General features: G+C 41.3%; 1 long non-coding RNA gene across 1 annotated transcript; it reads right to left on the minus strand.

The window, feature by feature from the left end:
* Positions 1-12,711: 12,711 nt before the first annotated feature.
* Positions 12,712-49,373, minus strand: LOC123728224 (uncharacterized). The gene is made up of 3 exons (XR_006760113.2): positions 49,229-49,373; positions 19,742-19,828; positions 12,712-12,970 (listed from the first exon to the last, which is right to left on the minus strand). It is a non-coding gene; the product is annotated as an uncharacterized LOC123728224 (long non-coding RNA).
* Positions 49,374-72,089: the final 22,716 nt, after the last annotated feature.

Below are 72,089 nucleotides of genomic sequence, written 5' to 3' on the forward strand. Positions count from 1 at the left end.
ATGCTTGTCTCCATAATGCCCATGGCACATCCTGCCATTAATAACCTCTTGGGGCTAGGGGGCAGTATTTTCACGGCTGGATGAAAAACGTACCCAATTTAAACAGGTTACTACTCTGGCCCAGACAATAGAATATGCATATTATTAGTAGATTTGGATGCAAAACACTCTGAAGTTTCTAAAACTGTTTGAATGGTGTCTGTGAGTATAACAGAACTCATATGGCAGGCAAAAAACGGAGAAAAATTGAATCAGGAAGTGGGAGAAATTAGAAATGTAGTTTTTCTTTTGAATCCCTTGAAAAACTACAGTGACATAGGATTTACGTTGCACCTCCTAACTCTTCCATTGGCTGTCAACAATCTTTAGGAACTGGTTTCATCCGTCACATGTTACCGGGCAGAAAATTGTGGCTCAGTCAATCACTGGCGAGTCTGAGGACAGGTGTCTCGTGACGCGCGTGCACGTGACTTCGCTGTTTGTTATTATTCTTCTGGGATGAATACCTATTGCCCGGTTGTAAAATGATCGCAATTTTACGTAAAAAAATACCCTAAAGGATTGATTATAAACATTGTTTGACATGTTTCTACAAACGGTAATGGAACTTTTGAACATTTCGTCTATGGATTTGCATCCACGCCACATGGCATTGTAAAGTGTTCTGGATGGGTCAACAAAATGGACGTATTTGGACATAAATGATGGACTTTGCAGAACAAATGAACATTTCTTGTGGAAGTGGGAGCCCTTCCGAGTGCATTCCGCCGAAGATCAGCAAAGGTAAGAAAATATTTCGAACATATTTTTAGATTTTTGTCGACGCCGTGGTTGTAGGCTAACTGTATAGCTTAGCATTGAAGGCTAAGTTCTGTAATCAGAATACTGAACAATGTGCTTTTTCCGTGAAGTTATTTTGAAATCTGACAAAGTGGTTGCATAAAGGAGTAGATTATTTCTAATTCTTTAAATAATTGTTATAAATTTTGTCAACGTTTACGAGTTCTTCTGTAAATTAATGTCACTATTCACCGAGAGTTATGGGGAGAAAACATTTTCTGAACGTCACGCGATATAAATTGGATATAAATATGAACTTGATCGAACAAAAAATGCATGTATTGACTAACATGATGTCCTAGGAGTGTCATCTGATGAAGATTGTCAAAGGTTAGTGCTTCATTTTAGCTGTAAATCTGGTTTTGTGACGGCTATCCGTGCTTGGAAAATGTTTTTATTTTTTATTTTGCTAAGGTGCTATCCTAAAATAATCTAGTGTTTTGCTTTCACCGTAAAGCCTTTTTGAAATCGGACAATGTGATTGGATTAACGAGTAGAGTATCTTTAAAATGCCGTATAATACTTTTGTGACATATAATAGCTTGCATATATGTCACAAAAACCAAAACCACAGCTAAATGCAGCACTAACCTTTGATGATCTTCATCAGATGACACACCTAGGACATTATGTTATACAATACATGCATGTTTTGTTAAATCAAGTTCATATTTATATCAAAAACCAGCTTTTTACATTAGCATGTGACGTTCAGAACTAGCATACCCCCGCAAACTTCCGTGAATTTACTAAAAATTTACTAAATTACTCACGATAAACGTTCACAAAAAGCATAACAATTATTTTAAGAATTATAGATACAGAACTCCTCTATGCACTCGATATGTCCGATTTTAAAATAGCTTTTCGGTGAAAGCACATTTTGCAATATTCTAAGTAGATAGCCCGGCATCACAGGGCTAGCTATTTAGACACCCAGCAAATTTAGCACTCACCAAAGTCAGATTTACTATAAGAAAAATGTTATTACCTTTGGTGTTCTTCGTCAGAATGCACTCCCAGGACTTCTACTTCAATAACAAATGTTGGTTTGGTCCCAAATAATCCATTGTTATATCCAAATAGCGGCGTTTTGTTCGTGCGTTCAAGACACTATCCGAAGTGTAAATAAGGTTCACGCGCACGACGCATTTCGTGACAAAAAATGTCTAAATATTCCATTACCGTACTTCGAAGCATGTCAACCGCTGTTTAAAATACATTTTTATGCCATTTTTCTCGTAAAAAAGCGATAATATTCCGACCGGGAATCTGCGTTTAGGTAAAAAGACGAAAGAAAATAAAGCATGGGGTCGACTTGTGAACGCGCCTAAGCCCATTGTCCTCTGATCGGCCACTTGCCAAAAGCGATAATGTGTTTCAGCCTGGGGCTGCCTCGATATCATTCAGCCTTTTCCCGGGCTCTGAGAGCCTATGGGAGCCGTAGGAAGTGTCACGGTACAGCAAAGATCCTCAGTCTTCAATAAACAGAGACAAGAAGAACAAGATCTTGTCAGAGAGGGCACTTCCTGTAAGGAATCTTCTCAGGTTTTTGCCTGCCATATGTGTTCTGTTATACTCACAGACACCATTCAAATAGTTTTAGAAACTTTAGGGTGTTTTCTATCCAAAGCCAATAATTATATGCATATTCTAGTTACTGGGCAGGAGTAGTAACCAGATTAAATCGGGTACGTTTTTTATCCGGCCGTGTCAATACTGCCCCCTACCCCCAACAGGTTAAGCTTTAGTGGAGTAAATGTACAGACCTGATCTCCAAAAAGAGCCAACAGAGACTGTACTTTCTCAAAAAGCTGGGATCTTTTAATGTAGACTGTACTATACTGACTCTGTTTTACAAATCTTTCATTGAGAGTATTTTAACTTTTTTTTAATTGTTTGTTGGTTTGGCAATGCCACTGTCAGCCAGAGAAATATGCTGAGAAGGATTATCACCACAGCAAGCAAGGTACTTGGAGTCAAACAGATAGGCCTGGATGAGATCTTTAAGGTCAGGGCCCTCCGCAAGGCTCACAAAATCATTTTAGACCCAAGCCACCCCCAGTACCTGGACTTTGACTACTCCCCCCTGGGCGCAGGTATAGGGCACCCCTCAGCAGGAAAAACAGAACTAGACAATAATTTGTGCCAGGTGTGATATCCCTCCTAAATAGCTCGGGCTGATGTTCCTATCGACTCAGTAAGGCCAGCAGGCTAGTCTTTAAAAAAACATGTTTTATTGGTATGTAACTGTTATGAAAGTTGTATTGTCAATTTTGTTTTGTGTTTAAACGTCACTTTAAACGTGTACATGACACTGCAACAAAATATTCCCATGGGGACAATAAAGTCAGTCAGTAAGTAAGTAAGTAAGTGTCAAGTCCTCCTCTTGTTCACCATCCAAAGGACACAGGGACAACTCAATTTTCGAACTCAATCTTTTTTATTTTTAGTTTGCCTTCAGTTGATTGGTCTGTCCAGTAATTTAGCCAGTAAATTAGGTTGTAAACCTTTAAAGACAGAACAAAAAGTTACCATCTTAATTAAACATTTTAATGAACTTAAATTAGTTTAAACATTTAAATAACATTCTAAATAACTAAGATGAATTAACCATTTGCGTACCATTGGCGTCTTTGGACTGAACCTGTGAGTTAACTTGGAGTTTTCCCTCTGAAGTTTGTTCTTCTGAATGACTGACGCCCTCCATGCCTTCACAGGTGCTCCAAATCAGTGAAAATGATTGATCAGGTGACAAGCAGCCGGTTTGCTGCTGCTGGTGCACTCTGGGAAGTGTAGTTCTTTGACTCACTCCTGATATTCAGCTCAACACCTCCCACTTGAGCTCCTGTTTTTTTCCAAATCCAGAGAGGTCACAAGCCCTTCACACCTCTGTTTGTTCTTCAATGGGTAGTAGAATGACAAGGCGTCTGACATCTCTATGAAGAATTGTGCCTTGGAATTTGGTTTGAAGCCTCTTCGTTCTTTCACCGTTTGCTCTTGTGGATCCTTTTTTGATGTTTGACTTTGTGATGTGAACAGGATAGCTGGGAAAAGTCTTCACAAGCACATCTCTAACGATGCCTTTGCTGTCAGCATTGACACTGACCACTCTAGCCAGCTTGTACTGTCCTCTTAGCGCGTTTTGGTCAGCCAACCAGACCACATCTCCAACAGCAACATTTCGCTTTTTGGTGTGCCATTTGTTCCTTATGAACAGATTAGGTCCAGCCAATTGGCTCCACTTCTTCCAGAAATGGCTTACCTCTGCTTGAATATGTTTAAGTCTTTTGTAAGGGTAGCCATCAAACTGGAAATCTCCAGGGTCTCCCTTTGGATTGGTACGTCCTAAAAGCAGAGAATTCGGGGTGATGTACTCTACACAGTCTTCTCTGCTTTGAGTTCTTGCATCGATGGGTCTCTCATTAGCAAGGTTGGCTGCCATGAAGAGAAAAGTTTGGACTTCTCCCCACGTAAAACCACCATCTCCACCAAGGTTGCTCAACGCCCGCTTCACTACTTTGACAGCTGCCTCTGCGGCACCATTCCTATGGGGAGAGTCTGCAGGGTGGATCTTCCATGACCATTCTGTACCATGCTTGGCAGCTGTGTCTTCAAGTTCAGACTTATTTTGTTGGTTAAAGAATTTTTGAAGCGCGGATTTGGCTCCCACAAAGTTTGTGCCAGGGTCTGACCAGAGTTTCCTGGGGTGTCCTCTCAGTGAAGTGAACCTTTGATAGGCTAGCAGGAATCCTTCAGATGACATGTCACTCACCACTTCAGTGTGTATGGCTCGGGAAGCCATGCAGCAGAAGACTATTCCCCATACTTTGAGTCTAGTTCTCTTCTTGACCTCATCTTTCACTTCATAAGGGCCGAACAGGTCCATGGCGGTGAATTCAAAAGGTGCAGCTGGGCCTGTTCGCTCTAGAGGCAGGTCAGCCATGATTTGTTGACACTGTTTTGCCTTGTTTTTCCTGCAGACCACACAGCTGTCAACCATTTTCTTGGCAAGTCTACGGCCTTTTATTACCCAGGCTTTCTTCCTCATCCGGAGAAGGGTTCCCGCCACTCCCTCGTGGTTTGCTTTGTGGGATTCTTGTGCCAGCAGTGTAGACACCCATGCTTCAAAGGGTAAAACTGGTACTGCTGTCTTATCTTCATTGAATGTCTGAATTCTGCCTCCACAAACTAGCAGCCCAGACTTCACATCTTTGTACACTGTCAGTCTGCTTAGAGTTGTGTCTGAAAAATCTGTACCTTCTTGAGCTGCGAGAAAAAGGTATTTGAGTGCATCTTCATGTTCTTTGACAGTCAGCACAGCTTGCTTGGGTGATCTTACCTCCCTCTTTGCCTGTTTAGGGGCCCAGCCCTTTCTCTTCAGCCACTGCTTGGCTGCTAGACAAACCCAGGCAACGACTCTCACCGGTTTGGACAGGCTACTGAATCTTCTTTCTTCCACAAGATCTTTAACCCAACCAGTGGGCTTCCTTCTAAGAAGAGTTGGGTTCACCACAGGTATTCCCTCTTGAGTTTCACTCTTTGGACTTTCCTGAGTGCCTTGTAGGTCTTCTTTCTGCTGACTACTTCTCGCTTCAGCTCTTGTCAATGCACCTGAGAATGCCTTCCTCTGGAGCTTGTTTACACTCTCCCTGGCATGAGCTGCAACCTCTCCAGCTGATTTTATAGGCCACTCCTCCACTAGCCACTTTAGGAACTCTGGTCCCTCTTGCCATGTGGAATTCTCCTTCAAATCTTCAGGAGCACCCCCTCTTGTTATGATATCAGCTATGTTTAGATCCCCACGGATCCACCACCAGTCTTGCACTTGTCCAGCCTTCTGGATTTCACCCACTCTGTTTGCAAAGGTTTTGTACCCATAACTGACTCTTTGAATGGCTCCCAAACAGTTTGACTGTCAAGTAGATGGAACCATCTCTCGATCTTCATTCGAGCATGCTTTTCCACATACTTCCTGATCCTGGCTGCGAAGACAGCACCACAGATCTCAGCTTTTACAGCGTCTCCCTTCTGATCCAGGGGTGTCAGTTTGGCTTTTGATTCAACAAATCGAACTTTAGTGCCTTGACTTGTCTCCCATCTTAAGTACATCACAGCTCCATAGGTTTTATCACTTCCATCAGAGAATGTGATGCCCCACGGTTTCCCTTCCCAGCCAGCTGGTGTGAGGCTCCTGTGGAATTTCACCTCTCCAAGCTGCACACTATCTTCTTTGTGCCTTTGATAGACCCTCCACCTCAATTCCTTGCCTCCCACTTTGCCCTGACCGGACCCATGGTTTGAGGAAGAACCCTCCAGCTTTCAAGATCTCTTCTACATTTGCTGTGATTTTTGTCAAGTTTATCCAGGTCATTTTGGGAGGTTAAGAGGTCATCCACATAACTGTCCTCTTCAATGACTCTGCGCTCATCCTCCAAGTGAAGAAAGTTGGGCAGGCGTGCTGTTTCCCTCATAGCCAAGTGAGCAATGCAACCAGCAGGTCTGTCCCCAATGTTGATTCTGGTTATTGCATATTCACTTATCTCTTCAACTGGGCTGTCCCTACAGAGGAACCTGTGAAGATGCATCTCACGCTCCTCCAGCCATACAGAGTTGTACATGTTTTTGATGTCTCCTAGAGATGCATACGTCCCCTCTCTGAACCTCAGCAAGACAGCTCTTACAGGGTTGAGAACGTCTGGTCCCTTCAGAAGAAGATCATTCATACTCACGCCTTTGTATTTCTGGCTACTATTCCATACAATACGAACCGGTGTTGTTACCGAATGAGGGTTTGGTGCCACCAGGTGGCTTACGTACCACACTGGTCCATTCCACTCGTCCATGATTTTGTTGGTGAGTTTTATGGCTGCGCCTCACTCGACCATTTCATGGATTTGGGTAGCATATGCGACTTTCCAGTCCGGCTCTCTGCTTAGTTGTTTTTCCATCCTTAAGAAACAAGCCTGGACTGCACTTTTGTTATTCGGGAGAGAGGCTGGATCTACCGTCCAAGGATACTTTGCATCCCAATGTGGAGCCGGTGTGTGAGCATCCCCCTTCTCGTAGGTGAGGCCTCCTTTAACCTGTTAGGGCTAGGGGGCAGCATTGACACGGCTGGATAAAAAACATACCCGATTTAATCTGGTTACCACTCCTACTCAGTAACTAGAATATGCATATACTTATTACATATGGATAGAAAACACCCTAAATTTTCTAAAACTGTTTGAATGGTGTCTGTGAGTATAACAGAACTCAAATGGCAGGTCAAAACCTGAGAGATTCCTTTACAGGAAGTGGCCTGTCTGACCATTTGTTGAACTTCTTTTCCATCTCTATCATTTACTAAGGATCTCTGCTCTAACGTGACACTTCCCACGTCGTCCATAGGCGCTCAGAGCCCGGGAAAAAACAGAATGTCCTCATTCCAGCCCCAGGCTGAAACACATTATCGCCTTTCTCAAGTGGCCCATCAAGAGACACTAGCTTATGCGCGTGACCCCGACCGCCCCCGCCTTTGGGATTTTTTCCTCTGTTTGCCGAAAAGGAGATTCCCTGTCGGAATATTATCGCTTTTCTACGAGAAAAATGTCGTAAAAATTGATTTTAAACAGCGATTGACATGCTTCGAAGTACGGTAATGGAATACTTAGAATTTTATTGTCACGAATTGCGCCAAGCGCGTGACACTTCTTTACTATTTCGGATAGTGTCTGGAACGCACGAACAAAACGGCGCTATTCGGATATAACGATGGATTATTTTGGACCAAACCAACATTTGTTATTGAAGTAGCTGTCCTGGGTGTGTATTCTGACGAAGACAACAAAAGGTAATGAAATTTTTATAATAGTAAATATGATTATGGTGAGTGCTAAACTTGCCGGGTGTCTAAATAGCGAGCCCGTGATGCCTGGGCTATGTACTTAGAATATTGCAAAATGTGCTTTCACCAAAAAGCTATTTTAAAATCGGACATATCGAGTGCATAGAGGAGGTCTGTATCTATAATTCTTAAAATAATTGTTATGCTTTTTGTGAACGTTTATCGTGAGTAATTTAGTAAAATGTTAGCGAATTCCCCGGAAGTTTGCGGGGGGTATGCTAGTTCTGAACGTCACATGCTAATGTAAAAAGCTGGTTTTTGATATAAATATGAACTTGATTGAACAAAACATGCATGTATTGTATAACATAATGTCCTAGGGTTGTCATCTGATGAAGATCATCAAAGGTGAGTGCTGCATTTAGCTGTCTTCTGGGTTTTGGTGACATTATATGCTGGCTTGAAAAATGGGTGTCTGATTATTTCTGGCTTGGTACTCTGCTGACATAATCTAATGTTTTGCTTTCGTTGTAAAGCCTTTTTGAAATCGGACAGTGTGGTTAGATTAACGAGAGTCTTATCTTTAAATGGCTGTAAAATAGTCATATGTTTGAGAAATTGAAGTAATAGGATTTTTAAGGTTTTGAAAATCGCGCCACAGGATAGCCGTGGCTGTTACGTAGGTGGGACGAATTCGTCCCGCCTAGCCTAGAGAGGTTAATGATCTCCAGTTCCCTCTCCTCTGCCAGGGTAATTTCTTTTCCTCCCGGTGGACAGTTTCCACATCGGCATCCTCCACATCTTGGCTCACATGCAGCTCCGATGCTGTCCCAGTGCCACCACTCAAGGAACTCACGGTTACTGGCAGCTGTACATTTGGTCAGAGTCACATCCTCCTGCTGTAGCTGGGCTGTGTCAGTTGTTGGACTTGTGATTTCTTGATATTTGACAGCTGCTGTCCTCATGGAGCGAGCAAAGTGTGTTTTGGACTCATATAGTGCAACCTCCACTTCTTCAAATAAGTCGGGATGTGCTCCACCCACTGTTTTCCCCAATGGACCCTCCCACAAGACAAGGTCTCCCATGATTTTTACCCTCTGGGGAGCGAGTCTTCCCTCTCGGTGGCTAATGAGAAGTTCGACCTCTTCTGGCCTTTCCAATTCTGTAAGTTTGACTTCTGGGAAGAATTTTTTCAACTTCTCAGGTTCAATTACTTGATGCACTCTGGCGATTTCATCCAAGCCGTAGCAGACCATTTCATGAGCTCTCTCTGTCCCTTTAGGTGTCTTGACTCTGACTTTGAGGAGATACCTTAGTGTGTTCACTTTCATGGTCATACCATCAACCCCATGAACAACTAAAGTTATCTTCTCATGTCTTAACCTCAATCTTTCAGCAGCCTTATGGGTAATGTAGTTTGTGTCTGAAGCAAGGTCAATTAAAGTCCCAATCTTCTGCCCTGCGTTCGCCGTGACTTGCATCAACATCATGATGACAGGAAGTTCAGTGAGCCCATTTCTCTGCAGTAGCTCAGACTGGCCTGAAGCATCGAGTGTCACTGCGGTTTTGTTGGTGTTGGTGAAAGCCTTTCTGCATTGATCTGCCATTTCCTGGGAAAGTTCAGACAAGATCTTCTCTTGTTCCTCCGTTAGCTTGCTTTCACCTTTGCCGTCTCTTCCACTCTTTCTCTCTTCCCCTCTTTTGACTTCTCCTTTTGGGCAGAGGGAAAAATGGTGGTCTGGGGCACCACCTTCCCTTTTACAGTCTTTGTTTCTGCATAGGAAAGTGTCTCTGCAGTATCCATCTTCATCATGGCATCCGAGACATTTTCTGCATGCTACCAGCTTTCTTAATACAGTTTTCTTTTCAGGTAGCTTAAGTCTTTTGAACTTTCTACAGAAGAAGATCTTGTTGTTGTGCCCACTATCACCACATACACCACATACCTCATCAAGCTCTTCTTTCCTTGTGGTTTTTGTCGAGGCAATCTTTCTGTCATACTTCTTGTCCAAACGATCCGATTTTTCCACCTTCTCCTCAGTTCTGAGCTGTTCGAGTCTCTCCAGTATTCCTTCTTGACTTTTCAGGAACTTCAAGAGCATGACAAAGTGGTTGTCTGATGTGACATCGTTTCTGGGTTCAACCATGAACATAACCCAGTCTCTTTTAATGAAGTCAGGCAACTTGCTTTCAATGGATCTAATTACCAGTGGGTTATTTATGGCTCCAGAGTTTCCTAACTCTGTGAGATCTACTAGAGCCTTCTCCACTGACTGTATGAGATCAATGACCTTTCTTGGTTGGTTCCCTTTCACATGTGGCATCTTCTCCAGCTCTTCCAGGATTTCCACTATGATGGTTGACTTGTTGCCATACAGTACCTGTTCTCCATGACTCTGAACATGTCATCGGCAGTGGTGTAGGTTGAAAGTCTGAGGTCTTTTGAGATTTTGTCATCCACACTCTCCAGGAGTTGAATTTTCTTAACTTCAGTTGATCCAGATGGCTCTCCCTGCTTTTGCAGGCTTTCCCAGTCTTTCCTCCATCTGTGATATTCTCTCCTGCTTCCATTTAAGATAGGTAGAGAGATTGGCTTGATTCTCACTATTGGTGTGGATGTTGCCGGTTGGGGTAGTAGTTTCACTCCTGTGCCTCGCTCATTGGTCGTCCGTGCAGTGGCAAATTCAGGTCTCCTTAACTCAAGCCTGTAGTAGAATGCTCTTACGTCCTTGACTCTTCCATCTAATTCGTCCTTTAATTCTACAGGGATCCATCGCTCCCATGATGACATTGCTGAGATGGCCTCTTTTATCCTCTTGTCCAAGAGAGCGAGGTGCACTTCATAGCCAAGCCGCTTTATCATTGGCTTTTTCTGCTTCCATGATTGCCACAAGAAGTTCACTCCTTCCATACCTCGACCACAGGTTTGTTTTAACAATGTCTTATTTCCGCCAACTTTGTTTCACCTTCATTTACAGATCTATCAATGTCAGCCTCTTGCTGTTCATTAAGACCTGGTTCCTCATCCTTAGTCACGTCCGCCTCCAGTCCAATCCTGTAGTCATCGTTGGCATCGAGCATCTTTCTGAAACAATCTGAAAGCTTAGCGAATTCCTCCTTTAACTCCACTTGAAGCATGCTGCTTGCTCCTCTTGAAATGAAGTTGGCTTGTCTGGTGCAGCTGCTTTTTGCAGTGGTCCTCTCCTTTTTGAGCTGCTGGACCGACTTCCTCAGGACATCTTCCTCCATCTTGACTTCCTCTGCGTCAACAGCTTATTTCTGGATCTGAAGCCGTTTATCCTCAGGGCCAGGCCGCTCCGCGTGGTCTACAACTGTCAAGTCCTCCTCTTGTTCACCATCCAAAGGACACAGGGACAACTCAATTTTCCAACTCAATCTTTTTATTTTTAGTTTGCCTTCAGTTGATTGGTCTGTCCAGTAATTTAGCCAGTAAATTAGCCAGTAAATTAGGTTGTAAACCTTTAAAGACAGAACAAAAAGTTACCATCTTAATTAAACATTTTAATGAACTTAAATTAGTTTAAACATTTAAATAACATTCTAAATAACTAAGATGAATTAACCATTTAAGCCTTTTACCATTGGCGTCTTTGGACTGAACCTGTGAGTTAACTTGGAGTTTTCCCTCTGAAGTTTGTTCTTCTGAATGACTGACGCCCTCCATGCCTTCACAGGTGCTCCAAATCAGTGAAAATGATTGATCAGGTGACAAGCAGCCGGTTTGCTGCTGCTGGTGCACTCTGGGAAGTGTAGTTCTTTGACTCACTCCTTATATTCAGCTCAACAGTAAGTAAGTAAGTAAGTTTCTCAACAGCACAGCTATGAGACCTCAATAAAGCACCTTATAGATTGAAACATTTTCTTTGAGTCATAAAAGTCCATTGAAATTACTTAGGAACTGTGCACACTTTGGAGACGTGTGTGGCCGCGTGTGTGGCCGCTTGGAAACACCAGTTAGACCTCTCACTCAAACCCTTGTCATTTTTTTTTGTCTTAAGTTGCACCTACCTCAAATTTTTCAATAATATTGTTATCATGTTACTGAATGTCTCCAGAGTATTTTCAGATTTCGTTATCCACAAATGAGGTGAAAAGTACAGTAAATGTAAAATGCACATAAAATCAACAGTGTATTGTTTGGATTCAGTCTTGTGTCAGGTGAACTGACGTGTCCTCACCTGTGTCCTCACCTCACCAGTCTAATACTTTTCCCAGAATCTCCAAACGGTTCCCTTTTACTTTCTACAACGGTTATGTATATGCTTTCCACATTTCTTCTGTAATAAACATTTCAATTTCGCCCTATCCATACAGGCCAATTCCCAACAGTGTAAGGGGTTAACTGTAGGAGTTGGGGTTGCACATTTAAAACAAGACACAGCACAACTCAACGGTTAACTTGTGAGACTCCATCCATTCCCTTTTGTGATGAAACCGAGATCAACTGTTACAGCAAGGTCAACCTGAATTCATCCAGACTTTGAGACATAAATTATTTTAATGAGCAAGAGTTGTTCGCACTTCAGTCTCTAACAAGAACCATGGAATATTGATTTCCTAAACCCACACACTCGATTTTGGATTCTGCCTGCATCCGTTTAGCTAGCAGAAGAGACAAACTTCAAAAAAACAGCATGACAGTAAAATCAACAAGCCCCAACATCCAGACCTTGAAACATGTGTTTAAATGTGAATTATATGTACAGCTGCTCATTCCCTGTGGTCAAATAAATTGCAAAAGACTCATTGCTTGTGCTGTTACATTTATTGTACGTTCAGCATCTGCAAAGTTTCAGCACCAAAGATTATCTGTAGGAATAAAAGACAGTTTTTGTGAACAATTATACAGTGCATTCGGAAAGTATTCAGACCCCTTGACTTTTCCCACATTTTGTTATGGTTATGGTATTCTAAAATTGATTTTTTTACCCTCATCAATCAACACACAATACCCTATAATGACAAAGCAAAAACAGGTTTATAGAAATATCAGATTTACATAAGTATTCAGACCCTTCACTCAGAACTTTGTTGAAGCATCTTTAGCAGAGATTACAGCCTCGAGGTGGCCCAAGCAACACAACAGCCATCCAGGTGAAAGGAAGCAACACATGGTACCATCTAAACCACTGCACCAGAGTCCCGGCGAGGAGAAGGGGGTGACCACCAGGCCATGAGGAAGCAGAGGATGCTGATACCAGACAGGTGTCCAGAGGGAGTGGGAGCAGAGGATGTCGATGTGCCAGGCAGGAGCCAAGATGTCGATGCACCAGGCAGGAGCTGTAGGAGAAAATCTATGACACCATGGGGATTTTCCAGTATCTATATTGTTTTCTTAGAAGTAGCGAATATAATCAATATTGGGAACATTAGACATGTGTAAGCATAATGGAAGTAGACTCCATGAAAATGTGCCAAACTGAAACAACATAGACTTGAGTGTCTTGGGCCATATGAAGGCTACTGGACTAGAGAAAGGGTTACTAGAGGAAGTTACTTGGTGAACAGTCATATGTGTATGTCTTGGTCACTGGACTAGAGGAAGGGTTACTAAATGAAGTTATTAGGTGAACAGTCATATGTGTATGTCTTGGTCAGTGGACTAGAGGAAGGGACACTACGTGAAAAGTCATTACTTAAACCAAAGAGACCAATGAGTTGTGCTTGGAAGCCATTGACCAACACTATGGGCACAAGTAGACACACTCACAGTAGAATTGTGTGTCCATACTATTTTTGAAATGACACTGATGTTTGGAAACTATAGACATGCATGTGAACGTGTGTTATCTGAAGGTGGAAAGCTATAAAACCTGTGGTCTGGGAGAGAGAAATCAGTTGTTCCATGGAATTGCTCGGCTTCTGTTACTTTTGTAAAAAAAGTCTAATTGAATTTACAAGGTCCGGAATCGTAGAAATATTTGATTCAATATTTCCACAACATAAATGGCATCATGAAAATAATTGGCAACAAGGGACCAGTGAACTGTGAAACTTCTGTGGCTGATGACAGGTCTTCTGGGCAAGTCTCAAACAGGTGGCCACCCTAAATCAGGTGTGCTCAGTTCTTACTTACAGTTAATGTTTGTGTGATTTGCTTCGGGAGTCCTGCCATAGCAATAGAAGCGCAAAGTAGGTCTCTCCAAATTTTAAACAAACAAAAGATACTGGGAGCTTTTGAATTCAATAAATGCATGCATGAATGTTAAGGAAAGAGCTTTGGGGGTTACAATAGCTAAATAATAAGTAGAAATATTTGTGTGGGAATTTGTGGATTGGGAGTTGTGTGCTTCATTTGTGTCAGGTGGCTCAGTTGGGTGGGGCCGTTCACTTGCTCTGTTTAGGTGATTCATTTGAACCGCATGATTGGCCTGTTTGAGTTCGGATTGTTTTGTCTGATTCTATTTGGACGGATTTGTCTGTTCAGGATCTGTCTGGGTCTGTGCGCAAACATGGCCCATTCAGCTTGATCAGTAGGTCTGAGTTGGGTATGTCAATCAGTTCATCCCGCTCGCCGGACCGCTCATCTGGAAATGTTATTCACTCTGGTTCGGTGCATCTGTTTGCCCTGACTGGCTGGTCTGCTTGGTTTGGTTTGGGGTGGCAACTGTCTGTCCACACAGTCAGCACAAATAAATAGGAATATCCTGCGAATACCTCTCCGACTGGATTTAGCAGTGGTCTGAATGGGTAGGTCACTGGCAATACCGCTCCGACTCGATTTAGCGGAGGTCTGCCTGGGGGAGTGTATAGCCCACAATAACGCTTTGACCCGATTTGGTAAAGGTCTGTTTTGATAGGTGTAAATCCTGTATAATACCAGCTCCCTGTGTTGAGGAAGTGTATCAGGGGAGGGGTTTAATTTACAGGTCGTTTTAGGGAAAATGTGAGTAGAAGTGTGAAAGGAAGTGTGAAAGTTGCCTGTCCTTGATGGGGAGGGATTGCACACCCTTCATGTGTCGTCACTTAAAGGTTTAGGCGTCCCGCTAGCGGGACAACTTCCGGTGAAACTGGAGGCAGCGTAATTGAAATTAATAATCATACAAATCATGGATATTAAACATTTATGTACATACAAGTGTCTTATATCGGTTGAAAGCTTAAATTCTTGTTAACCTCTATGGGCTAGGTGGGACGCAGGCGTCCCCCCCGTGGTGCACTCCATCAACAGCAGGTGCATTTCAAGAGCGGCAAATTTGAATCCAAATAAATGTCAAAATTCAAATTTTTCAAACATACAACTATTTTACACCCTTTGAAAGATAAACATCTCCTTAATCTAACCACGTTTTACGATTTCAAAAAGGTTTTACGGCGAAAGCATAAATTTAGAGTATGTTAGGACAGTACATTTACAAGAGTTGTGTGTAATGTTTTGTCAATTCAAAGACAGGGTCACCAAAACCATAAAACCAGCTAAAATGATGCACTAACCTTTTACAATCTCCATCAGATGACACTCCTAGGACATTATGTTAGACAATGCATGCATTTTTAGTTCTATCAAGTTCATATTTATATCCAAAAACAGCGTTTTACTATGGCATTGATGTTGAGGAAATCGTTTCCCTCCAATAACCGGCAGTCAAGTCAGCATCACAAATTAAATAATTAAAATTAGAAAACATTGGTAAAATATTATATTGTCATTTAAAGAATTATAGATTTACATCTCTTGAACGCAATCAACTTGCCAGATTTAAAAATAACCTTACTGGGAAATCACACTTTGCAATAATCTGAGCACTGCGCCCAGAAAAATACGCGTTGCGATACAGACTAGTCGTCATGTTGGGGAGATCTAAAATCGAAAATACTATGTAAATAATCCATTACCTTTGATTCTCTTCATCAGATGTCACTTCCAGGTATCACAGGTCCATAACGAATGTAGTTTTGTTCAAAAAAGCTCATCATTTATGTCCAAAAATCTCCGTCTTGTTAGCACATGATCTAAGCCCGCCGGACTTCACTTCATGAACGAGGGGAAAAAATATATTTACGTTCGTTCAAACATGTCAAACGTTGTATAGCATAAATCATTAGGGCCTTTTTTAACCAGAACATGAATAATATTCAAGGTGGACGAATGCATACTCTTTTATAACGTATTGGAACGAGGGTACCCAACATGAACTCGCGCGCCAGGTGTCTAATGGGCCATCATCGTTCCATGGCTCTTGTTCGGTCAGATCTCCCTCCAGAAGACTCAAAACACTTTGTAAAGGCTGGTGACATCTAGTGGAAGCAATAGGAAGTGCCAAAATATTCCTCAGCCCCTGTGTTTTTCAATGGCATAGGTTTAAAGGTAATACAACACATCAGATATCCACTTCCTGTCAGAAAATGTCTCAGGGTTTTGCCTGCCAAATGAGTTCTGTTATACTCACAGACACCATTCAAACAGTTTTAGAAACTTTAGAGTGTTTTCTATCCATATATAATAAGTATATGCATATTCTAGTTACTGGGTAGGATTAGTAACCAGATTAAATCGGGTACATTTTTTTTATCCAGCCGTGCAAATACTGCCCCCTAGCCCTAACAGGTTAACTTCTTTGGGATAGGGGGCAGTATTTTCACGGCCGACTAAAAAAACACACCCGATTTAATCTGGTTACTACTCCTGGCCAGACACTAGAATATGCATATAAATAGTAGATTTGGATAGAAAACACTCTAAAGTTTCTAAAACTGTTTGAATGGTGTCTGTGAGTATAACAGAACTTATATGGCAGGCAAAAACCTGAGAAGATTCCATGCAGGAAGTGCCCTGTCTGACAATTTGTTGTCCTTCTGTTGCATCTCTATCGAAATTACAGCATCTGAGCTGTTACGTGACACTTTCTAAGGCTTCCATTGGCTCTCTAAAGCCGCCAGAAAGTGGAATGGGGTGTCTGCTGTCTCTGGGCAAAGTATAGGAGCAGAGTTTGTAAGTGGTCAGCCTGGGGACAGTGAGACTGGAGATGCGCGGTCACGAGAACTTGCCATTTTTTTCTTTCTCTCTTTGAATGAATACAACGTTGCCAGGTTGGAATATTATCGCTATTTTAAGAGAAAAATAGCATAAAAATTGATTTTAATCTAACTGCACTGTCCTATTTACAGTAGCAATTACAGAGAAAGCATGCCATGCGATTGTTTGAGGACAGTGCCCCACATCAAAATATTTTTTCACCTGCACAGGTTTCATAAATTCACAGAGATTAAATATTCACTTACTTTTTGAAAATCTTCCTCTGATTTGTCATCCAAAGGGTCCCAGCTCTAACATGTAGTGTCGTTTGTTAGATAAAATCCTTCTTTATATCCCAAAAGTCTGTTTAGTTGGCGCCATCGATTTGAGTAATCCACTCGTTCAACATGCAGAGAAAGGAATTTGAAAATCTACCGCTAAACTTCGTTTCAACAAGTCAAAATACGTGTCTCGGACGCCTCACATACCCTAAAATGTAATCAAACTATAATATTACTTACGAAAAGAAGTATGTTCAATAGGAAACCGATTTTAGCAGGTGAGCTCTGTCTTCATCACATGCGCATAAACAAATTTCCAAGACTGTGTCCCTATACATAAACTGTTCTTTCTCATTCGTTTTGGAAGTTACAAGCCTGCAACCTTGAACGTAGACTACTGACACTCTGTGGAAGCCATAGGAATTGCATCCTGGGAGCTAGAATTCATTATTTCCCTATACATTCCATTGTAAGAGCATGGGCTCTCAAAAAAATAATCAGGTTGGTTTTTCTTTGGATTTTCTCCTTCCATATCTATTGTATTATAGTCTCCCACATTATTTGAACATTTCTACAAACTTCAAAGTGTTTTCTTTCCAATGGTACCAATTATATCCATATCTTGGATTCAGGGCCTGAGCAACAGTCAGGAGGAAATTGAGAAAAAAGGACCCTAGCCCTAACAAGTTTTTAAGTGTGGCCTGGCAGGAAGGCCACATCTGATCCTGCACTAGGAGAGGGGAATGTAAATGGAATATGAATGACTAGTGAAATTGCATAATACTAGAAATTTGGAAGAAATTGTTTGTCACATGTGCAAGTGTATAAAAATTATAAGTGATTGCCTGATAAGATTTATAAGACCTGTACACTGAGATGCAAGACAGAAGAATATACAGTACTGGGAAACATAGTTACAATAACATTTGAAGTAAAATTATACATACAAAGAGAGAACGATTATAGACACGTGGAGACAGGAGTAATAATACACCAACCAAGCGCATTTACTAGAGATGTTAAAGTAACTGGATAACAGTGGGAGGAAACAGGGTGTGGTCAAGTTATCTGTGGCTTAACAGTCCATTAGGAATATTTAGCCCAGGAAGAACAGGGATAAATTAGAGAACATGAGAAAGAAACTGGTTTTAATAAATAAAAGAACAGAATGACAGATGGCAAAATGAGTAAAACACCAGTAGAAATTCTGGGGGCTAGACATCCCTTATGCAAAGAAGAAATAACAAAAATGTCTAAGAAATGGGAAGAATGCACAAGGAAAATGAGCACCAAATGGCCAGCAGAAGGAACGTTGGACGTTTCATTGTGTGAAGAAATGGAGACCATGATAAAAAAACATAAAACAAGTGACAAGGAAAAGAAAATGAGAAAAAAAGAGAAAAGGAGAACAAAGTGCTAAATTTTTTTAAAGCAGACTGCTGAAAAGCATGAAAACAGCAAGATAAACGTTGAAAAAAGATGATGAAAAACCAAAGGGATAGGACAAAGCTGAAAAAAACAGATAAATACGGGGTACAGTGTCCCCTTTTGATAAAGGGGAATCAAGGGCAGTATGTACCATGGGGCTCACAGGACCTGGAAGGGTTGGTTACTCGCCTGCTAAACCTCCATGATGGAGCTGGAAAATGGATCAGAATCTTTGAAGAACAAACCATGGGGAAACTACTGGCTGTGGGTGATATGAAGGCACTGTTGGGGAGAGTAGTGGGAGTGGCAAAAATGGAGGATGTACTGCAAGACAGTGACCTTGCTGATGCAACGGGGGACATACTGGCAGATGGACTAGCCTTTGAAACATATCGTCCAGCTGTCTGGCATGCTCTGAGAGGAATACCCAACAAGGATTGATCCTAAAGCACTAAAACGAGAAGCAATGGTGGACACAGAAAACCCAGCTGCATACCTCCATGGACAGTTGAAATGATGGAAACTGGAAACAGAACGGGATCCAGAGGGGGACCCATTGATGACAACTCTGTTCCGGAAGCCATTCCCCAGTCAGTAAAGAGCAGGCTGGAGGATGTGGTGGGACTGACTTCAAATTCACACAAAGAATTCTGTGACCACGTGATCCATGCAGTGGAGAAATACAGAACAGATGAACAGAAACTCATAGAACAAGGGAAAGACATTCAATGAGAACTGACCCAGCTGCAGCTGGAAGAACTGTCTAACAAAGGAAAAAAGAAAGTCCAGGCCCCAGTGACGACTCCAATGCCAGAGGTAGGGACAATGACTGCAGTCTCCCCAGGAGGGCCACAACTGCCTCCCGTCCAACAGGCCCAAGTGCAACCCACACCACCAGTAGTGAATGTGTATACACAACAAATCTGAAATTGGAATGGTGGCAATAAGCAACAAAAAACTCTGCAAAATAATCAGAAAAAAGGAACCAGAAGTCCACGGGGACCACCTGGGGTCTGTTGGGGATGCCAGCAACCAGGACACTCCAGACGAGACTGCCCTACAAATCCCTGGCAGAACCGAAATGAAGGGAACCAAAACAATTGGCAACCACCAGGTAACAGGAATCAAAGTAATTGGCAGCCACAAGGAAGTGGGAACCAGAATAACAGGAACCAGGATGGTGGATGGCAGGGCAACCAGAGTCAACCACAAGGCCCTGTGAACCCATGGGCGGAGCCAAATCAAGGATAGTAGGGGTGCCCAGTGAATCCTAAAGGGGATGGTCAGTTCCCAATGATAACCCCAAGAGCTGATCAAGAACCTATGCTGCAGGTTCAAATAGAGAACAGAGGCACACCCATGATGATAGATACTGGAGCCACTTACACATGTGTATGTCCAAATTATGCCTCTCATCTCCCCATGTCTGGTAAATATGCCAAAACTGTAGGATTCTCGGGACAGAATCAGCTCCTGAAGGAGTAATAATAGAAAGAACAGGGTTAAATTTGCAAATGGCAATGACAGGAGAGACAGCTAATGTGTATTGGTTAGGGAACAATGAGGCAGAAATAGACAGAATCATAGGGAAATGGGGAAGGTCTATTCAGGCCCAAATACCTAAAGCTGGTAGAGCAAAATCAGAATACCACTGCACAATGCAATATGACCCATACCAAGACCATTTGTTAGAACAACTTTGGACAATGAATGCAAATGGAAAGTCAGTACCAATTGCCACAGTACATAATTATAGGGAAACAGGGAGCTGCAATGGATGTGACTGACAGAGATGAATCAAATGTTGTACAAAGATGGTACAATGTCTCTGACTCTGTCCCTCACATTACATTGTTGGTAAATCAGGGATTTATCGCAACATAATTGGGACCAATGATGAAGAAAGCCAAGAAAAGAAAATGGGATAAAACAGAGGGGTGCGTCACTTGAGTGGGTTGAGTCACTGACGTGGTCTTCCTGTTTGGGTTGGCGCCCCCCCCTTGGGTTGTGCCATTGGGGAGATCGTTGTGGGCTATACTCTGCCTTGTCTTAGGTAAGTTGGTGGTTGGAGACATCCCTCTAGTGGTGTGGGGGCTGTGCTTTGGCAAAGTGGGTGGGGTTATATCCTGCCTGTTTGGCCCTGTCCGGGGGTTTCATCGGATGGGGCCACAGTGTCTTCTGATCCCTCCTGTCTCAGCCTCCAGTATTTATGCTGCAGTAGTTTATGTGTCGGGGGGCTAGGGTCAGTCTGTTACATCTGGAGTATTTCTCTTGTCCTATCCGGTGTCCTGTGTGAATTTAAATATGCTCTCTCTAATTCTCTCTTTCTCTCTTTCTGTCTTTCTCTCGGAGGACCTGAGCCCTAGGACCATGCCTCAGGACTACCTGGTATGATGACTCCTTGCTGTCCCCAGTCCACCTGGCCGTGCTGCTGCTCCAGTTTCAACTGTTCTGCCTGCGGCTATGGAACCCTGACCTGTTCACCGGACGTGCTTGTTGCACCCTCGACAACTACTATGATTATTATTATTTGACCATGCTGGTCATTTATGAACATTTTAACATCTTGACCATGTTCTGTTATAATATCCACCCTGCACAGCCAGAAGAGGACTGGCCACCCCTCATAGCCTGGTTCCTCTCTAGGTTTCTTCCTAGGTTTTTGGCCTTTCTAGGGAGTTTTTCCTAGGGAGTTTTTCCTAGCCACCATGCTTCTTTCACATGCATTGCTTGCTGTTTGGGGTTTTAGGCTGGGTTTCTGTACAGCACTTTGAGATATCAGCTGATGTACGAAGGGCTATATAAATAAATTTGATTTGATTTGAATTTGATTTGATAATCCATTGATTTTCCATCCCAAAGATAAGGCCTTTATTAAAATACTGGCTACAACAGTAATGAATGGGGATCCAAGGGAAGTAGAGGTTACAGCTAATCAGCAAGTGCAGTTAGGTGAAGAAATAGAGTTAGTTAGTGAACAGAGACAGGAAATATAAAAAATCATACCAGAAGGGGTATGGTCTCAACATGACATAGATGTTGGATTGGTGAAATCAGCAAGTCCTGTAAGCATCAAAGTGAAACCTGATGCCAAGCCTCCATGGAAAGCTCAATATCACATGAAACCAGAAGCTGAAGAAGGGATAAGCATGACAATTGAAGGATTGATAAAAGCAGGTGTACTGATAGAAACACAAAGCCATTGTAATACACCTCTGCTACCTGTTCTTAAAGCCGATGGTAAAAAAACGGAGACTGGTACATGAACAAAGAGCAATTAATGACATTGCACAGGATTGGCTTGCAGAAGTTCTGAACCCTCACACATTACTGACAAATGTTCCCCCAGATGCCAAGTACTTTACAGTGATTGACTTGTGTGGACCATTTTTTGTGTGCCCCTGGAGGAAGAATGCAGACATTTGTTTGCGTTTACATACAAAGGAAGACAATACACGTATACTCGTTTTCCACAGGGATTTAAGTACTCATCCCACGTTTTCAATCAGATATTGAGGGCTGATTTGGAAGAATTAATGCTTGATGGAACATTGATCCAATATGTTGCTGATCTGTTGATCTGTGCCTTTACATTGGAATAATGTCATACTGACTCCATGAAAGTACTACAACGATTGGCAGAAGGAGGACAAAGTCTCTAAAACAAAACTCCAGTATTGCCAGCCCCAGGTTGAGTACCTAGGAAGAACCGTAGCTCATGGAACCAAGGCAATAGCACCAGGATAGTTGGAAGGAATCAGCAAAGCACCATTGTCACAAATGGTAGCTCAAATTATGACCTTTTTAAAGATGACTGGATTTATCTCAGATTGGATAGAGGAATATGTAGTTAAAACAGTGCCTTTACGAGAGACATGAAAGAAGCAGGACAACTCGATCTTAGGGCAAAACTAGACTGGAACACTGATGCTCTGATTGCAATTGAGACACAAAAAAAGGAAATGCAGACTGCATCAGCCTTAGCGGCCCCAGATTACACATAACCATTTTTGCTTTATGTAGCAAATAGGTGTGAAAGATATTCAGCAGCAGAACTTATGCAGGAAACATGTAGTGGAAGAAGGAAACAGCCAATTGCATACTACAGTACGAAATAAAATCCAGTAGCTCAAGGTTATCCACCATGTTACCAAGGGTTGGCAGCATTACATTATGCGTATGATAAGGCGTCAACCATAACCATGGGATATCCTGTAACGATACATACACATCATAAGATAGTGGAGCTGATAGAACAGGGAAAATTTGTATTAATTTATGCTAGAACTTTGGAATACATGACACTACTAACCTATCCAGATGTCTCCATTAAAATATGTAATACAGTAAATCCAGCTGAAAGAGTTCCATTGGAATTTGAAGGGAAAGCACAGGATTGTGTAGCAGAATCTCTAACTTGCGTCCAGATCTTAAATCTATACCATTGCTAGACAGAGAAGGAATTGAATTGGAAAATTACTTTGTAGATGGCTCCTGTTCTAAAGACTATACAGGGAACCATGCAGGGTATGCAGTGGTAAGAAAACAAGGAAAAGATTTAATATAGGAAAAATTTGAGTATTCTTCTCAACACTGTTCAGCCCAATTGGCAGAACTTAACCTCTTACATCTAGACGTTCCGCTAGCGGAACACCTGCTCCAATATCCAATGATGGGCGTGGCGCGAAATACAAACTCCTCTAAAATACAAAAACTTCAATTTTTCAAACATATGACTATTTCACAGCATTTTAAAGATAAGACTCTCCTTTATCTAACCACACTGTCCGATTTCAAAAAGGCTTTACAACGAAAGCAAAACATTAGATTATGTCAGCAGAGTACCAAGCCAGAAATAATCAGACACCCATTTTTCAAGCTAGCATATAATGTCACAAAAACCCAGAAGACAGCTAAATGCAGCACTAACCTTTGATGATCTTCATCAGATGACAACCCTAGGACATTATGTTATACAATACATGCATGTTTTGTTCAATCAAGTTCATATTTATATCAAAAACCAGCTTTTTACATTAGCATGTGACGTTCAGAACTAGCATACCCCCCGCAAACTTCCGGGGAATTCGCTAACATTTTACTAAATTACTCACGATAAACGTTCACAAAAAGCATAACAATTATTTTAAGAATTATAGATACAGACCTCCTCTATGCACTCGATATTTACGATTTTAAAATAGCTTTTCGGTGAAAGCACATTTTGCAATATTCTAAGTACATAGCCCAGGCATCACGGGCTAGCTATTTAGACACCCGGCAAGTTTAGCACTCACCAATATCAGCTTTACTATTATAAAAGTTTCATTACCTTTTGTTGTCTTCGTCAGAATGCACTCCCAGGACTGCTACTTCAATAACAAATGTTGGTTTGGTCCAAAATAATCCATCGTTATATCCGAATAGCGGCGTTTTGTTCGTGCGTTCCAGACACTATCCGAAATGGTAAAGAAGGGTCGCGCGCATGGCGCAATTCGTGACAAAAAAAATCTAAATATTCCATTACCGTACTTCGAAGCATGTCAACCGCTGTTTAAAATCAATTTTTACGCCATTTTTCTCGTAGAAAAGTGATAATATTCCGACAGGGAATCTCCTTTTCGGCAAACAGAGGAAAAAATCACAAAGGCGGGGGCGGTCGGGTCACGCGCCTAAGCCCAGAGTCCCTTGATCGGCCACTTGAGAAAGGCGATAATGTGTTTCAGCCTGGGGCTGGGATGACGACATTCTGTTTTTTCCCGGGCTCTGAGCGCCTATGGACGACGTAGGAAGTGTCACGTTAGAGCAGAGATCCTTAGTAAAAGATAGAGATGGAAAAGAAGTTCAAGAAATGGTCAGACAGGCCACTTCCTGTAAAGGAATCTCTCAGGTTTTGACCTGCCATTTGAGTTCTGTTATACTCACAGACACCATTCAAACAGTTTTAGAAACTTTAGGGTGTTTTCTATCCATATGTAATAAGTATATGCATATTCTAGTTACTGGGTAGGAGTGGTAACCAGATTAAATCGGGTATGTTTTTTATCCAGCCATGAAAATACTGCCCCCTAGCCATAACAGGTTAAGGCATTGACTGCAGCATGTGAGCTAGGAAAAAGGAAGACAGTTAATATCTATACTGATTCAGCTTACGCACATGGTGTATGTCATTTGTTTGGCACAGTTTGGAAACAGAGAGGATTTAAGAAAAGTGATGGTACACCTATACAACATCACACACAAATTGTAAAGTTAATGATGGCATTGATGTATCCTAGAAAATAAGAGATAATACAATGTCAGGCACACAAAAAAGGAAATTAATTTGTTGTTAGGAAACAATGCAGCAGATGAAGCAGCAAAAAAGGCATCTAAGTGTAATGTTCCAATACGAACAGCACCTTTGATAAATCTTGTATCCTTACTGTCTCCAACTGACCTAACTCAAATCCAATCTTGAGCTGGAATTTTTTAACAATCTATACGGAAACAAAGGGGGGCCTCCATTGACAGGGATGGGGTATGGAAATCCCATAATGGAGCCATAGTAGCATCTACTACCTTGTTGAATTTGCTTATTAATGATGTGCATGGTCTAGACCATTGCACAAGACGGGAAGTAATAATAATTTTAAAAAACAAGGATACTGGTCACCATACTTACAGGCAACAGTAGATGAAGAATTGACGAAATGTGAAGTATGTGCACAAAATAACATACGTAAAGGGATAACTACACCCATAGGCCACATACCGGTCCCAGAAGGACCATTTCGGCACATCGTAATGGATTACGTGGATATGCTAAAACCAGTGCGCGGCAAAAGATACATACTAGTTATCATAGAAAGATTTAGCAGATGGATAGAAGCAATACCATCGTCAGATTAGGGAGCAGGAATAGTAATAAAGTTTTTAACCAGAGAAGTGATACCTAGGTTTGGAATACCTTCAGAAATCAGTTCAGATAATGGATCAGCATTTGTGCAAAAAATAGTAAAATTGATAAAACAAAAATTAAGAATGAAGCAAAGACTGGGATGTGTTTATCATCCCCAGTCACAAGGGATGATTGAAAGGGCAAATGGAACCCTCAAGGCTAAGATAAATAAGATACTACATGCACATGCTTTAACCTCTATGGGCTAGGTGGGACGCTAGCGTGCCACCCGTGGTGCACTCCATCAACAGCAGGTGCATTTCAAGAGCGGCCAATTTGAATCCAAATAAATGTCAAAATTCAAATTTTTCAAACATACAACTATTTTACACCCTTTGAAAGATAAACATCTCCTTAACCTGTTAGGGCTAGGGGGCAGCATTTGCACGTCTGGATAAAAAAAATGTACCCGATTTCATCTGGTTACTAATCCTACCCAGTAACTAGAATATGCATATACTTGTTATATATGGATAGAAAACACTCTAAAGTTTCTAAAACTGTTTGAATGGTGTCTGTGAGTATAACAGAACTCATTTGGCAGGCAAAACCCTGAGACATTTTCTGACAGGAAGTGGATACCTGATGTGTTGTATTGACTTTAAACCTATCCCATTGAAAATACAGGGGCTGAGGAATATTTTGGCACTTCCTATTGCTTCCACTAGATGTCACCAGCCTTTACAAAGTGTTTTGAGTCTTCTGGAGGGAGATCTGACCGAACAAGAGCCATGGAACGATGATGTCCCATTAGACACCTGGCGCGCGAGTTCATGTTGGGTACCCTCGTTCCAATACGTTATAAAAGAGTATGCATTCGTCCACCTTGAATATTATTCATGTTCTGGTTAAAAAAGGCCCTAATGATTTATGCTATACAACGTTTGACATGTTTGAACGAACGGAAATATATTTTTTCCCCTCGTTCATGACGAGAAGTCCGGCTGGCTTAGATCATGTGCGAACAAGACGGAGATTTTTGGACATAAATGATGAGCTTTTTTGAACAAAACTACATTCGTTATGGACCTGTGATACCTGGAAGTGACATCTGATGAAGAGAATCAAAGGTAATGGATTATTTACATAGTATTTTAGATCTCCCCAACATGACGTCTAGTCTGTATCGCAACGCGTATTTTTCTGGGCGCAGTGCTCAGATTATTGCAAAGTGTGATTTCCCAGTAAGGTTATTTTTAAATCTGGCAAGTTGATTGCGTTCAAGAGATGTAAATCTATAATTCTTTAAATGACAATATAATATTTTACCAATGTTTTCTAATTTTAATTATTTAATTTGTGACGCTGACTTGACTGCCGGTTATTGGAGGGAAACGATTTCCTCAACATCAATGCCATAGTAAAACGCTGTTTTTGGATATAAATATGAACTTGATAGAACTAAAAATGCATGCATTGTCTAACATAATGTCCTAGGAGTGTCATCTGATGGAGATTGTAAAAGGTTAGTGCATCATTTTAGCTGGTTTTATGGTTTTGGTGACCCGGTCTTTGACTTGACAAAACATTACACACAACTCTTGTAAATGTACTGTCCTAACATACTCTAAATGTATGCTTTCGCCGTAAAACCTTTTTGAAATCGTAAAACGTGGTTAGATTAAGGAGATGTTTATCTTTCAAATGGTGTAAAATAGTTGTATTTTTGACAAATTTGAATTTTGACATTTATTTGGATTCAAATTTGCCGCTCTTGAAATGCACCTGCTGTTGATGGAGTGCACCACGGGTGGCACGCTAGCGTCCCACCTAGCCCCAAGAGGTTAATCTAACCACGTTTTACGATTTCAAAAAGGTTTTACGGCGAAAGCATAAATTTAGAGTATGTTAGGACAGTACATTTACAAGACTTGTGTGTAATGTTTTGTCAAGTCAAAGACAGGGTCACCAAAACCATAAAACCAGCTAAAATGATGCACTAACCTTTTACAATCTCCATCAGATGACACTCCTAGGACATTATGTTAGACAATGCATGCATTTTTAGTTCTATCAAGTTCATATTTATATCCAAAAACAGCGTTTTACTATGGCATTGATGTTGAGGAAATCGTTTCCCTCCAATAACCGGCAGTCAAGTCAGCGTCACAAATTAAATAATTAAAATTAGAAAACATTGGTAAAATATTATATTGTCATTTAAAGAATTATAGATTTACATCTCTTGAACGCAATCAACTTGCCAGATTTAAAAATAACCTTACTGGGAAATCACACTTTGCAATAATCTGAGCACTGCGCCCAGAAAAATACGCGTTGCAATACAGACTAGACGTCATGTTGGGGAGATCTAAAATCGAAAATACTATGTAAATAATCCATTACCTTTGATTCTCTTCATCAGATGTCACTTCCAGGTATCACAGGTCCATAACGAATGTAGTTTTGTTCAAAAAAGCTCATCATTTATGTCCAAAAATCTCCGTCTTGTTAGCACATGATCTAAGCCAGCCGGACTTCTCGTCATGAACGAGGGGAAAAAATATATTTCCGTTCGTTCAAACATGTCAAACGTTGTATAGCATAAATCATTAGGGCCTTTTTTAACCAGAACATGAATAATATTCAAGGTGGACGAATGCATACTCTTTTATAACGTATTGGAACGAGGGTACCCAACATGAACTCGCGCGCCAGGTGTCTAATGGGACATCATCGTTCCATGGCTCTTGTTCGGTCAGATCTCCCTCCAGAAGACTCAAAACACTTTGTAAAGGCTGGTGACATCTAGTGGAAGCAATAGGAAGTGCCAAAATATTCCTCAGCCCCTGTGTTTTTCAATGGGATAGGTTTAAAGTCAATACAACACATCAGGTATCCACTTCCTGTCAGAAAATGTCTCAGGGTTTTGCCTGCCAAATGAGTTCTGTTATACTCACAGACACCATTCAAACAGTTTTAGAAACTTTAGAGTGTTTTCTATCCATATATAACAAGTATATGCATATTCTAGTTACTGGGTAGGATTAGTAACCAGATTAAATCGGGTACATTTTTTTTATCCAGACGTGCAAATGCTGCCCCCTAGCCCTAACAGGTTAACCTCTTATGGACAGACGTTCCGCTAGCAGAACGCCTCACCAATATCCAATGGTAACGCCTGCCGTGAAATACGAAAAACCTTAAAAATGCTGTAATTTCAATTTCTCAAACATATGACTATTTTACACCATGTTAAACAATGACTTTTTACATAGTGTCCCTTCCTCTAGTCCACTGACCAAGACATACACATTACTTTTCACCTAATAACTTCATCTAGTAACCCTTCCTCTAGTCCAGTGACCAAGACATACACATATGACTTTTCACCTAGTAATTTCCTCTAGTAACCCTTCCTCTAGTCCAGTAGCCTTCATATGGCCCAAGACACTCAAGTCTATGTTGTTTCAGTTTGGCACATTTTCATGGAGTCAACTTCCATTATGCTTACACATGTCTAATGATCCCAATATTGATTATATTCTCTACTTCTAAGAAAACAATATAGATACTGGAAAATCCCCATGGTGTCATAGATTTTCTTCCACATAAACCCCCCTTAGGAACTTACAGAGTTCCACACCAAAAATATGTTCCATTATAGATGAGAAGGGGAGCACCTTCTGAAACTCTATGGATGTAATCAACCTCACATCCAACTTAACAATCGTAGCTCCACTTTCTCTGAGTCAGGACCAAAAATCTCCAATCATAATTAACTAGAAAGGAGTAAAACATCCATTATCAAGCTAATTAACCTTTAATTATACAGTGTTAACCTGTTTAGGATAGGGGGCAGTATTTTCACGGCCGGATAAAAAAACATACCCGATTTAATCTGGTTATTACTCCTGCCCAGAAACTAGAATATGCATATAATTATTTGATTTGGATAGAAAACACCCTCAAGTTTCTAAAACTATTTGAATGGTGTCTGTGAGTATAACAGAACTCATATGGCAGGCCAAACCCTGAGAAGATTCTATATGGGAAGTGCCCTGTCTGACCATTTCTTGGCCTTCTGTAGCCTCTTTATCGAAAATAGAGGATCTCTGCTGTAGCATGACATTTTCTAAGGCTCCCATAGGCTCTCAGAAGGCGCCACGTGGAATGATAACTCTGCAGTCCCTGGGCGAAAAACAGTAGGGGTTTTGGAAAGTGGTCGTTCTGAGAACAATGACACTGCCGTGCGTGTGCATGTGACGACTCCATTTTCTATTTTCAGTGTTTGAACGGATACAACGTCTCCCGGTTGGAATATTATCGCTATTTTACGAGAAAAATCGCATAAAAATTGATTTTAAACAGCGTTTGACATGCTTCGAAGTACGGTAATGGAATATTTTGAAATTTTTTGTCACGATACGCGCCGGCGTGTCACCCTTCGGATAGTGTCTTGAACGCAAGAACAAAACACAGCTATTTGGATATAACTATGGATTATTTGGAACCAAAACAACATTGGGTGTTGAAGTAGAAGTCCTGGGAGTGCATTCTGATGAAGAACAGCAAAGGTAATCCAATTTTTCTTATAGTAAATCTGAGTTTGGTGAGTGCCAAACTTGGTGGGTGTCAAAATAGCTAGCCATGATGGCCGGGCTATCTACTCGGAATATTGCAAAATGTGCTTTCACCGAAAAGCTATTTTAAAATCGGACACCGCGATTGCATAAAGAAGTTCTGTATCTATAATTCTTTAAATAATTGTTATGTTTTTTGTGAATGTTTATCGTGAGTAATTTAGTAAATTCACCGGAAGTTTTCGGTAGGGTATGCTAGTTCTGAACGTCACATGCTAATGTAAAAAGCTGTTTTTGATATAAATATGAACTTGCTTGAACAAAACATGCATGTATTGTATAACATAATGTCCTAGGAGTGTCATCTGATGAAGATCATCAAAGGTTAGTGCTGCATTTAGCTGTGTTTTTGGTTTTTGTGACATTATATGCTAGCTTGAAAATGGGTGTGTGATTATTTCTGGCTGGGTACTCTCCTGACATAATCTAATGTTTTGCTTTCGTTGTAAAGCCTTTTTGAAATTGGACAATGTGGTTAGATAAAGGAGAGTCTTGTCTTTAAACCAAAGAGGCCATTGAGTTGTGCTTGGGAGCCATTGACCAACACTATGGGCACAAGTAGACACACACTGTGTGTCTATACTATTTTTGAAATGACACTGATGTTTGGAAACTTTATACATGTATTGAAAAGACATGTTGTATTAATCAACTATTATTAGAAATGCACTTATATTGGGAAAAAAAATATGTCACATCCTGGCCAGTATAAGGGTTAATTGTCATTGTAGTTTGGTCAGGACGTGGCAGAGGGTATTTGTTTTATGTGGTTTGGGGTGGTGTTTTTCTAGAAGGGCATTTGATTTAAGTATTCCGGGGTTTTTTGGGCACTGTTTGATTTTCATGTATTCTATGTTTAGTCTAGTGTGTCTGTTTCTATGTTTGGTTAATTGGGGTTGGGACTCTCAGTTGAAGGCAGGTGTTGTCTATTTGCCTTTGATTGAGAGTCCCATATATTAGGGTCTGTTTGTCTTTGTCATTTGTGGGAGATTGTTCAGTGTTTAGCCTTGTGCCTTACCAGACTGTTTTGTTGATCGTTCGTTCTTTTTGTTATTTTGGTGTTCATTTTGAATTCATTAAACGTTTTGGTCTCATCACTATGACAACCGTGACAGAATCTCCCACCACCAAAGGACCAAGCAGCAGAGGAAGGAGCAACAGGTGGATTACAAGGAGCAAAGGGATTTTGAGTTGGACTGGCGGGAGAAATGGACCTGGGAGGAAGTTCTGGACGGGGCTGGACCTTGGCACCAGGCTGGGGAGTACCGTCGCCCACGGGAGGAAATTGAGGCAGCCAAGGCAGAGAGGCGGATGTACGAGGCCTTGGACGCGCTGAGGGAGAAGCACGAGAGGCACCCCCAAGACATTTTTTTGGGGGGGCACACGGGTAGTTTGGCTAGGCCAAGGAAGAGCCGGAAGCCAGCTACCCGTGGTTACATGGAGGAGCGTATGAGGTGGAGGGCGCCATGTTTCGCTGAGGTGCGCACTATCTCACCCATACGCACGCACAGTCCGGTGCGCGCCATTCCAGCCCCGCGCAGATGCCGTGCTAGAGTGGGCATCCAGCCTGGGAGGAGGATGCCTGCACAGCGCATCTGGTCGCCGGTACGCCTCCTCGGACCAGGCTACCCTACTCCCTCTCTAAGCACGGCAACCATCAGGCCCCTGCACAGCCCAGTTCGCCCTGTACTAGCACCCCGCTCGTACAGGGCTACTAGTTCCATTCAGTCAGGACGGGTTGTGCAGGAGGTAAGATCAAGACCGCCTGTGCGCCTCCATAGCCCTGGGTTTCCAGTTCCTGTCTCTCGTGCGGACCCGGAAGTGCGTCAGCCCAGTCCGACTCGTCCTGTTCCCGCTCCCCACACTGGCCTGGAGGTGCGTGTTCCCAGTCTGGCACGTCCAGTACCAGCACCACGCACCAGGCTTCAAGTGCGTCAGCCCAATCCGACTCGTCCTGTTCTCGCTCCCCGCACTAGCCTGGAGGTGCGTGTTCCCAGGCTGATAACCCCAGTACCAGCACCACGCACCAGGCTGTCAGTGCGTCGGCTCAGTCAAGAGTCGCCAGAGCTGCCCGTCAGTCCAGAGTCGCCAGAGCTGCCCGTCAGTCCAGAGTCGCCAGAGTTGCCCGTCAGTCCAGAGTCGCCAGAGCTGCCCGTCAGTCCAGAGTCGCCAGAGCTGCCCGTCAGTCCAGAGTCGCCAGAGCTGCCCACTAATCAGGAGCTGCCAGAGTGGCCAGACTGCCCGGAGATGCCAGAGTGGCCAGACTGCCCGGAGATGCCAGAGTGGCCAGACTGCCCGGAGATGCCAGAGTGGCCAGACAGCCCGGTGCTGCCAGAGTGGCCAGACTGCCCGGCGCTGCCAGAGTGGCCCGACTGCCCGGCGCTGCCAGAGTGGCCCGACTGCCCGGCGCTGCCAGAGTGGCCCGACTGCCCGGCGCTGCCAGAGTGGCCCGACTGCCCGGCGCTGCCAGAGTGGCCCGACTGCCCGGCGCTGCCAGAGTGGCCCGACTGCCCGGCGCTGCCAGATTGGCCCATCTGCCCAGATTCTGCCGATGACCAAAACCCAAGGGAGTCTAGCAGCAACCTTGAACTGAGTAAGCCTGACAATTCAGAACTTAAAGAGATTAACTGTTTAATTGCTGAGTCTGCATACAGGGTGGAGAGGTGGAGGTCTGCCCATGATCCGAAGCAGGGGGAGTCTGCCTACGGTCCGAGGCTGATCGGGTCGTCGGCACTCTGGAGGACAATAGGCCGGAGCCTGAACCACCACCTGCATAGGTGGGTTGGGGAGGGGGGGTGTAGCACAAGTGCCGTCGGTGACGGCAGCCACCCTCCCTTCCCTCCCTTTAGTTTAGGGGGATTTTTTTTGGGGGGGGGGGGTTTGTTATTCTTGAGGTGCTTCCGGGGTTAGCACCTTTAGGGGGGTGGGGGGGTACTGTCACGTCCTGGCCAGTATAAGGGTTAATTGTCATTGTAGTTTGGTCAGGACGTGGCAGAGGGTATTTGTTTTATGTGGTTCGGGGTGGTGTTTTTCTAGAAGGGCATTTGATTTAAGTATTCCGGGGGTTTTTGGGCACTGTTTGATTTTCATTTATCATTTACGTAAGAACAAGTGAACATGTGTGTTATCTGAATGTGGAAACCTATAAAACCTGAGGTCTGGAAGAGAGAAATCAGTGGTTCCATGGAATTGCTCGGATTCTGTTACTTTTGTAATAAAGTCTAATTGAATTTACAAGTTCAGGAATCTGTGAAATATTTGATTCAATATTTCCACAACACCCTTCACTCAGTACTTTGTTGAAGCACCTTTAGCAGAGATTACAGCCTTGAGTCTTCTTGGGTATGATGCTACAAAGTTGGTACACCTGTATTTGGGGAGTTTCTCCCATTCTTCTCTGCAGATCCTCTCAAGCTCTGTCAGGATGGATGGGGATTCAGAGACCTTTCCCAAAGCCACTCCTGTATTGTCTTGGCTGTGTGGTTAGGGTCGTTGTCCTGTTGGAAGGTAAATCTTGGCCCCAGTCTGAGGTCCTGAGCGTTATGGAGCAGGTTTTCGTAAAGGATCTCTCTCTATACTTTTCTTTGTTCATCTTTCCCTCGATCCAGACTAGTCTCCCAGTCCCTGCTGCTGAAAAACATCCCCACAGCATGATGCTGCCACAACCATGCTTCACCGCAGGGATGGTGCCAGGTTTCCTCCAGACGTGACGCTTGGCATTCAGGCCAAAGTGTTCAATCTTGGTTTCATCAGACCAGAGAATCTTGTTTCACATGGTCTGTCAGTCTTTAGGTGGGCTGTCATGTGCTTATTACTGTGGATCCGGCTTCCATCTGGCCACTCTACCCTATAGGCCTGATTGGTAGAGTGCTGCAGAGATGGTGGTTCTTCTGGAAGTTTCTCTCATCTTCACAGAGGAACTCTGGAGCTCTGTCAGAGTGACCATCGGGTTTATTGTCGTCACCTCCTTGTCCAAGGTCCTTCTCCCCCAATTGCTCAGTTTGGCTGGGCGGCCACCTCTAGGAAGAGATGGTTCCAAACTTCTTCCATTTAAGAATGATGGAGGCCACTGTGTTCTTGAGGACCTTCAAAGCTGCAGAAATGGTTTTGTACCCTTCCCCAGATCTGTGTCTTGACATAATCCTGTCTCTGAGCTCTACGGACAATTCCTTCGACCTCATGGCTTGGTTTTTGCTCTGACATGCACTGTCAACTGTGGGACCTTATATAAACAGGTGTCCAAATCATGTCCAATCAACTGAATTTACCAAAGGTGAACTCCAATCAAGTTGTAGAAACATCTCAAGGATGATCAATGGAAACAGGATGCACCTGAACTCAATTTCGAGTCTCATTGCAAAGGGCCTGAATACTTATGTAAAAACATTTTTTATTACATTTTTATATTTGCTGCAATTTTGAAAAACCTGTTTTCGCTTTGTCGTTATGAGGTATTGTGTGTAGATTGATGAGTTTATTTTTTATTTAATCTATTTTAGAATAAGGCTGTAACGTATCAAAATGTGGAAAAAGTCAAGGGCTCTGAATACTTCCCGAATGCCTTTCTCTTGGGTTTAGCTGACAATGCAAGAGCTCGCAGTAGTTTATTAAGATCAGATTGTCAGGCATTATTCAGATGTATATATGAATGATGTGAAACTATGATTTGTCTTAACTACTGTATGCATCCACAAGCACTGCCTTACTGGTGTCTGGGTGGTGCTGCTTGGCTGGTGCTGCGGGCCAGGCGTCATTTTACATTATGAATAATGACCTTTGTTGTCACCTTATCTCACGGCCAGAGTCCATCCCTTAATCAAAGATGATTAGTTCAATTTACTTCTCCCTGGCAACACTAGAGAGGTCAAACTCACTGCAATTCCCCCCGTCATCATCCTCATCTTGACCTTTCTATCTGGGTAAACTGTCTGCATTTGAGACAGGGCATCCAGCATGTGTACCTCATTTAGGGAAGGAAGTTTGGGAAAGTGTTCGTTTGTCTGGTAAAAGCCAACCAAAACAACATCAAAGTACTGTGCTTTGAGTACACTCACTCAATCTGCCGTTTGCACAGTAGTCAAGGCAAGAATTGATGTGCTTAGAGAAAAACACACATAAAGGACAGTGATATGAATACTGAGTGTGGCACTCTGCTGCTATCCCAGACACATAGCATTTCTAACATCTAACACATGTTGGCAGGTGTGGAGTTTGGGGGCGCAGTGCTGAACACACTCATTTGTATGTTGTCCTGTTGAAATCATGTATGTGTGTGTGTTATCTGCATGTCATCCATGTGTTTGTGTGTGTTGTGTGTATGTAGGGGGGGCTCTACCCCCTCAGGCTTCTCGTTGCAATATTTGACTGCACCATGTGTCAGATGTGACAGATGCTGTTAAAACGGTCACAAATAACTTCTCTCCATGAAACTATAGAGAATTAAAAAGTCTGATGCTATTATTTTCTCTTCTCTATTCCCTCCTCCTCTTCAAATACAGCTGCTTCATGTGTCACACCCTGATGTGTTTCACCTGTCCTTGTGATTGTCTCCAGGTGTCACTTCTTTCTCCAGGTGTATTTATCCCTGTGTTTCCTGTCTCTCTGTGCCAGTCCATCTTGTCTGTTTTTCCTGTGCTTTTGCTATTCTTTCTTTTGCTAGTCCTCCCGGTTTTGACCTTTGCCTGTTTTCTGGACTCCATACCCACCTGCCCACCACTCATTTTTACATATTAGTCATTTAACAGACACTCTTATCCAGAGCAACTTACAGTAGTGAATGCATACATTTCATGCATTTTTGTATTTTTTGTATTTTTTATATATATATATTTTTTGTACTGGTCCCCTATGGGAATCGAACCCACAACCCTGGTGTTGCAAACACCATGCTGGCATAGCAAACACCATGCTCTACCAACTGAGCCACAGGGAAGACTGTACCTCCTGGACTCTGTACCTCCTGGACTCTGATCTGGTTTTGACCCTTTGCCTGTCCACAATCATTCTCATGCCTACCCTTTTTTGGAACTAGTAAATATAAAATACTCAAACCATCTGCCTCCCGTGTCTGCATCTGGGTCTGGCCCTGAGCCCTTATATCATGAGGATTCATGAGGTGTGTAATGGGAATGAATATACTCAAGGTGTTTGTTTGTCAGTGGTGCGCGGGTCAGCTGTTTGTTCACCTGCAGCCACCCAAAATTTCTAAGTAACCCCTCCACGAACGCCCGCTAAATGTGGTAAAGTGAAAATCTGAGGTCTGCACCCAACCCTAACCTGGAAATATAGAGAATGCGCTGTAGGCTGGAGTCAGAGACGACAAAACCATTTTTTTTGTTAGGGGGTGGAGGATTTTTTGTTGTTGCCTAATTTAGATATAATTCTGATTGTAATTTCCAAGATTTTGGTAGGTTATTTGTCAGTCATCTTGTCTATAATTAGATATATGCATCCTCTCTTCTGTCATTAATTGATGCCCTAGAAGACTGAAACTGCTCCTCACCAGAATAATGTCCTAAATTAGATAACAAATGCTTCAATCTAGTTTACAATGGTAAAAATTCTCTGTCATCTCTGCTTCTTTCACAGAGCAAAGATGTTTAGGGACCAAGGAGAAAATGCAATAACTCAACAATAACAACAACAAACAATTACAATTTTTCTGTGCAGAATGTCCAAATGACATCAGTTTGACTGATTGTAAGGAAATAGAAAGCTGTGACCCAACATGTTTCTGATGAGATTGCGGTACGGCTTGCATGCATATTCTATTTCATGTGGTTGAAATACTGTCAGTTTTTATGATGCTGATAAAGATAGCACCTCTAATACAGATGGTCCCTAAATGCGCATTCACATTCTCTCAAGATGCTGAAAGAAAGAAATCATATTTTTTCACTCCTGTTCCTGAGTCAAAATGTACATTTGGTGTAACATTTTACTGCAAGAAATGCTTAATTCTGCAGGAGCCAATATTAAGACTATGTGAGAGGTTGTAGGCCTACAGTCAGTGTCCAGATTTCAGTTTCATTTAACCCATCTGAAGAGCTGGCTACAGTTTCCTTGAAGTGCCATAGGCCTATTTGAAGTCCCCTTCTTTGTAAGGTATAGTGCCTCACAATCATCACACAATATAGGCACTGCTATCTTCCTCTTTTACCACTTCAAATCTTTTCCAAACATTACTATTCTGGCCTTCCCTTCTCTTTATTTTAAACTGCATTTTACAGCTTTTTTCTTACTGAATTAAACTCAGACATTGTCCTTTTTGCCTCAGCGGATCTACTAACTTTTTATGCCCATTCCCAAAAACATTTGGCGATAGGTGTGTAGGCTATTTGGCCCTCATTAAGTTACATGTTGACCAAATCGCCTGCTTTGCCTGTGCAAGCTGTTGCAAAATAAATGTACACCTACATGTTATTCAATAATTTCATCCGAACTGCTTGCGCATGTCAACAGGGGTCTGCATAGCCAGGCGTTAAAATAGAACTTGGTTCTATTTAAGACGCTTGACACGCTGCAAGTCCCACCTCTCCCATCTACTTATTTGTTTTTAGGAGCATACTAACACACGTGGGTGATTGAAAGATGAACTACAGTAGGTAAACACTCCAGTCCTGTTGGTGGCTGTAATGCACCTTAAAGTTGGTTTCCAACCGCCATAGACAATCCACAGAAGAAGAAGAAGAAGAAGAAGAAGAAGAAGGAGAAGGAAGGAGGAGAGATTAATCAAACAACACTAACTAAAAACTAAGTTTACCCTGCTATATGTGGATTAATTTTTAGAGTAGAGTAAATATGATTTTGTTTGACACAAAATGGGTAAAAATTCTACAAAGATCCAGCAAAAAAAGGACTGCAAAATGATGTAAAAATAACAACCCAATGTTCATCTCCCAGGACAATTTAGCTCGCAACAGCAAGCTAGCTAAATGTCCAGGAATATTTCATGTGTGTTTCAACCTGTCCTCAAATTATTAATATAGTTGGTTCATGCACGGAGCCAGTTTGGTCAGCATGTTAGGCCGTAAAGCAATAGGCTTACTCGCTAATGCCAGATAGCCTGAAAGAAATCAACAAGCTCTCACAGTCTCATATCAGAAGTAGACATTCATCCATGCTTCTCAAATGAAACATTTCAAAGTTAATCAAAATGTCTAATTTCGAAGAGTTTAAGGTTAAGTTTAGGCATTAGCTCTGAACTGTTAAGGTTAGTGTTGTTTTTGCTTTATTCAACCAGACCACCACCCATCCACCCTGATGTTGGAGAAAGGGAAGGAGGGAGGGAACTGGGAAGTAGGATGGGATGGGGAGGGAGAGATATTTAGATGGAAAAAAACTGGGGACATCCATGTTGCAATAAAGGTCATCTTTCAGGAGTTGGTATGTATGGAGTATAGAGCCACAAAATGAGAAATATCACAGAGCTGGCTGGGATGAGGAAGCACACACACACACACACACACACACACACACACACACACACACTGTGCACACACACACACACTGTGCACACACACACACACACACCTGCCCTGCCCTTCAGCTCCGCCTGGCTGCTATCAAATATAAGCGTTATGAGACAGCAAAACGCATTAGCGCCTATTGAAAGTGTCCTTACTGCCAAGCTGAATCCCACAGGGTATATGAGGAGCCCTGCCTCAATAACAGTTTGTGATCTAATTTGACGAATGGCCACCCATTTTACAATTCCTATGGAAGGTAATGTACCGCAGGGCATTGCCACATAGGATTTAGAGAAATCTGAAAAATCCACCTCTAATCTGCCTTTGCCTGCAGAAAACCTCCACATAGTGTATATTCACACTAAAATGCATTCAGATAGGTATTTTTCACTTCCTGAAGTTATTGGACACGCAGGGAGATGTGGATAAAACGGCATAAACGAAAACATAAATTTTTCATTAGGATATTCACGCTAGATACACTGCAGTGGGAGTTGAATAGCCTAAAATGCTTTTAGCATCTCTTTTGAGTGCTGTGCTTGACCTCAGTGTTCTTGCTCTAATTAGCTTAGGGCTAACTCACTGTGCTACATGCGGTGTGCTGTGGACAGACATGCTTCACATAAATCAATTTGAGCATGCTAAGCCCCTGAATTCTCATTCAATTCTAATATTATTTCAAGGCTTAGAGGACTGTCATGGGGTTGACATAGGTTCTTTCTCATAAATGAATTTTCCGGAGAGATAATACATCATGTGCTTTTTAAACACTTCATTAGCTCGGCTCTATTAGCACCAAGAAGATGACATTGTATCAACGAGACAGTGAGTGCCTGCCAGAAATTCTATATTCCAACCAAGATTCTATATTTGCTCCAAGCCTTCTCCAGAGACAGAAGAAGAGGATCTGCCTATGGGATTTGAGCCTCAACACACTGCAGTGAGGATGTCATTGACAGGATTCAGGAAGGCGTGCCATACACTCCCAAATAGGTGAACTCATCAGAATACAGTCCCACTTATGATGATAAATGTCTAACAATGTCCAGAACTGATTTAGACGTTTTTATAATTGTGTCACTGTAGTAGCTAAGTCATCTGAGGTGCCAAATATGATCTGAGGTGCCAAAACTGGGCTGCAGTACAGCACTGAGTGGATAGAGTGATGTCATTAACGGCCCTGGTGTAGAGATACAGTACATTCCTCATTAAACTGCCCAGTGTGTCCTGAGGTGTGCCTGTAAATGACAAAGACAGGAAGTAGCATTTATCAGCAAGACAGACCAATATTGCGGTTTAATCTTGTGCATGCAATGTGTTGTATTCATTGGATCTTGAACGAGTTGCTCTCAATGGTTAACATTACTGAGACTGTATCTTGCTAACTATAGAAGTAGTAAAAAGTCAAAAGAAATGTAATACAATTGTAGATTTCGGAAGTGGAGCGTTGCTGACCAACACAGTTCATATCCTTATCTGACCTCAGAAAGAATAGATTAAGTTTGTCAAACCCAAACTGTGTTTTTATTTTTTACCTCCTACACATTTCTCATAACTCCACACCTTATCGAGCAGAGTAAAGTGGACTGTTAATATGTTTCGCTGTCGCAGACCTTTACATTTTTATTTGGAATTCAATCAGCCCTCCTTTTCCTCATTTCAACAAAAGGAAATTGCCAATGCTAATGAATGGCAGAGGAGAATTATTCAGTTAGTGTTTAAGCGTAAAGTTAACACTGTTTCATTTCTCAAATACAGTGCCTTGCGAAAGTATTCGGCCCCCTTGAACTTTTCGACTTTTTGCCACATTTCAGGCTTCAAACATAAAGATATAAAACTGTAATTTTTTGTGAAGAATCAACAACAAGTGGGACACAATTATGAAGTGGAACGAAATTAATTGGATATTTCAAACTTTTTTAACAAATAAAAAACGGAAAAATTGTCCGTGCAAAATTATTCAGCCCCCTTAAGTTAATACTTTGTAGCGCCACCTTTTGCTGCGATTACAGCTGTAAGTCGCTTGGGGTATGTCTCTATCAGTTTTGCACATCGAGAGACTGACATTTTTGCCCATTCCTCCTTGCAAAACAGCTCGAGCTCAGTGAGGTTGGATGGAGAGTGTTTGTGAACAGCAGTTTTCAGTTCTTTCCACAGATTCTCGATTGGATTCAGGTCTGGACTTTGACTTGGCCATTCTAACACCTGGATATGTTTATTTGTGAACCATTCCATTGTAGATTTTGCTTTATGTTTTGGATCATTGTCTTGTTGGAAGACAAATCTCCATCCCAGTCTCAGGTCTTTTGCAGACTCCATCAGGTTTTCTTCCAGAATGGTCCTGTATTTGGCTCCATCCATCTTCCCATCAATTTTAACCATCTTCCCTGCCCCTGCTGAAGAAAAGCAGGCCCAAACCATGATGCTGCCACCACCATGTTTGACAGTGGGGATGGTGTGTTCAGGGTGATGAGCTGTGTTGCTTTTACGCCAAACATAACGTTTTGCATTGTTGCCAAAAAGTTCGATTTTGGTTTCATCTGACCAGAGCACCTTCTTCCACATGTTTGGTGTGTCTCCCAGTTTGCTAGTGGCAAACTTTAAACAACACTTTTTATGGATATCTTTAAGAAATGGCTTTCTTCTTGCCACTCTTCCATAAAGGCCAGATTTGTGCAGTATACGACTGATTGTTGTCCTATGGACAGAGTCTCCCACCTCAGCTGTAGATCTCTGCAGTTCATCCAGAGTGATCATGGGCCTCTTGGCTGCATCTCTGATCAGTCTTCTCCTTGTATGAGCTGAAAGTTTAGAGGGACGGCCGGGTCTTCGTAGATTTGCAGTGGTCTGATACTCCTTCCATTTCAATATTATCGCTTGCACAGTGCTCCTTGGGATGTTTAAAGTTTGGGAAATCTTTTTGTATCCAAATCCGGCTTTAAACTTCTCCACAACAGTATCTCGGACCTGCCTGGTGTGTTCCTTGTTCTTCATGATGCTCTCTGCGCTTTAAACGGACCTCTGAGACTATCACAGAGCAGGTGCATTTATACGGAGACTTGATTACACACAGGTGGATTCTATTTATCATCATTAGTCATTTAGGTCAACATTGGATCATTCAGAGATCCTCACTGAACTTCTGGAGAGAGTTTGCTGCACTGAAAGTAAAGGGGCTGAATAAATTTGCACGCCCAATTTTTCAGTTTTTTATTTGTTAATAATGAAATAATATGAAATAATATGAAATATCCAATAAATTTTGTTCCACTTCATGATTGTGTCCCACTTGTTGATTCTTCACAAAAAATACAGTTTTATATCTTTATGTTTGACGCCTGAAATGTGGCAAAAGGTCGAAAAGTTCAAGGGGACCGAATACTTTCGCAAGGCACTGTAAATTAAGAAATAGTGCAGGTCTCTGTCTTAATTCCCCATTGGTAAATGGAAGGTACATGACTCCCAGCAGATACTCGGTGGTGGAAAAAGTCCCCAATTTTCATACTTGAGTAAATGTAAAGATACCTAAATAGACTCAAGTAAAAGTGAAAGTCACCCAGTATAATACTACTTGAGTAAAAGTCGGAAAGTATTTATGTAATAAGGGTCGTCTAAAGGAGACCAAAATGCGGCGTGTGAAGTGGTCATATTTACTTTTAATGATGACACTTGACAAAAATAACAAAAAATGACCAACACAGTCCCGTCAGGTACTTAGACTAGAACGGAAAACAACCACCCACAAAACCCCATGAAAAACAGGCTGCCTAAGTATGGCTTCCAATCAGAGACAACAAAAAACACCTGCCTCTGATTGGAAACCATACCCGGCCACAACATAGAAAAAACAACATAAAACGACAATCTAGACAACCCACATAGAAAACAGAAAAACCAAAATACATAGACAAAAACACCCCCCTGTCATGCCCTGACCAATCTACTATGGAAAAATTACCTCATTCTAAGGTCAGAACGTGACAATTTAATTTTAAATATACTTAAGTATCAAAGTATAAATCATTTCAAAATCCTTATATTAAGTAAACTAGATGGCACCATTTAATTTTTTTTATGTTTTATTACGGGTAGCCAGGGGCACACTCCAACACTCAGCGTTAGTGTTTAGTGAGTCCGCCAGATCATAGGCAATAGGGATGACCAGGGATGTTCTCTTGATAAGTGTGTGAATTTGACCTTCCAAAGCATTCAAAATGTAATGAGTACTTTTGGGTGTCAAAAATGACTTACTTACTACTTAAGTAGTACTTTAACGTATTTTTACTTTAGTACATTACACCACTGCAGGTACTATGTATTAAGGGGTGAGGTCAATGGCTAGAGTCATGCAACACTCTCACAGTAGATTGGATTTTTATACTGAGCAAAAATATAAATGCAACATGTAAGGTGTTTCATGAGCTGAAATAAAAGATCCCAGAAATGTGTTTACATCCCTGTCAGTGGGAATTTCTCCTTTGCCAAGATAATCCATCCACCTGACAGTAAATAAAAGGCCAGTTTTGTCAAACAACACAATGCCACAGATGTCTCAAGTTTTGAGGGAGTGTACAATTGGCATGTTGACTGCAGGAATGACTACCAGAGCTGTTGCCAGAGAATTTCATGTTCATTTCTCTACCATAAGCCGCCTCCAACATTGTTTCAGAGAAGTTGGCAGTACATCCATCTGGCCTCACAACCGCAGACCAGGTGTAACTACACCAGTTCAGGACCTCCACATCCGGCTTCTTCACCTGTGGGATCGTCTGAGACCAGTCAGCCAGACAGCAGATTAAATGGTGGGTTTGCACAACAGAAACATTTCTGCACAAACTGTCAGAAACCGTGTCAGGGAAGCTCCTCTATGTGCTCATTGTCCTCACTATGGTCTTGACCTGACAGCCGTTCAGCATCATAACTGACTTCAGTGGGAAAAATCTCACCTTCGATGGCTACTGTGTTACTGACTTGTTGCACCCTCGACAACTACTATGATTATTATTATTTGACCATGCTGGTCATTTATGAACATTTGAACATCTTGGCCAAGTGCTGTTATAATCTCCACCCGGCACAGCCAGAAGAGGACTGGCCACCCCTCATAGCCTGGTTCCTCTCTAGGTTTCTTCCTAGGTTTTGGCCTTTCTAGGGAGTTTTTCCTAGCCACCGTGCTTCTACACCTGCATTGCTTGCTGTTTGGGGTTATAGGCTGGGTTTCTGTACAGCACTTTGAGATATCAGCTGATGTAAGAAGGGCTATATAAATACATTTGATTTGATTTGATTACTGGCATGCTGGAGAAGTGTGCTCTTCACGGATGAATCCCAGTTTGAACTGTACTGGGCAGATGGCAGACAGCGTGTATGGCATCGTGTGGGTGAGCGGTTTGGTGATGTCAACGTTGTGAACAGAGTGCCCCATGGTGGCTGTGGGGTTATGGCTTGGGCAGGTATAAGTTACAGACAATGAACACAAGTGCATTTTATTGATGGCAAATTAAATGCACAGAGATACTGTGACAAGATCCTGAGGCCCATTGTCGTGCCAGTCATCTGCCGAGATCACCTCATGTTTCATCACAATAATGGATGGCCCACTGTCGCAAGTATCTGTACACAACTCCTGGAAGCTAAACATGTCCCAGTTCTTCCATGGCCTGCATAATCACCAGACATGTCACCCATTGAACATGTTTGGGATGCTCTGGGTCGACGTGTAAGACAGTGTGTTCTAGTTCCCGTCAATATCCAGCAACTTCCCACAGCCATTGAAGAGGAGAGGGACAATATTCCACAGGCCACAATCAACAGCCAGATCAACTCTATGCTAAGGAGATATGTCGTGCTGCATTAGGCAAATGCTGGTCACACCAGATACAGACTGGTTTTCTCATCCATGTCCCTACCTTTGTTTTTTAAAGTATCTGTGACCAACAGACGCGTATCTGTATTCCCAGCCATGTGAAATCCATAGATTAGGGCCTAATGCATCTATTGGGCGGAAGGTAGCTTAGTGGTTAGAGCATTGGACTAGTAACTGAAAGGTTGCAAGATCAAATCTCTGAGCTGACAAGGTAAAAATCTGTTGTTCTGCCCCTGAACAAGGCAGTTAACCCACTGTTCCTAGGCTGTCATTGAAAATAAGAACTTGTTCTTAACTGACTTGCCTAGTAAAATACATTTAAAAAATGTTTTAATTGACTGATTTTTTTATATGAACTAACTCAGTAAAATCTTTTAAAATGTTGCACGTTGCGTTTATATTTTTTTTCAGTGTAGTATGGAAAGGGGGACAAAAATTCTTGCACTTCCAGCACTAACACTTTCAGCGACCTGGACAACTTGGTGTGTGGAATCTGTGAGTAATCAAGAGCCAGACAAAGGTACCTACAGGCCAAGCGCTAAGCCATCATCATATTAATGTTTCAAGACAAAATGATTAAATCTTTCAATCTACTTCTCATCAACAAGATTTCAAAGCACAACATCTCCCATTGGAGCTGGGACATATTCCCATGGATAAACTCCAACCACCACTGGTCTCTCTTTGTCGAACTGTAGCTCTCCAAAAGGAATGCTACTTATTATGACAAAGACTTTTCTTCTTCAATCTCTTCTTCAGTTTGCAGTAGAGACAGAAACTGGAATGACAGAAAAAAATTCCAGATATGGTGTTTACCCTCCAGCCAGACACCCAAATGAAGTGTATTCCACATTCGTTCTCTATCTCCTTCGCTCACACAGACGAGTGATGACAGTTGGCAGCCATTGGAGCGTACTGTGATCAGGCAAATGTTTTCTTCTAAGCAGGCTAATTAGCTTCAGATATAGATTATGAGACAAGCCCATGATATGATAAAGCCATTGAGCCTTATATTTTTAACACATTATTTTTGGAAAGCAGCTGTAGCTAATGTGAGACCTGTAAGTGGTGTGGACCTTGTAGAACCCACAGCCGTAAGCTAATAGATTAATGCTATTAGTTGTATGACGCTATCTGCATGAAGTACACTAATGAGCCTATATTTACTTAAGCAGTATTATATACTGTATCTTGGTATTTACATGTAGGCTTTCCAGAAATCAGTGGTACATGTCTTTATATTACCCCTGTTGCAACTACACTCTGCCACTGTCTGCATAAGCCGATGTCCCCAATAAAATCTGTAAAATTATTGAGTCCTTCTTCATAAATATCTTCAGATGTCATGAGCACTGTGGTAGTCTAGGTAAGTATTAAACCCCTGAATGTTGTCTTAATCCAGCACAGGGTGTCTTTTTCCTACTGCGCTAATGTCATTGCCAAGGGTTTAAATATGTACCTGAGGTATTCAATAATTAAAACAGAGAGAGGCTTCAGATGTCCTCCACTCTAATCCACCTGACTGTCACTAAATCCAGCCATAAAGCCTTATCGGTACCCTTTATCAGTATCCCGAACGATTGTTACTTTAATCCATTAATCTGTAGCCAACCTATCTGCAAACTACTCTCAGATGGTTCTCAATAGTTATTCAAGGGGAATACTGTTATTATTGGTAAACTGTCCAGACTCCATTTTATTTTCATACACTCCAAAGAGATGCGATTCGATAAATGATGGTCAATAAGTCAAAAACAGAAAAAAACTCCAAAAACTATTTTTTTTAAAAACAGGGCCAAAATCTTGTATTATCAGAATTGCTCTTCTTCAAAGTCTTTGTTCCATTTGAGTATCTAGACGGAGCATCTATAACATTTACCAGCGATGAACTGTGGTTTTCACCGTGATATTTATGAAAATAACTAATTATAGATAGGGACAATACATGAAAGAGAGCGGCCCACGAGTTTTAAGGACTCCATCATTCATAATAATTGACAAGATAATCCTATCAAAAGTGAAATGCACTAACATTTCTAAGGTCAAGCTGTGAGACTCTGCTGGAGTGTCACGAACTTCAAAATGAGCCGACCAAGGCGCAGTGTGCATTGAGTTCCACATCTTTTTAATACAAAGTGAAACTAGAAACAAAACACGTGACGACGTACTGCCCAAACACACTAACACAAACAAAGAATATCCTACAAAGCAGGTGGGCGATAGGGCTTCCTAAATATGATCACCAATTAGAGGCAACGATTACCACCTACCTCTAATTGGGAACCATACCAAACCACCAACATAGAAATACACATTCTAGAACACCCCCCTAGTCACACCATGACCTAAATTACTATAGAGAATCCAATGGCTCTCTGTGGTCAGGGCGTGACATGGAGAAAGAATGTCCCCATTGTGCGTTGACAAGAACACATATGGGAAAATGTTTCTGGAAGGCGTCTGCTAGGCACTTTCATGATTGCAAAAAACAATTCTGAAATATAAGGATGAGTGGGTAGATGCTTTGAGGCTGTTCATTTTCAACTTAAGTGAAAAGACAAATACTTGTTTGAAGAAACTTTTCTTCTCAGCCTGCCAATAAGTTTCTCAACAGACTACTTTGAATAAAACATTAACCACATTGGTAAGTAAAAATTGCCCAGCTAATCTTAGTAAAAGCATTTTGTGTGAAGCTTTAAATAATTTTTCTTCATTATGTCCAATATAGTGTATTTTTTCCTACATTATATCAGTAATCATGAACGATGCATGCATTTTAATTATTTCAGGTGCATTGTATCATGATGTCAATATTTTTCTGTAAACAGTATTTCATATTAAGCAGGAACCGTGGAATGTTAAGATCGGTTTATTTACTAGATGTACTGATTGCGACATGTGAATGTGCTGCCACGGTGGCTGAGGAAAATCTAGATATTAAACAACAGAAAACATCAAAAGCTAATTTACAACTGGATTTGAGAACAAAATAAATGTAGCGCTGTGAAGCCAAGACCTCCCATCTGCTCTGCTGGGGGATAGATGTACTGTGACCATCTGCGCACGGGGCTGTCTTTTACATCTACACTAGTTGGACAAATACTTCCCCAAATCACTGCATTCTCCATGTTAATTAGTTCTCCATCAGTATCTAGCCTGCATTGAATATTTGAAAGGTAAAGGGAAGTAATAAACCACAGGGGTGATATATGAATGATATACGTCTGTGCAATACATCTAAAATACAGCTTCTGCAAAAAACACAAAAGATACGAAACCTCCCTAACACAAAAACTGTGAAATATGATCATGTGGACTGTAACAGCTGTTTACACACCAACTCCCAACTGAGCCAATGTACAAAACTTTAATCAGAATTCCATGTCTTATTCTTATATAATCTTTCCTCCTTTTGTGAATTCTTTCTGATCCGAGACAGACTCTAGTCATTATAGCCAGACTCTGCTGTACCTTGGGTTTGCTCTGACAAATGTCCCAGATTTGGTCACCGAGTCGACAATACTCCCCCATCCTGTCTCAAGCTCCATAAATTACTAACCGAGACAGAGCAGAGAAAGAGGAGAGAGAGACCGCGACCGTGAGAGAGAGCTAAATTGGCAGACGGATACAGAGAGGGACAGAGAAAAAGAGAGACAGTGGCCAAGATCGAGACCGAGGAAATGAAAGTGAGAGAAAGAGAGAGAGAAAGAGAGAGAAGCCTTCAATGTCACCTATCGTCCGTTCTGCAAGAGGCCAGTGGCAGCTACCCTCCGTGGATGATTCACATTGTGGGACGTAATTACCAACGTGACATTTCCTGTTAATTGGGTTACCAATGACTTCTCGCAAGGATTTCTGAGAGAAAGGTCATTTCTGGCTCCAGTCAAAGTCTCTCCTCCTCCTTCTCCTCCACCATCTTGTGTTTCGATGGAGATGGAAGGGAGAAATAAATGATGTGATTGTCAATAGACTTTGTGCGTGGTTGAAGTTGCATTGGCGATGACACACGCAGCAGGCACACACACATACAATGTAATAACATATACAAGCTCCTTTGTATGTCGTATTACCAAGGCAAATCATGTGTATCTGTCCATTTTGAAACAACATCCACTGTCACATGCAAGTTACATAATTAATAAAATAACTCTTAATTAGCTGATGCAATTAGGAAGATCTGTTGTGGCTGCTGCTACTCATAATGTTGACTCATTCTATGTTGATGACTTCATTATTTTTATGATGTTTGGTCTTCATCAGCAGAAACTCAAATTAAGACATCATTCTTGGTTTGACTGGCTTTCTTAGTTCACAATGCTGTATGTCATTTATGTGAGTCAGACACCGCAGGGCACCATTCAATCTGCGCTGGTCATTCTCACTAAGCCAAATCAAAGAATTGGCGGCTATAGCCTAACACAAAAACAATGTGATAAAAATCTTACTTTCAAATTGGTGACCTTCACATATCTGTTGGAATCCTCTACCTTGTCTGTCTTTCTTTGTGACTCTTAATTAATATCTGGCTGTATAACAAAGCGCTGTCACCATGGAGAGACCTTTCATGGCAACAGTGGACAAAAGGAGAGGAGCTCTGAATCAGAGCTAACAAGTTAGTTGGAGATAAGCTGGCATAAAGACACCATTTATCACATTACATTCACTGCAATACCGTGACATGGTTAACCTGGAGCGAGCACACTGAAATGGCATTGCATGCTATACAGAGAAGTGAGACGACTCAAATGCAGGATGGTCCAGAGCACATTATATGGTCTCTTCTAATGTTCACACTAACTGTATGACCATGTGGAATGTAAATGGTACCCACCTTCTAATAAAACACATTATCCACTGTTTCGCAAAGACTGATCACGGCTAATGTTTAGGAATAGCTAATACTGCTTGAAAAATATCCCAGAACAGACTTTTCAGAATCAGGTCATTTGGTGTAAAGCTATTGCATGTTCAGCAGTTTGACAGACCTATTTAATTTAAAGGGCACGACCTACTCACCTATCTCCTCCTGAGAGGCATTACAAACACGTCTTTTCGGCCGTCACCAAGCGACAATAGAAGAGTGATAGTTTGCCTAGTCGATGCCTTGCTGTTTTAGTGATTTCATTGTTCGCTCAGTTTACTTTTGCAATTAACTAATCAGGTCAGCAGCTGGGGGAGCTGGCCCAAAGGTGTTACCTAGCAACGGCAGGGCGCCGTGGCCAGACTACATGGCTGATGTGTGAGAGTTACTGCCGCAGTAAAACTGTCTCTCAGCAAGCGTCTGATTTGTGCCTCTTTGCCAAAGTGGCGGGAGGAAGGCACATATACCACTTTGTTTGAGCAAGTACACTTTCATTAAGGAAGAGATGGACTCACTGGATGTCTGGATCGTTCCCATAGTGTAATCATAGTTTATATGGAAGACATTGTAATGCGGCAACACCAAGCAAATAGTTTTAACTCTGCGCTATGACTTTTTGTAATAATACTTCAATACCCTCAAGGTCTGCTCTGATATCAAAATAATGTAATGATATTTTTTGGAATATATCTATATCATATAATTGTATATATTACCTTCACAATTCACATTCTCTCCCTCGCTCTTTGGTCTCCACAGGGACATTTGGCTTTGCCTGAAGATGTGTTTGCTTGCCAAATTGCAAATAGTGCATCAGAGGATGATACCTGACTGTAAGTTACGACCTTGTAAATAGCATCACAGAATGTAATGCTTATCCTACACAATGTTACAGTCGCTTCCCCTAAGTACATCATAATGAACACTGATGAACCACAGATTAATTGACAATTAAAGTTATATTTTATTGCAATATGGCCGTGTCTAGTCTGCAGACTCAGGGATGGCAAATTGATGCTAATCTCAGTTGCATAAAGATTGCATTTACAGAAATTATTTCAACATGATCACCATTGATTTGTTAGGTGTTCCAATAGTAGTGATGACCACTTACGCCTCCATGGATGAGTACAAGAACACATTGACTACACAGTCAACATATCAGACATACTGTACCGTATACTCCAATCACTTGTGCTGTGTATTCTGTATGTCCTCAGTAAATGCTAGCATTATATCTGAGTATTAGCCGCAAAGTATTAGCCCCAAAGCCGCAAACACTGGCACCCTCATAGATATCATCCTAACCAACGTGCCCTCTAAATACACCTCTGCTGTTTTCAACCAAGATCTCAGCGATCACTGCCTCATTGCCTGCACCCGTAATGGGTCAGCGGTCAAACGACCTCCACTCATCACTGTCAAACGCTCCCTGAAACATTTCAACGAGCAAGCCTTTCTATTCGACCTGGCCCTGGTATCCTGGAAGGATATTGACCTCATCCCGTCAGTAGAGGATGCCTTGGTTATTTTTTTTAAATGCCTTCCTCTCCATCTTAAATAAGCATGCCCCTTTCAAGAAATTTAGAACCAGGAACAGATATAGCCCTTGGTTCTCCCCAGACCTGACTGCCCTTAACCAACACAAAAATATCCTGTGGCGTTCTGCATTAGCATCGAACTGCCCCCGCGATATGCAACTTTTTAGGGAAGTTAGAAACCAATACACACAGGCAGTTAGAAACGCCAAGGCTAGCTTTTTCAAACAGAAATTCGCTTCGTGCAACTCCAACTCTAAAAAGTTCTGGGACATTGTAAAGTCCATGGAGAATAAGAACACCTCCTCCCAACTGCCCACTGCACTGAGGATAGGAAACTCTGTCACCACCGATAAGCCCACTATAATTGAGAATTTCAATAAGCATTTTTCTACGGCTGGCCATGCTTTCCACCTAACTACCCCTACTGCATTCAACAGCACTGCACCCCCCACAGCTACTCGCCCAAGCCTCCCCCATTTCTCCTTCTCCCAAATCCATTCAGCTGATGTTCTGAAAGAGCTGCAAAATCTGGACCCCTACAAATCAGCTGGGCTTGACAATCTGGACCCTTTCTTTCTAAAATTATCTGCCGAAATTATTGCAACCCCTATTACTAGCCTGTTCAACCTCTCTTTCGTGTCGTCTGAGATTCCCATAGATTGGAAAGCAGCTGCTGTCATCCCCCTCTTCAAAGGAGGTGAATCTCTTGACCCAAATTGCTACAGACCTATATCCATCCTACCCTGCCTTTCTAAGGTCTTCGAAAGCCAAGTCAACAAACAGATTACCGACCATTTCGAATCCCACCGCACCCTCTCCGCTATGCAATCTGGTTTCAGAGCTGGTCATGGGTGCACCTCAGCCACGCTCAAGGTCCTAAACGACATCGTAACCGCCATCGATAAGAAACAATACTGTGCTGCCGTATTCATTGACCTGGCCAAAGCTTTTGACTCTGTTAATCACCACATCCTCATCGGCAGACTCAGTAGCCTTGGTTTCTCAAACGATTGCGTCGCCTGGTTCACCAACTACTTCTCTGACAGAGTTCAGTGTGTCAAATCGGAGGGCCTACTGTCTGGACCTCTGGCAGTCTCTATGGGGGTACCACAGGGTTCAATTCTTGGGCCAACTCTTTTCTCTGTATACATAAATGATGTCGCTCTTGCTGCTGGTGAATCTCTGATCCACCTCTACGCAGACGACACCATTCTGTACACTTCAGGCCCTTCTTTGGACACTGTGTTAACAACCCTCCAGACGAGCTTCAATGCCATTCAACTCTCCTTCCGTGGTCTCCAACTGCTCCTAAACACAAGTAAAACTAAATGCATGCTCTTCAACCGATCGCTGCCTGCACCTGCCCGCCTGTCCAGCATCACTTCTCTGGACGGTTCTAACTTAGAATTTGTGGACAACTACAAATACCTAGGTGTCTGGTTAGACTGTAAACTCTCCTTCCAGACTCACATCAATCATCTCCAATCCAAAGTGAAATCTCGAATTGGCTTCCTATTTCGCAACAAAGCATCCTTCACTCATGCTGCCAAACCACTGCGACCTGTACGCTCTCGTTGGCTGGCCTTCGCTTCATAATCGTCGCCAAACACATTGGCTCCAGGTCATCTACAAGACCCTGCTAGGTAAAGTCCCCCCTTATCTCCGCTCACTGGTCACCATAGCAGCACCCACCTGTAGCACGCGCTCCAGCAGGTATATCTCTCTGGTCACCCCTAAAGCCAACTCCTCCTTTGGTCGTCTCTCCTTCCAGTTCTCTGCTGCCAATGACTGGAACGAACTACAAAAATCTCTGAAACTGGAAACACTTATCTCCCTCACTAGCTTTAAGCACCAGCTGTCAGAGCAGCTCACAGATCACTGCACCTGTACATAGCCCATCTATAATTTAGCCCAAACTACTACCTCTTCCCCTACTGTATTTATTTATTTTATTTATTTTGCTCCTTTGCACCATATTATTTATATTTTATCTCTGAACTTTCTTCAAACTACAAATCTACCATTCCAGTGTTTTTCTTGCTATACTTTATTTACTTTGCCACCATGGCATTTTTTTGCCATTACCTCCCTTATCTCACATCATTTGCTCACATTGTATATAGTCTTATTTTTTTTTTATTTTTTTTTTTCTACTGCATCATTGATTGTATGTTGTTTTACTCCATGTGTAACTCTGTGTTTTTGTATGTTGTCGAACTGCTTTGCTTTATCTTGGCCAGGTCGCAATTGTAAATGAGAACTTGTTCTCAACTTGCCTACCTGGTTAAATAAAGGTGAAATAAATAAATAAATAAAAAATTACTACAGGTTGGTGTGAACATACTGACATCTTGAAAAGCAGTCTGGACTTATGCAAGTGTTCCATGTTTCCATCATTCATTAGCTAAGAAGTTCAAATGCAAAAAACCTGACTGGAACAAACTAGTTCCACGTTGGTGAGATTCAGACAGTGTCCCATGGGTTTTTCTCTGTGTGATATCCTTCCTGTGAAGCAGAAAGCCTTGTTTCTGAGAGCACGAGAGCATTAACTGACAAATCTAAGTTGCACTGGATCCATCTCCCTCTGGCTTTGGGCTCCTGCTAGCAACTCTGTCACTGGTTTATTTGTAGATTACAGGGCCTGTTGATTTTGGGAATGTCTTTTTTCCCCACATCAAAGATTGACTGATCTCTCTCTCTCTCTCTCGCAGTGAGGGGCTGAGCCACTTAAAAAATGTGTATTTGTTTTCCACACCCTGTTGAGACACTGTTTTGCTGTATCTATAATATTGCAGTCCCCAATCCTGCTGATTTACTCTCCTCCCTAAACTGCATATTTGCTTGACATACCAATCACACTGCAGCGTCTGATAGCCAGAACGATTTAACAGGATAAGCCGATATGTCATAACGGGGGAGACATGGGAGAATTAAGACGGAGCACTTAATCTGTGTGAAATTTAATTATGCACGCTAGCAATAAGTATTCACAAGTTGTTTGTGGAAAACGCAACCATTAGTATATTCTTCATGTGGAAATAAAAGTACAACTGCAAGAGCACCTTTAAGAGCCATAGTGTTGTGTCATGTCACAGTGCATTAAAAAGTGTCTCATATAGTGTGGTGGAGGAAATTGGTTTGCTTTTTATGACATTTATCCTACTCCCACTCATATGGTATAGAGGAATTAAGGAGGTGTGGTTGAGGAAATCAAACGACTACAGGGAACCCATGTAGGAACATGATGTCTTCTATTTTTTTTATATGTGAAGATCTTTGTTTTCTAAATGGAAGGTTCACACATATCACTGAACTGTCCCTTTAAGCTTGATTCAGATCATTGAGATGTAAGGTCCTTCACTTCAAGGATTGCTTTCAAGATGTGGTAGATAAAGGTGCATGTTTCTTTTTGTGACCAAATAAAAAAAAGTGTATATGTTTTTGTTGGAGGGGGTTACAGATACAATATACAAATTCACATAATTTCATAATTAGCTAATATCATATTTTTTTGTAGGATGCCACTCAAAATGAAAAATAAAAACATAAAAAAGGTACATAAATACAAAGTATTGATCATTTTGATAAAATTACATAAAGGTGTATCTTGTTCCAGATGTTACATTTTCCTATTGGCTAATATTGTAGGCCGTCATTGTAAATAACAATTTGTTCTTAACTGACTTGCCTAGTTAAATAAAGGTTAAAATAATAATAATATATAAATACATTTAAAAAACTATCCCCCCTCATCTCCCCTGTAACTATTCCCCAGGTCATTGCTGTAAACGAGAATGTGTTCTCAGTCAATTTACCTGTTAAAATAAGGGTTAAAAAAAATATATATATATATATATATATATTAAAACCATTGGCAAAACATCTACCCCTGCTTAATTGAGTAATCATGTTCATTATGAAAGTAATCTCATTGAACACTTTGATAAGAACCATGCTGCTGTGAACAGTGAGGAAATCAAAGTAGGATTAATTACCCCTATCTAGACTAAAAAAGATTAAGTGCTCTTAAGCAGTAATCAAAGTATTACTATCCAAGAATACCATTTAATACCTGATTGATTGTAATTGATAAACACATTTAAAAGAGATGTTGTTGTGGTGAGCTATCTGGTGTATGTACAGGCGGCGCAATGATGCAGTTCAAATTGTGTCAAATCGGTACACTCGGTGCTTGTGACCATAGCAACAAATCACAACTCACGATCTACTTGGAATGTGACAGCTGATTGGTGGGAACACTCTGATACTACGGTCATTACGAAGTGCTGAAGGTTGATAATCAGAATGATGGAGAACAAAACCTTACATTCGAGTTGTCATGTCAACTATTGACAATGTAATGACCTTGCAAGAAAAACATCCCATTGTTACAAAAAGAACACAGATTTCTAACAGGTTTGAAATATATTTTTTTTTCTGTGTGCACGTTGGACACTTAACCTTACACGTCCTTCAGATTGTCCTTTTCCTTTGGTATTCACATTTGGTAATGATAATATAATCTCTAGTGGATAGATTCTGACCAAATTATGTGAGATTTTAGTTCTGGGTTAGCCGATATTAAAGGTAATACAATGTAATACATTCATGGTGTAAATAATGGTTGTGAAATTAAAGTAAAAAGCAAAGGTTTGACCTTGTCCTCAGAGATTTAACCCTGCAGGTCCACAGCAGACAACTATTTTAACATTATTTTCAATGATCATCTGAAACAGACAGACAGGAACCCTTGAGGAAGGTAGCCTAATTTCACTACCAAGTCCCTGCCACTGAGGCACTTTACAGGGTTCTTAATATAGCCTAGCTCCAAAAAAACGGCCAGTGAACACAATGTTCCTTATATCCACGTGTGATTGGTTACTTTACATTTCTTCAAATTTAACTTCCTCTACTTTTTCAAAATGTTCCATTTGACAGTGTCATTTCAGTTGAATCGTAGACAATTGTATTGTCATATTTGGTGTACCAGACAAGCAGTTGTTTAGTTTGTGTGTTATAAAAACAAATATACATCAAATCAATTGAAATTTGTCTTACCAGTGGTGCATTTTTTTCTCATCACAATGAACAGACCGCTAGTGACAGGCCGATGCTTGGATGCACATGACATCAATACATAAAATCACTATGCAGTCTTTCTAAAAAATGTCACTTTGGTAATTACATACAGGCATGGTTGTGCGCTAGTGTCCATGATAATTACTTTAGAGATATTGTCTTTTTATGCACCAAAAACTTCTGCATTTAGTGCGACAGCATCTTAATTGTTTCACACTCAAGGGGCATCAAAGTGGCCCGGGCGCCTACGGTTGATTGACAGATAGATTAATATTGTCAAGGCTCTGGAGACGCATAATACATTCTACTTTATTAAACCATTCTTACTGTTTGGTTTCAAGGACGGTCAGATACACCCACCCCCAGCTCCATCACTAGTGATGTTCCATATTAGCAGGTTGTGACATCTATATCCTTGTTAACATTAATATCATAACAATAATCAAATATGGACAGGAGTCAAAATCTCCAGAGATGGTTTTGAGTTTTATATATACATGAGGATTTAAGCAAAGGAAGTTTTAATGTTGCGAACACAAGAAAGAAAGTACAATGACTCATCCTGAAAATGCATGGGGAGTGAATATGCGTGAATATGATTAGCAGAGTGCATAGTAGAGTACACATCAAACTAAGTCTGTAACCGTGTGTAACAGATGATCAATGTTTCATCAATGTGTTCAACTACTCCTATATCAAAGTCCATCCAGTCTAATCAGAATGTCTCCATTTAATGAACCCACCAAAGATGTATAAAATGTTAAGGCATCCTTAGAGGTCTTTGGTAGTACTTCATGAATAGGAATAATAGCCACTATGGCAAGGGAAATCAGATAGTGAGCACTTATCTTTTGAAAGCCTTTCCGCTGAGCTAATCCCAATGGTTTCAAATGAGGTTTTAAGATTTAATCTTCAGTGTATGACACCAGAAGTGTTCATCACAAACATTACTTTATAGTCGAGACTATCTCGCTGAGACTATCTTGCTAGCTCATTGATTGGAGTATCGCTCTTCCTCCTTTCTTCCTGTCCCCCCATCTCAAGACATCCTTTTGGTTGGATGGTTCTCCTCTGGTTGGACTCTCCTTCACCCTTGCCTTGGGGCTCAACCATTGGAGGATTCCAACTTTGACAGGAAAAAATGATGGGATAAAAACAACCCAATTTGGGTAAATATTGGACAGAACACACTTTGGGTTATTTTGACCCAGCCATTTGGTTCACTCAGTTGGGTTATTGATGCTGGGATATTGAGCTATGTCCCACTTGGTCAGATCAGAAGACTGGAGACGTGGCTTAGTAGGGGCATGGCTTTCAGATAGTTATTTTTGTCCATCTGTGAGAGTAAATGTTAATCTGTTCTGTTATATTGTTAGTTGTATGTTGAGCACAGTGTCTCAGAACAGATTAGCTGAAATAACATTTTCTCTCAAGGGTTGCCAAAAATAACTATCTGTAAGAGAAGTCCCGACTAAACCACGCCTACGATCGTCAAAGAAAACAACCCAACTAAGTGACCCAACCGAATTGGTCAAAATATCCCAACGTGTGTTCTGTACACAATTTACACAGCGCTGGGTTGTTTTTAACCCAGCGTTTGTTTGAGTGTAAGGGCCCTGGCATGCTATCTTGGTCTCCTTCCTCCATGCAGTGATGTTTAACGCAGTCTTCCTGCATGTGTGACATTGTTTTGTAGGTGGGATAATTCCTTTAGGGATTCAATAGATGTTGTCAAAGAGCATTTCATTTTACTCCAGCATTACCAGAGTTGCATTAACACTGGAGTAAAACTCCAAACATTTTGTCACTCACTATGTCAGTATTCCCTCTGAATGAGCTGATTATGTGTTGCCCTAACCTTAGCTCTCCGACCACCATCCACCAGTAGTCAATCTTAACAAGCTATTATCAGGGCCTGGCAGAACATGCCCTGGAGTTTTACTACTGCATATGTTATCATATCTAATTGGAGAGTACATGTTTAACACTCCAGTGGGTCACACAGTGGATTTAAAATGGCTTCATTGTGTCATTTATAATGACTACGTCCAGTGCCATTCATTTGGGGGTTTACTTACAATCATCATACTCTGTGTATGCGTTGTCACAATTGTCTAAAGGGCTATGAAGCTGAAAGCAATCACTGCTTGAAACATTTCTCCCTGGCCATTATAGGACTGGAATTGCCCGGGTTTATGTCACATTAATACAGTAATCTGATGACTACAAGTCAGGGGCAATCCCTCTCCATTGTGCCTCGGCCCTGTCCTGAAGACACATCTAAGCAATTGTCTTTCATAAGTCATGATGATTTCTCATCATCATCATCCAAGATCTCTGTTAATCTGAAGCCAAAAGAAAATTACATTGTTATCAGAAAAACACGTAATCATATAATCATATATCACAAACTGGCTACTTGATTACATGTGAGTATATTTCAATGGGACATAAATGTGTTCTTTGAAATCCTTTGGCAGTAGGATTTTGGAAGCCATTGCCAGTGTGATTTCACAGCACCAGTACTAGGCTACAGCATTGTAGCCCAGCCCTGTCCAACCCTGTCCAGCCCTGTACAGCCCTGTCCAACACTAGCATTGAAGTTCCCATAGCTCCTTGGCAGGTGTGATAGTGTGTGTGGCCAAGTCCCATTGAGTATGACCTCTGTGTCCTCAGCCTGGCCAGGACTGCTATCTCTGTACTGGCTATGATATCTCAGGCAGCTTCGCCACAGTACCTGCCCTCTTCCACCTCTCTTCCTCCACTCAACAGAGATAGCAATAGAAATAAAATGATGTAGGTGTTTTAAATGAAATTCAATTCCTTTTGATACATACTTGTACAGTATATTGTCCTATACTAATACCTTCCTACATTCAATTTAAACTAGTATTTCTGTATGCAAGTGAAAAAAGAACATTGAAAGGGTAAATGATGGACCCCACTACCGTTAATTTTGTCTCTCTCAAAGAAACCAGTTATTGCCTCACTAATAAGATCCTGTAGGACAAATGTACTAGGTATGATATTTCACTGCAGGATAAGTGAAAGGCGAAATAGCTGTACTGACCGAGACTGGGGAGGCACACACACATCTGCCAGCGGCAATCTCATCGAATAAAAAAATACATTTACAAAACAGTGTGTGGTCCACGGTACATTAGGCAATTCGGTCTCTCTACCAGCAATGTGAACAAGGAAAACAACATCAGTCATATTAACCAACTGGAGCACAAGTAAACTATATTCTACAAGCGTATAAGTGACATTTAAACACAGCCAGTTAAGTGGCTACTATTAGAAAACAGTTAGAGCATCGTATAACAACGGATTATAAACAGCAAAGGACGCTCTACCACAGTGTGTCATATCCTGGTTTATAGAGAACGATGAATTGTTCCTGAAGACCAATACCAGCAATCACATCCTTCCATTTATTCCCAAGTGTCACCCGCACTGAGCGTAACGCAAGTGATGCTGGAGACTACTCTCTTTACTCTTGAAAAAGATCGACCTTGAACATCAGAGTATAAACTTCCTTTTAAGAGTAAAATAGTTTAAGGGGTATCCATAAGGTAGTTGCAAAGTGAGCATGTAATGAATAGCTCGTTTAACCTGTGAGAGAATGCATAACTTCTGATGTATGGATGATATTTGCATGAGAAGCTTACCATTCCCTGCTTTAGAATGCATAACCAATCTACAGTATATTTTCCATGTAATGAAAGACTTCTCTTTTAAGTAAAGGGGCGAAAAGTCCAGCACTATGGTTCTAGTAACAGATGTTTAGGAGGCGCTCCCCTTGACTTCTAAACACCAGAGGATTAACATGCGCGAGTCAGATTGGGCTTGTTTCCCAGAGAATAAGGTCATTAGGTCGAGAGTGCAGAACGTGCACAACCTCTTGAAACAAGATGTTGGCTACATTGTTTCTCTTCTGGCTCCCCCAAACCATCCAGCCACATTTACTTGGACATGGTCAGATGGTATAATTAGGTGTGTAGTTTCAAGAAAAGAGCTTCAGCATCGTGGATATAATTGTATCTACTATTATTAGTATTCTCGCTATTTCTCCACAGGTAACATTATCAATTACCCCATTTGAAATCAATATTTATATTAATCTTCAAATGACTAGAGTTACATGGAAACTTGTCTGAGCCTGTCCTCCCCTTCCCCATCCTTAGAAAAATAAATATTCAAAGACTGTAGTGTAGGATAAGTGCATCCCATACTACATTCTGCGGGCTAATGATATCTCACCATAACCTAATAATCACACATAATTACACTCCAGGGCTCTACAGGGAAAAACACAGGAAATATAATCAGCAGAAATGACCTACATTGACTTAGTGTGGAGGGACACAGTCAGAGCAGAGCCACAGCTGGCCTCATGCTGCTCCGGTGCTGCTGTTCTATCCACACACACTACATATCATTGTCTCTGGTTCATTCCGAGATTCTTTTTAGGAAACTAGAATGTTCCGCTACCCTGACGCGAAGCACCATTATTGGTGAATAGAACACTTTAGGATAATTAGCCCAGTGAGAGGGCAGTGGGGCATGAAAGATCCGAGTTATATATTTAAAAGCATGAGCCATGGAAAGGCATTAGGCTTAGAAACTGCACCGCTCGCCGTTCTTTGATAGTACAGCTCAATATCATGAATTCTACCCCAATTATGAATCCAGCCATGTGGGGGAAGTAACACTAAATATAAATATGATAGATAAAGATGTACACTTATGGTCATAGTGAGAGTAAAGAAGCATGGTTGTCCTATACATTATTCTTAACAAGGTAAAAATAATTCTAACAGCAATATACGCCACAACGATGTAACCAAAATCAATAAAACAACAATAACACAACAAACCGTGATGTTATTACCATGTAATTACACTGGTAATTGTCGTGTTATCATGTAAAGGGCGGAATAACTCCACTAAATCATTAGTCAAACAATTACAATGTCATTATGAGAACATTATCACAACGTGAGCATTGCTAAGCATTCCTCTGGTCTCTGCAGTCCTATTAACATGAAGATGCTGAAGCTAAAGGGTCAACAGTGCTGAGAGCATTCAGGGGGTGGGAGGGAGTAGACACACGGTCAGAGTCTCTGCTGCAGCCCTAGCTGTCCATTTACCATCTCCGCCTTCTGACCAGTAAACATTTTAAAGAGCATTGCCACACATATAAAGCCCCCAGCTCTCCACCACATCTCTGTTAGAGCTGTTAGAGGGCCCAAATTATATGCCTTTTAAGTGTAATTATTCTCGGCGATGAGGGCTCATGCAAGAGAGGTAGAAACTCAAAGTGCTCTGTTGCCCCTGTCCTCGGCTGTGATGATTAGCATAATTACATTTCAAATCATTGGGATGTTGTGGCGAGGGACATACCGTCGTACTGTAATATCATCATAGTGCAGGGGAGAGAGAGAGAGAGAGAGAGAGAGAGAGCGAGAGAGAGATTGTCAAGGCAGATATTGTGGACTGTGTGATATTGAAAGTGATGAGGGCAAAGGGCCCTTTTGTAATCTTAAGTAATGGAGGGTGGCTGATGCAGTCATTTTGGGAAGAGCATGTATCCAACTATGTTATCTACAAATTCCGTGTGCATCCATGGTACTGTATCTGTCTACCCATCTACACAGCAAATTGGCCAGTGTAGGTAGACATTTTTAGGATTGTTTTTAATATATGTGTTTTTGCAATCAGTTAATTGATTGACTAATTCATTTTATGGTACACAAAGATAAATAACATACATTTTTCTAAACAAATCCAATCAGTTAGTTAGATATATTGGACTCATTACTGAAATGGTTGTTCCAGTTTAAATGGTTTAAGTAGTCTCCTCACATTTTTCCTATCTCTGACAGTCATTTTGAATGCAGATTGTAGGTGAATAATAATTCCAACTGTTAGATGTCCTAATTTTGTCTGGATTCCAAAAGGAATTACACATCACTTTGCAAGCCGGCATAATGTGACTTGCAAGCTTGATGTAGCCTGTAAACCTGGAGGTTCCTAATACCACTGTGTTAGGGTAAAACTTAGCCATCAAATTAAGGCCTTACGATATATTTAATGTGTTGTCCTAAAGAGTTCAATTATAATCATAACATTTGCCTACAGTAGAAAATCCCTGGAAGTCCACAAGTCAACAAATTAACTGATTCAACAGCCACTAAGAAATATAGTAATGGGTGGTAACTCTACAATTCACTAAAAAAGGCAAGGCACTCAGGTGAAATTATATTGGAGGCATGGCTTAGTGGGGGCGTGGCTTTTAATTAGTTGTTTTTGGGTACCCGTGAGTGGAAGTGTTGTACCAGTTTAAGTGGTCTATGGTTATGGTTATGTTAACTAACGTTTGAGCATGTCCACTGCTAGTTGGGAAGTCTTTGCAAATGTTTGAGTAATGTTGTTGAAAAACACATGAAATACTATTTCTTTAGCAGTACTATGCTACTTTCTCATATGCAATGTGCAAGTCCTTGGGACTAAGCTAAATACAACACAGGGTCTTTGCATAAAAGAGCAGAGCATGGTAGTCAGACAACAATATCAGGATGCAACAACAATTTATTTTCCGTTTTCAGCGTCACAACCTCCATAGGCATACATATTTTCCATACATCTTCAGCTCCAGGAGCTCCGTACAACTGTCCTACAAGAAAGACTTCAACATATAGCAATATCAGATTTCTCACAAACAAATATCACTCGGCTTATATGTTTCGTTCACATACTCAAACAGACAATAATGTGTTGCAACACTCACAGAAGGTGTGTCAAGGGAGGAGGAGAGCAGGTCTAGGTGAGTCAAAGGCACTGAGTCTGAAACACTACATTTAAAATTGCTACAGTTCCATACTTACTGTTGATTAGCCACCACCGCCCTCCCAAGGCATGTCGACCTTAACATGGTAAAAAAGGATCCCCTGAATAACACAAAAAAAATTAGATGTGAGAAGTGTGCAGGAGGGCATGAGATGGAGGAATGTGTAGTATCGGTGGAGAAAGTTTTGTGTATAAACTGTGTGGGTGCCCATGGGTTGGAGATTGGAGGTGTCTGGTGAGAGAGAGGCAGGTTGAAGTTGCCAGAGTCAAAGTAGTACAGAAAGTGCCGTATGCTGAAGCAGTGAAGAGAGTGGTAGAGGAAGATGGGTACAGGGTAGTGATTGGTCGTTCGCGAACGAGTCGGCTCTAAGAGCCAGCTCTTGTAGGAGAACGTTGGGAGCTGGCTCGCATATCAGAAGAGCCAAATCTATTCATAAAAAGATAAAAAAAACATTAAGGTATGAATAATCAAAATATTTAAATGAAAATAATTTATATATTACACCATTTTAAAGACAAGACTCTCGTTAATCTAACCACATTGTCCGATTTCAAAAAGGCTTTACAGCGAAAGCAAAACATTAGATTATGTCAGGAGAGTACCCTGCCAAAAATAATCACACAGCCATTTTCAAAGCAAGCATATATGTCACATAAACCAAAACCACAGCTAAATGCAGCACTAACCTTTGATGATCTTCATCAGATGACACTCCTAGGACATTATGTTATACAATACATGCATGTTTTGTTCAATCAAGTTCATATTTATATCAAAACCCAGCTTTTTACATTAGCATGTGATGTTCAAAACTAGCATACCCACCGAAAACGTCCGGTGAATTTACTAAATTACTCATGATAAACGTTGACAAAATACATAACAATTATTTTAAGAATTATAGATACAGAACTCCTTTAAGCAATCGCGGTGTCAGATTTTAAAATAGCTTTTCAGCGAAAGCACATTTTGCGATATTCTGAGTACATAGCTCGGCCATCACGGCTAGCTATTTTGACACCCACCAAGTTTGGGACTCACTAAACTCAGAATTACTATTAGAAAAATTGGATTACCTTTGCTGTTCTTCGTCAGAATGCACTCCCAGGACTTCTACTTCAACAACAAATGTTGTTTTGGTTCCAAATAATCCATAGTTATATTCAAATAGCTCCGTTTTGTTTGTGCGTTCAGGTCACTATCCGAAGGGTGACGCGCGAGCGCATTTCGTGACAAAAATTTTCAAAATATTCCATTACCGTACTTAGAAGCATGTCAAACACTGTTTAAAATCAATTTTTAAGCTATTTTTCTCGTTAAATAGCGATAATATTCCAACCGGGCAACGTTGTATTCATTCATTTACATTTTACATTTAAGTCATTTAGCAGACGCTCTTATCCAGAGCGACTTACAATTCAAAGGCTGAAAGGAAAACATTTAGAATTCTCGTGAATGCGCATCTCAGTCTCACTGTCCCCAGGCTGACCACTCACAAACAGAGCTGTTGTACTTTGCCCAGAGACAGCAAACACCCCATTCAACTTTCTGGCGGCTTTAGAGAGCCAATGGGAGCCTTAGAAAGTGTCACGTTACAGCACAGATGCTGTAATTTCGATAGAGATGCAACAGAAGGACAACAAATTGTCAGACAGGGCACTTCCTGTATGGAATCTTCTCAGGTTTTGGCCTGCCATATGAGTTCTGTTATACTCACAGACACCATTCAGTTTTAGAAACTTTAGAGTGTTTTCTATCCAAATATACTAATTATGTGCATATTCTAGTGTCTGGGCAGGAGTAGTAACCAGATTAAATCGGGTACATTTTTTATCCGGCCGTGAAAATACTGCCCCCTATCCCAAAGAAGTTAACAAGAATTTAAGCTTTCAACCGATATAAGACACTTGTATGTACATAAATGTTTAATATCCATGATTTGTAAGATTATTTATTTAAATTATGCTGCCTCCAGTTTCACCGGAAGTTGTCCCGCTAGCGGGACGCCGAAACCTTTAAGTGACGACACATGAAGGGTGTGCAATCCCTCCCCATCAAGGACAGGCAACTTTCACCCTTCCTTTCACACTTCTACTCACATTTTCCCTATAACGACCTGTAAATTAAACCCCTCCCCTGATACACTTCCTCAACACAGGGAGCTGGTATTATACAGGATTTACACCTATCAAAACAGACCTTTACCAAATCGGGTCAAAGCGTTATTGTGGAATATACACTCCCCCAGGCAGACCTCCGCTAAATCGAGTCGGAGCCAGGTTAACCTGTTGGGGCTAGGGGGCAGTATTTGCACGGCCGGATAAAAAAACGTACCCGATTTAATATGGTTACTACTCCTGCCCACTCTAAAGTTTCTAAAACTGTTTGAATGGTGTCTGTGAGTATAACAGAACTCATATTGCAGGCAAAAACCTGAGAAGATTCCATGCAGGAAGTGGAAATCTGAATTGTGGAATCACCTTCAACACTTTGCCTATGAAACACACCGTGAGTTAGGATTCATTTAGCACTTCCTAAGGCTTCCACTAGATGTCAACAGTCTTTACAAAGTGGTTTGTGTCTTCTCCGGTAAAAACTGACCGAACGAGAGGCCTGGAAAGTTGGTCATAGCGGGAGGGCCATTACTACTATGACGCGGGCGTCCGTGGGTACCCTTTCGTTCCAAAACGTTTAGTAAGACAATGCAATCGTCCGCCTTGAATATTATTGAAACTCTGATTGAAAAAGGCCCTAAAGATTTATGTTATACATGTTTGAACGAACGTAAATATATATTTTTTGCACATTCGTGACGACAAGTCCCGCGCGCCTCATACATTATGAGTAGCCTTCGGAACGCGTTAACAAGAAGGAGCTATTGGGACATAAATTATTAACTTTTTCGAACAAAACTACATTTGTTGTGGATCTGGGATTCCTGGAAGTGCCTTCTGATGAAGATAATCAAAGGTAAGGGAATATTTACAATAGTATATTTGATTTTAGATGGTTCCAAGATGGCGCTAACCTGTATCGCCTAGCCTATTTTTCTGAGCATTGCACCTCGTTTATTGCAAAGTGTGATTTCCCAGTAAAGTTATTTTTAAATATGGCAATGCGGTTGCATTCACGAGATGTTAATCTATAATTCTTTGAATGACAATATTACATTTTAACAATGTTTTCGAATAGTAATTTTGTAAATTGTAGCGCTGATTCACCGGAAGCATGTGAGGGAAATTATTTTCTGAACGTCATGCGCCGATGTAAAATGCTGTTTTTATATATAAATATGAACTTTATCGAACAAAAAATGCATGTATTGTGTAACATGATGTCCTAGGAGTGTCATCTGATGAAGATTGTCAAAGGTTAGTGCTGCATTTAGCTGTGTTTTGGGTATTTGTGATGCATGCTAGTTGCTTTGAAAATGGCAGTGTAATTATTTTTGGGAGGGTACTCTCCTAACATAATCTAATGTTTTGCTTTAGCTGTAAAGCCTTTTTGAAATCGGACAACGTGGTTCGATTCAGGACAGGTGTATCTATAAAATGGTGTAAAATATTCATATGTTTGAGAAATTGAAGTTATAGCATTTATGAGGTATTTGTATTTCGCGCGACGCGATTCCACTGGCTGTTGACTAGGGTGGGACGCAAACGTCCCAGGTTCCCAGACAGGATTTAAGTGGGATTCTGCAGTTTTGCACATTGTTATTTATTTTTCTTTGATATGGAGCAATATTCTATTATTATGTTGTTCAGATTGTATTAGTTTTGAATTGTTACATTTATATGCACTTTGTCTATATCCTGTTGGGGATCTTATCCCGGTATAGGGATTCATTGTCAAGAGACCATGGCGGGAAATTCAAAACTGCAAGAATCTAATAATTTCAATTTCTCAAACAATCAACTATTTCTCACAATTTGAAAGATAAACATCTCCTAAATCCAACCACATTGTCCGATTTCAAAGAGGCTTTACGGCGAAAGCATAAAGTTAAGTTATGTTAGGAGAGTACATTGAAAATAGCTGTGTGTAATGTTTTGTCAATTCAAAGACAGGCGTCACCAAAAGCGGATAACCAGCTAGAATTATGCACTAACCTTTGACAATCTTCCTCAGATGACACTCCTAAGACATTATGTTATACAATACATGCATTTTTTGTTCCATCAAGTTCATATTTATATCCAAAAACAGCATTTTACAGTAGCGGTGAAATTCAGATTTTTTTTTTCTCTCAAATGCTTCCGGTGAACAACGTTACAAATTACAAAATTACTATTCGAAAAGATTGGTAAATTATAATATTGTCATTCAAATATTCATAGTTTAACATTTCGTAAATGCTACTGCATTGCCAGATTTCAAAATAACTTTACTGGGAAATCACAATTTGCAATAAACCGGGTGCTGTGCTAAGAACAATAGGCTAGGCTATACAGGTTAGCACCATCTTGTAACCATGGAATATCAAAATTACTATTGTCAATAATCCCTTACCTTTGATTATCTTCATCCATTGGCACTTCCAGGAATCCCATGTCCACAACAAATGTGGTTTCTTTCAACAAAGTTCATAATTGATGTCCAAATAACTCCAAGTTGTTAGCGCTTCGGTAGGCTACTAAAAAGTAGCGTGGGGGGGGGGGGGGGGGAGTCACGGCGAAAAGTAAAAAAAAGAATCTATTTACGTTCGTTCAAACATGTCAAACGTTGTTTCATTTTTAACGTGAAACATCAGTAATGTTTCAACCCGACCTCTCCTGTGTCTTGAAAAACGTATTTGAAAAATGTATCGCATCACATGATTGCGCAGGTGCAGCCAATAATGAAGTGACGACATCCCAGGGAGATCAACTTCTCTTCCTTGTCATCCGGTCTCTGTTCATCATAGACGCTTCAAACAACTTTATAAAGATCGTTGACATCTAGTGGAAGCCGTAGGAAGTGCGAAATGAATCCTTTCTCACTGTGGTATCTAATAACAATGACTCAAAAAAAATAGTACAGCCACAAATTAATTTTTTTTCTCAGGTTTTTGCCTGCCATATGAGTTTTGTTATACTTACAGACACCATTCAAAAAGTTTTAGAAAATTCAGAGTGTTTTCTATCCAAATCTGGTAATAATATGCATATCCTAGCTTCTGAGTTGGTGTAGGAGGCAGTTAAAAATGGGCACATATTCTTTTCAAAATTCTCAATACTGCCCCCTAGCCCCAACAATATAAAAGTTATACTTTAAATGCACATGTGTAATAGCATCCTTCTTTTTTAAATTTATTTCAATTTGTGGGATGCTGCAGTTTTGCAAATTATTATTTATTTTTCTTTGATATGGTGCATTATTCTATTATGCTGTTCAGATTGTATTAGTTTTGAATGGTTAGATTTATATGCACTTTGTTTATATACATTAAAAAGTTATACTTTAAATGCAAATGTTTAATATAATTATTTTTCATAACAAACCATTGCATTTCTAAATACATTGTGGTTAAGGTAGAGTATGATTTCATTTAATAATTTAATTAGAATTGTTTTAACACCAATCATAGTCAAACTATCGCAAACTGTTTGACTTGAAAAAATACAAAAAAAAATGTTAAAGAGCCGTTTGGGAGCCAAAAGAGCTGGCTCTTTATGGTGAGCTGAGCTGAACGAGCCAGCTCACTGAAAAGAGCCGGAATGCCCATCACTAGTACAGGGTGAGGGATCCTGAGAGGATTCCTGTGAGTAGGTCAATAGAGAGGGATGGGGAAAATATGTGTTACAGTTTGGTGGATTTCTTAGCATTCATAGCCATGGTTGTCAACTGTACTGGAGAAATGGAACGTAAGTCACAGAAAATAGAGGTCGTGGTGGCAGCTGCAGAGAAGAGCTTGGGATTGTGAGGTTTTACTGCAGAAGATTTGCAGGGGGTGTTGAGTGGTAGTGTTCTGTATTCCCAGACCATTGGCCTGGAGTAGGATTAGATAGTTAAATAGTGGAATGAGTGGTGTTTGTTTTGTTGTTGTGATTTCTAATAGTTGGCAGCGTATTTTTTTTTTTATCCCAATTTTGTATTAACAGAAGTTAATGTAGGTAGGCTGTGCCTAACTTCACACTCCAGTACAGTAGGTGGCGATGTATGCACCTACAGGTTGGACGCGATCTGCCAAGCCAATCCCAAAGAAGAAGAAGAAGAAGTGTTATTGCATGACACTAAAAGTGTCAATTCCCTAACAATGTCAAAGTGTAACAGCATCAGTACTAAACCCAGGGTTAATTTAATACTGAAAAGTGTGGACCCGTATAGAAACTGGCTCAGTATTGTCAGTGTTGTACACTGTCAGTGTTGATGTAACACTGGAGATTTTGCTGTGTATGTATGTCTCTGTCAATCAATGTATCTGTATATAAACTATATATGTGCATTCCTTCCCACCCACCTATCAGCCCCACCAACTAACCTCCATAAATATCATGGTTGCACTTCACTTTAATACCTATGTTGTAAAGCCTACATAACTCATAAGAGTCAATGCACCGTTGTTCTGCTCTTGGCAGAATAACATACAGATATGTCAAGGAATGTGCTTCTATATCTCTGGTAACCTATCTCTCTTTCACTCTTTCTTCATTTGTTTCTGTTTTCCGTGTGCTGTCTCCACCTGTCGGGGCTAGAGACATAATGTCCTCTTTATGTTGTGGAGACGTCTTCGGGAGATGTGGGATGTGGGGATGTTTCCCCTCTCCGTGTCATTTTGATTAATGGGAACAGAGGTGTGTCTGTGGGTAGGGCAAGTTGTTGTCTGGGAAGCAGCGAGCCACCAGTCACCTTCCAGTCTCCAGAGTCAAGGTGTCCATAAACATGCACATAAAATCCCATTCTTTCAGCAGGTGCTACCATGTCCTTGGGAAGGAAAAATAGAGAGTCAAATTGGCCTATGTTAGAATGATGTTATAGACCAATCCCTGAGGACAGACTGTTTTTAGGTTTCTGTCTAAAGTCAAAGCTGGAGCTAAAAGATCCCCTGTTAGAGTGGGATTGGTGCCACAGAGGAGAGGGACGCAATCTGGACACTACAAGACAGCTGCTGCAATCTAATATCCACTGCATACAAACAGGACAGAGGAGCCGAAATGTGTCTATTGGCAAAATAGTGAAATTACATATTTGAAACATGTAGTCTGCCTTGTAAATGCATTGTCAGATGGTGGACATGTTCAATTCAGTTCCAAGAAATATAAGACAGAAAACATGCAAATAATACATGCAGTATGACAGTTTGTAGCGACAAGTTCAGCTAGCTGGCTAGATTCTCATCAGGACACCTTGCCACCTTTTGCCCAAAACATATTTCACGATTGATCTTCATCAAAACTCCCACATCCTTACTAATCTTATGCAGCTTTAAGCAGCTTCATTCCAGGAGAAGCTAGCTAGCTCTTCTGCACTGTTTTGATGCTCTGGCTCAACTCATAAACAACATATGGTCCAAACAATCACGGTTACGCTGGAGGCAGTTTTTAACCTTGAGGCTTCAAGAGCAGATGTTGGAGAAAAGAACAGGAGAAAAGAGATTATAACAGCCTTGGAAGCATGATTTACTGACTTAAACATTTGCTTAAAGTTTGGTCACCAGCGTAGCATGCTATTTATGTATTTAGCCTAAAGAAACTGGAAAAATCCTTAAATATATGATAAAAAAATCATTGGAAATGTACAGTTGTTTTTACTCTAGCTCTTACACCATAATAATGTATTTTAATCTGAGCAGTGTTCATGTTAGTCACTCATGTAAGAAGGACTTGTACATTGTAATGCCATTGCCAACATTTTATAGTCAGCAGTGTGAAAGGCATTCATATTTCTCACTGTCTTAAAGCAGTATGTTCAATCAGATGCACAGTGAATGCTCAGAGGAAGACTAACAAAAGCAGTGAAACCCAAATAAAACCTTCATATTTAAGCGCTCGGTTGTTCATGTGCATATCTTATTGTAGTACATGCACATGAACAACTTTGCTTCAGAATTTAGTTCAATAACTTTTTGCTGAGTCCCATCATTACTTTGAACCCTACAGTAAAACAAATGGAGATATAATTTCAAATATGAAGTGATGTGATATGTTCGATGAACACACATAGAGCTTTCTCTTTTGCACATAGTATGGGTGATACAGAAGCCTGTTAGTATGGGTTAGTATGGGTGATACAGAAGCCTGTTAGTATGGGTTAGTATGGGTGATACAGAAGCCTGTTAGTATGGATTAGTATGGGTGATATAGGAGCCTGTTAGAAGAAAACAAAAGTCTTAATTACTACTAAACCTTGCATAAAACAATGTATAATGTCACTGAGTCCACAACAGGAATATTTTAATGGCTTTGAATTAACTCAGACAAAATCTGTCCATGTAGCTAACTTTAATGTATCACAGTAGTCTGTCAAATTAAATTAATATAAACAGAAACCTTTTGGCTTTTAGTCATTTATGTCACATCCTGACCATAGTAAGATGTGATTTTCTATGGTAGAGTAGGTCAGGGTGTGACAGGGGGTGTTTTGTGTTTTTCTATGTTTTCTATTTCTATGTTTAAGTTCTAGTTTTTCTATGTCTATGTTGCGTTTTTTTGGGTTGATCTCCAATTGGAGGCAGCTGGTCCTCGTTGCCTCTGATTGGAGATCATATTTAAGTAGGGGTTTTTCCACCTGTGTTTGTGTGCAGTTATTTTCTGTTTAGTCTTTGTACCTGACAGAACTGTATTTCTGATTTTTTGCCTTTTGTTATTTTGTCTTTAGTATTTTTGAGTTAATAAATATCATAATGAGCACTCAACACGCTGCGTTTTGGTCCCCTCTATACAACACCCGTTACAGAACTGCCCACCACAACTGGATCAAGCAGCGTGCTCGGGAGGAGATGGATACCTGGTCTCTGAAGGAGAGGCTAGAGAGGGTAAACTGGACTTGGGGCCAAGTAATAGACAGATATAGAAGCCTGCCAGGGAGGCACGAGAGGCTACAGAAACCCAAATATTTTTTTTGGGGGGGGCACATGGAGCAGTCGGCGGGGCCGAGGAGCAAGCCAGAGCCAATCCGGGAGAAGAGGGAGAATTTGGAGAAGGGAGAAATGGGAGTTATTGAGTTGGTGGAGGACGCACAAGTTTTTCCCAAAGGAACGTGTCGTCAGTTTGGTGTCACCTGGGTCAGCTCCCCGTACTCATCCTGAGGAGTGTGTGGAAGTTCCGGAACAAGTGATACCGGCGAAACACACCACGTCTCCAGTAAGTCTCAACAGCCCGGTATGTCCTGTGCCTGCTCCTCGTACTCTCCCTCCAGTGCGCTTCCACAGCCCAGTACGTCCTGTGCCTCCTCCCCGCACTCGAACTGAGGTGCGTGTCATCAGCCCGGTGCCACCTGTACCGGTCCCACGCATCAGACATCTGGTGCACCTCCACAGCCCAGTACGTCCTGTGCCTGCTCCTCGCACTCTCCCTCCAGTGCGCTTCCACAACCCAGTACGTCCTGTGTCTCCTTCCCGCACTC

Source organism: Salmo salar, chromosome 17 (assembly GCF_965601325.2).
Source record: "Salmo salar chromosome 17, fSalSal1, whole genome shotgun sequence".
Lineage (NCBI taxonomy): Eukaryota > Metazoa > Chordata > Actinopteri > Salmoniformes > Salmonidae > Salmo > Salmo salar.